The following is a 72089-nucleotide window of genomic DNA, read 5'->3' on the forward strand; positions in this document are numbered from 1 at the left end:
AGTAATAGTATATAACGTTATACGTTATATAGTAATGGTATATAACGTTATACGTTATATAGTAATAGTATATAACGTTATACGTTATATAGTAATGGTATATAACGTTATACGTTATATAGTAATGGTATATAACGTTATACGTTATATAGTAATAGTATATAACGTTATACGTTATATAGTAATAGTATATAACGTTATACGTTATATAGTAATAGTATATAACGTTATACGTTATATAGTAATATTATATAACGTTATACGTGATATGGCAATACTATATAACGTTATACGTTATATAGTAACAGTATAGAACGTTGTACGTTATATAGTAATAGTATATAACGTTACACGTTATAGAGTAATATTATATAACGTTATACGTGATATGGCAATACTATATAACGTTATACGTTATATAGTAACAGTATAGAACGTTGTACGTTATATAGTAATAGTATATAACGTTATACGTTATATAGTAATAGTATATAACGTTATACGTTATATAGTAATAGTATATAACGTTATACGTTATATAGTAATAGTATATAACGTTATACGTTACATAGTAATATTATATAACGTTATACGTGATATGGCAATACTATATAACGTTATACGTTATATAGTAATAGTATATAACATTATACGTTATATAGTAATAGTATATAACGTTATACGTTATATAGTAATAGTATATTACGTTATACGTTATATAGTTATAGTATATAACGTTATACGTTATATAGTAATGGTATATAACGTTATACGTTATATAGTAATAGTATATAACGTTATGCGTTATATAGTAATAGTATATAACGTTATACGTTATATAGTAATAGTATATTACGTTATACGTTATATAGTAATAGTATATAACGTTATACGTTATATAGTAATAGTATATAACGTTATACGTTATATAGTAATAGTATATTACGTTATACGTTATATAGTAATAGTATATAACGTTATACGTTATATAGTAATAGTATATAACGTTATACGTTATATAGTAATAGTATATAACGTTATACGTTATATAGTAATAGTATATAACGTTATACGTTATATAGTAATAGTATATAACGTTATACGTTATATAGTAATAGTATATAACGTTATACGTTATATAGTAATAGTATATAACGTTATACGTTATATAGTAATATTATATAACGTTATACGTGATATGGCAATACTATATAACGTTATACGTTATATAGTAATAGTATATAACGTTATACGTTATATAGTAATATTATATAACGTTATACGTTATATAGTAATAGTATATAACGTTATACGTTGTATAGTAATATTATATAACGTTATACGCTATTACGTAATAGTATATAACGTTATACGTTAATACGTAATAGTATATATCGTTATACGTTATATAGTAATAGTATATAACGTTATACGTTATATAGCAATATTATATAACCTTATGCGTTATATAGTAATAGTATATAACGTTATACGTTATATAGTAATAGTATATAACCTTATACGTTATATAGTAATAGTATAGAACGTTGTACGTTATATAGTAATTGTATATAACGTTATACGTTATATAGTAATATTATATAACGTTATACGTGATATGGCAATACTATATAACGTTATACGTTATATAGTAATACTATATAACGTTATACGTTATATAGTAATAGTATATAACGTTATACGTTATATAGTAATAGTATATAACGTTATACGTTATATAGTAATAGTATATAACGTTATACGTTATATAGTAATAGTATATAACGTTCTACGTTATATAGTAATAGTATATAACGTTGTACGTTACATAGTAATAGTATATAACGTTATACGTTATATAGTAATAGTATATTACGTTATACGTTATATAGTAATAGTATATAACGTTATACGTTATATAGTAATAGTATATAACGTTATACGTTATATAGTAATAGTATATAACGTTATACGTTATATAGTAATAGTATATAACGTTATACGTTATATAGTAATAGTATATAACGTTATACGTTATATAGTAATAGTATATAACGTTATACGTTATATAGTAATAGTATATTACGTTATACGTTATATAGTAATAGTATATAACGTTATACGTTATATAGTAATGGTATATAACGTTATACGTTATATAGTAATAGTATATAACGTTATACGTTATATAGTAATAGTATATAACGTTATACGTTATATAGTAATGGTATATAACGTTATACGTTATATAGTAATAGTATATAACGTTATACGTTATATAGTAATAGTATATAACGTTATACGTTATATAGTAATAGTATATAACGTTATACGTTATATAGTAATAGTATATAACGTTATATGTTATATAGTAATATTATATAACGTTATACGTGATATGGCAATACTATATAACGTTATACGTTATATAGTAACAGTATAGAACGTTGTACGTTATATAGTAATAGTATATAACGTTATACGTTATATAGTAATATTATATAACGTTATACGTGATATGGCAATACTATATAACGTTATACGTTATATAGTAACAGTATAGAACGTTGTACGTTATATAGTAATAGTATATAACGTTATACGTTATATAGTAATAGTATATAACGTTATACGTTATATAGTAATAGTATATAACGTTATACGTTATATAGTAATAGTATATAACGTTATACGTTATATAGTAATATTATATAACGTTATACGTGATATGGCAATACTATATAACGTTATACGTTATATAGTAATAGTATATAACATTATACGTTATATAGTAATAGTATATAACGTTATACGTTATATAGTAATAGTATATTACGTTATACGTTATATAGTTATAGTATATAACGTTATACGTTATATAGTAATGGTATATAACGTTATACGTTATATAGTAATAGTATATAACGTTATGCGTTATATAGAAATAGTATATAACGTTATACGTTATATAGTAATAGTATATAACGTTATACGTTATATAGTAATAGTATATAACGTTATACGTTATATAGTAATAGTATATAACGTTATACGTTATATAGTAATAGTATATAACGTTATACGTTATATAGTAATAGTATATAACGTTATACGTTATATAGTAATAGTATATAACGTTATACGTTATATAGCAATACTATATAACGTTATACGTTATATAGTAATATTATATAACGTTATACGTGATATGGCAATACTATATAACGTTATACGTTATATAGTAATAGTATATAACGTTATACGTTGTATAGTAATATTATATAACGTTATACGTTATATAGTAATATTATATAACGTTATACGTGATATGGCAATACTATATAACGTTATACGTTATATAGTAACAGTATAGAACGTTGTACGTTATATAGTAATAGTATATAACGTTATACGTTATATAGTAATAGTATATAACGTTATACGTTATATAGTAATAGTATATAACGTTATACGTTATATAGTAATAGTATATAACGTTATACGTTATATAGTAATATTATATAACGTTATACGTGATATGGCAATACTATATAACGTTATACGTTATATAGTAATAGTATATAACATTATACGTTATATAGTAATAGTATATAACGTTATACGTTATATAGTAATAGTATATTACGTTATACGTTATATAGTTATAGTATATAACGTTATACGTTATATAGTAATGGTATATAACGTTATACGTTATATAGTAATAGTATATAACGTTATGCGTTATATAGAAATAGTATATAACGTTATACGTTATATAGTAATAGTATATAACGTTATACGTTATATAGTAATAGTATATAACGTTATACGTTATATAGTAATAGTATATAACGTTATACGTTATATAGTAATAGTATATAACGTTATACGTTATATAGTAATAGTATATAACGTTATACGTTATATAGTAATAGTATATAACGTTATACGTTATATAGCAATACTATATAACGTTATACGTTATATAGTAATATTATATAACGTTATACGTGATATGGCAATACTATATAACGTTATACGTTATATAGTAATAGTATATAACGTTATACGTTGTATAGTAATATTATATAACGTTATACGTTATATAGTAATAGTATATAACGTTATACGTTGTATAGTAATAGTATATAACGTTATACGTTATATACTATTACTATATAACGTATAACGTTATATAGTAATAGTATATAACGTTGTACGTTATATAGTAATAGTATATAACGTTATACGTTATATAGTAATAGTATATAACGTTATACGTTATATAGTAATAGTATATAACGTTATACGTTATATAGTAATATTATATAACGTTATACGTGATATGGCAATACTATATAACGTTATACGTTATGTAGTAATAGTATATAACGTTATACGTTATATAGTAATAGTATATAACGTTATACGTTATATAGTAATAGTATATAACGTTATACGTTATATAGTAATAGTATATAACGTTATGCGTTATGTAGTAATAGTATATAACGTTATACGTTATATAGTAATAGTATATAACGTTATACGTTATATAGTAATAGTATATTACGTTATACGTTATATAGTAATAGTATATAACGTTATACGTTATATAGTAATAGTATATAACGTTATACGTTATATAGTAATAGTATATTACGTTATACGTTATATAGTAATAGTATATAACGTTATACGTTATATAGTAATAGTATATAACGTTATACGTTATATAGTAATAGTATATAACGTTATACGTTATATAGTAATACTATATAACGTATAACGTTATATAGTAATAGTATATAACGTTATACGTTATATAGTAATAGTATATTACGTTATACGTTATATAGTAATAGTATATAACGTTATACGTTATATAGTAATAGTATATAACGTTATACGTTATATAGTAATAGTATATTACGTTATACGTTATATAGTAATAGTATATAACGTTATACGTTATATAGTAATAGTATATAACGTTATACGTTATATAGTAATAGTATATAACGTTATACGTTATATAGTAATAGTATATAACGTTATACGTTATATAGTAATAGTATATAACGTTATACGTTATATAGTAATAGTATATAACGTTATACGTTATATAGTAATATTATATAACGTTATACGTGATATGGCAATACTATATAACGTTATACGTTATATAGTAATAGTATATAACGTTATACGTTATATAGTAATATTATATAACGTTATACGTTATATAGTAATAGTATATAACGTTATACGTTGTATAGTAATATTATATAACGTTATACGCTATTACGTAATAGTATATAACGTTATACGTTAATACGTAATAGTATATATCGTTATACGTTATATAGTAATAGTATATAACGTTATACGTTATATAGTAATAGTATATAACGTTATACGTTATATAGTAATAGTATATAACGTTATACGTTATATAGTAATAGTATATTACGTTATACGTTATATAGTAATAGTATATAACGTTATACGTTATATAGTAATAGTATATAACGTTATACGTTATATAGTAATAGTATATAACGTTATACGTTATATAGTAATACTATATAACGTTATACGTTATATAGTAATAGTATATAACGTTATACGTTATATAGTAATAGTATATTACGTTATACGTTATATAGTAATAGTATATAACGTTATACGTTATATAGTAATAGTATATAACGTTATACGTTATATAGTAATAGTATATTACGTTATACGTTATATAGTAATAGTATATAACGTTATACGTTATATAGTAATAGTATATAACGTTATACGTTATATAGTAATATTATATAACGTTATACGTGATATGGCAATACTATATAACGTTATACGTTATATAGTAATAGTATATAACGTTATACGTTATATAGTAATATTATATAACGTTATACGTTATATAGTAATAGTATATAACGTTATACGTTGTATAGTAATATTATATAACGTTATACGCTATTACGTAATAGTATATAACGTTATACGTTAATACGTAATAGTATATATCGTTATACGTTATATAGTAATAGTATATAACGTTATACGTTATATAGTAATAGTATATAACGTTATGCGTTATATAGTAATAGTATATAACGTTATACGTTATATAGTAATAGTATATAACCTTATACGTTATATAGTAATAGTATAGAACGTTGTACGTTATATAGTAATTGTATATAACGTTATACGTTATATAGTAATATTATATAACGTTATACGTGATATGGCAATACTATATAACGTTATACGTTATATAGTAATACTATATAACGTTATACGTTATATAGTAATAGTATATAACGTTATACGTTATATAGTAATAGTATATAACGTTATACGTTATATAGTAATAGTATATAACGTTATACGTTATATAGTAATAGTATATAACGTTCTACGTTATATAGTAATAGTATATAACGTTGTACGTTACATAGTAATAGTATATAACGTTATACGTTATATAGTAATAGTATATTACGTTATACGTTATATAGTAATAGTATATAACGTTATACGTTATATAGTAATAGTATATAACGTTATACGTTATATAGTAATAGTATATAACGTTATGCGTTATATAGTAATAGTATATAACGTTATACGTTATATAGTAATAGTATATTACGTTATACGTTATATAGTAATAGTATATAACGTTGTACGTTATATAGTAATAGTATATAACGTTATACGTTATATAGTAATATTATATAACGTTATACGTGATATGGCAATACTATATAACGTTATACGTTATATAGTAACAGTATAGAACGTTGTACGTTATATAGTAATAGTATATAACGTTATACGTTATATAGTAATAGTATATAACGTTATACGTTATATAGTAATATTATATAACGTTATACGTGATATGGCAATACTATATAACGTTATACGTTATATAGTAATAGTATATAACATTATACGTTATATAGTAATAGTATATAACGTTATACGTTATATAGTAATAGTATATTACGTTATACGTTATATAGTTATAGTATATAACGTTATACGTTATATAGTAATGGTATATAACGTTATACGTTATATAGTAATAGTATATAACGTTATGCGTTATATAGTAATAGTATATAACGTTATACGTTATATAGTAATAGTATATAACGTTATACGTTATATAGTAATAGTATATTACGTTATACGTTATATAGTAATAGTATATAACGTTATACGTTATATAGCAATACTATATAACGTTATACGTTATATAGTAATATTATATAACGTTATACGTGATATGGCAATACTATATAACGTTATACGTTATATAGTAATAGTATATAACGTTATACGTTGTATAGTAATATTATATAACGTTATACGTTATATAGTAATAGTATATAACGTTATACGTTGTATAGTAATAGTATATAACGTTATACGTTATATAGTAATACTATATAACGTTATACGTTATATAGTAATAGTATATAACGTTGTACGTTATATAGTAATAGTATATAACGTTATACGTTATATAGTAATAGTATATTACGTTATACGTTATACAGTAATAGTATATAACGTTATACGTTATATAGTAATATTATATAACGTTATACGTGATATGGCAATACTATATAACGTTATACGTTATGTAGTAATAGTATATAACGTTATACGTTATATAGTAATAGTATATAACGTTATACGTTATATAGTAATAGTATATAACGTTATACGTTATATAGTAATAGTATATAACGTTATGCGTTATGTAGTAATAGTATATAACGTTATACGTTATATAGTAATAGTATATAACGTTATACGTTATATAGTAATAGTATATTACGTTATACGTTATATAGTAATAGTATATAACGTTATACGTTATATAGTAATAGTATATAACGTTATACGTTATATAGTAATAGTATATTACGTTATACGTTATATAGTAATAGTATATAACGTTATACGTTATATAGTAATAGTATATAACGTTATACGTTATATAGTAATAGTATATAACGTTATACGTTATATAGTAATAGTATATAACGTTATACGTTATATAGTAATAGTATATAACGTTATACGTTATATAGTAATAGTATATAACGTTATACGTTATATAGTAATGGTATATAACGTTATACGTGATATGGCAATACTATATAACGTTATACGTTATATAGTAATAGTATATAACGTTATACGTTATATAGTAATATTATATAACGTTATACGTTATATAGTAATAGTATATAACGTTATACGTTGTATAGTAATATTATATAACGTTATACGCTATTACGTAATAGTATATAACGTTATACGTTAATACGTAATAGTATATATCGTTATACGTTATATAGTAATAGTATATAACGTTATACGTTATATAGTAATAGTATATAACGTTATGCGTTATATAGTAATAGTATATAACGTTATACGTTATATAGTAATAGTATATAACCTTATACGTTATATAGTAATAGTATAGAACGTTGTACGTTATATAGTAATTGTATATAACGTTATACGTTATATAGTAATATTATATAACGTTATACGTGCTATGGCAATACTATATAACGTTATACGTTATATAGTAATAGTATATAACGTTATACGTTATATAGTAATATTATATAACGTTGTACGTTACATAGTAATAGTATATAACGTTATACGTTATATAGTAATAGTATATTACGTTATACGTTATATAGTAATAGTATATAACGTTATACGTTATATAGTAATAGTATATAACGTTATACGTTATATAGTAATAGTATATAACGTTATGCGTTATATAGTAATAGTATATAACGTTATACGTTATATAGTAATAGTATATAACGTTATACGTTATATAGTAATAGTATATTACGTTATACGTTATATAGTAATAGTATATAACGTTATACGTTATATAGTAATGGTATATAACGTTATACGTTATATAGTAATAGTATATAACGTTATACGTTATATAGTAATAGTATATAACGTTATACGTTATATAGTAATGGTATATAACGTTATACGTTATATAGTAATAGTATATAACGTTATACGTTATATAGTAATACTATATAACATTATACGTTATATAGTAATAGTATATAACGTTATACGTTATATAGTAATAGTATATTACGTTATACGTTATATAGTAATAGTATATAACGTTATACGTTATATAGTAATAGTATATAACGTTATACGTTATATAGTAATAGTATATTACGTTATACGTTATATAGTAATAGTATATAACGTTATACGTTATATAGTAATAGTATATAACGTTATACGTTATATAGTAATATTATATAACGTTATACGTGATATGGCAATACTATATAACGTTATACGTTATATAGCAATAGTATATAACGTTATACGTTATATAGTAATATTATATAACGTTATACGTTATATAGTAATAGTATATAACGTTATACGTTGTATAGTAATATTATATAACGTTATACGCTATTACGTAATAGTATATAACGTTATACGTTAATACGTAATAGTATATATCGTTATACGTTATATAGTAATAGTATATAACGTTATACGTTATATAGTAATAGTATATAACGTTATGCGTTATATAGTAATAGTATATAACGTTATACGTTATATAGTAATAGTATATAACCTTATACGTTATATAGTAATAGTATAGAACGTTGTACGTTATATAGTAATTGTATATAACGTTATACGTTATATAGTAATATTATATAACGTTATACGTGATATGGCAATACTATATAACGTTATACGTTATATACTATTACTATATAACGTATAACGTTATATAGTAATAGTATATAACGTTATACGTTATATAGTAATAGTATATAACGTTATACGTTATATAGTAATAGTATATAACGTTATACGTTATATAGTAATAGTATATAACGTTCTACGTTATATAGTAATAGTATATAACGTTGTACGTTACATAGTAATAGTATATAACGTTATACGTTATATAGTAATAGTATATTACGTTATACGTTATATAGTAATAGTATATAACGTTATACGTTATATAGTAATAGTATATAACGTTATACGTTATATAGTAATAGTATATAACGTTATGCGTTATATAGTAATAGTATATAACGTTATACGTTATATAGTAATAGTATATAACGTTATACGTTATATAGTAATAGTATATAACGTTATACGTTATATAGTAATAGTATATTACGTTATACGTTATATAGTAATAGTATATAACGTTATACGTTATATAGTAATGGTATATAACGTTATACGTTATATAGTAATAGTATATAACGTTATACGTTATATAGTAATAGTATATAACGTTATACGTTATATAGTAATGGTATATAACGTTATACGTTATATAGTAATAGTATATAACGTTATACGTTATATAGTAATAGTATATAACGTTATACGTTATATAGTAATAGTATATAACGTTATACGTTATATAGTAATAGTATATAACGTTATACGTTATATAGTAATATTATATAACGTTATACGTTATATAGTAATAGTATATTACGTTATACGTTATATAGTAATAGTATATAACGTTGTACGTTATATAGTAATAGTATATAACGTTATACGTTATATAGTAATATTATATAACGTTATACGTGATATGGCAATACTATATAACGTTATACGTTATATAGTAACAGTATAGAACGTTGTACGTTATATAGTAATAGTATATAACGTTATACGTTATATAGTAATAGTATATAACGTTATACGTTATATAGTAATAGTATATAACGTTATACGTTATATAGTAATAGTATATAACGTTATACGTTATATAGTAATATTATATAACGTTATACGTGATATGGCAATACTATATAACGTTATACGTTATATAGTAATAGTATATAACATTATACGTTATATAGTAATAGTATATAACGTTATACGTTATATAGTAATAGTATATTACGTTATACGTTATATAGTTATACTATATAACGTTATACGTTATATAGTAATGGTATATAACGTTATACGTTATATAGTAATAGTATATAACGTTATGCGTTATATAGTAATAGTATATAACGTTATACGTTATATAGTAATAGTATATAACGTTATACGTTATATAGTAATAGTATATAACGTTATACGTTATATAGTAATAGTATATAACGTTATACGTTATATAGTAATAGTATATAACGTTATACGTTATATAGTAATAGTATATAACGTTATACGTTATATAGTAATAGTATATAACGTTATACGTTATATAGCAATACTATATAACGTTATACGTTATATAGTAATATTATATAACGTTATACGTGATATGGCAATACTATATAACGTTATACGTTATATAGTAATAGTATATAACGTTATACGTTGTATAGTAATATTATATAACGTTATACGTTATATAGTAATAGTATATAACGTTATACGTTGTATAGTAATAGTATATAACGTTATACGTTATATAGTAATACTATATAACGTTATACGTTATATAGTAATAGTATATAACGTTGTACGTTATATAGTAATAGTATATAACGTTATACGTTATATAGTAATAGTATATTACGTTATACGTTATATAGTAATAGTATATAACGTTATACGTTATATAGTAATAGTATATAACGTTATACGTTATATAGTAATAGTATATTACGTTATACGTTATATAGTAATAGTATATAACGTTATACGTTATATAGTAATAGTATATAACGTTATACGTTATATAGTAATAGTATATAACGTTATACGTTATATAGTAATAGTATATAACGTTATACGTTATATAGTAATAGTATATAACGTTATACGTTATATAGTAATAGTATATAACGTTATACGTTATATAGTAATATTATATAACGTTATACGTGATATGGCAATACTATATAACGTTATACGTTATATAGTAATAGTATATAACGTTATACGTTATATAGTAATATTATATAACGTTATACGTTATATAGTAATAGTATATAACGTTATACGTTGTATAGTAATATTATATAACGTTATACGCTATTACGTAATAGTATATAACGTTATACGTTAATACGTAATAGTATATATCGTTATACGTTATATAGTAATAGTATATAACGTTATACGTTATATAGTAATAGTATATAACGTTATGCGTTATATAGTAATAGTATATAACGTTATACGTTATATAGTAATAGTATATAACCTTATACGTTATATAGTAATAGTATAGAACGTTGTACGTTATATAGTAATTGTATATAACGTTATACGTTATATAGTAATATTATATAACGTTATACGTGCTATGGCAATACTATATAACGTTATACGTTATATAGTAATAGTATATAACGTTATACGTTATATAGTAATATTATATAACGTTGTACGTTACATAGTAATAGTATATAACGTTATACGTTATATAGTAATAGTATATTACGTTATACGTTATATAGTAATAGTATATAACGTTATACGTTATATAGTAATAGTATATAACGTTATACGTTATATAGTAATAGTATATAACGTTATGCGTTATATAGTAATAGTATATAACGTTATACGTTATATAGTAATAGTATATAACGTTATACGTTATATAGTAATAGTATATTACGTTATACGTTATATAGTAATAGTATTTAACGTTATACGTTATATAGTAATGGTATATAACGTTATACGTTATATAGTAATAGTATATAACGTTATACGTTATATAGTAATAGTATATAACGTTATACGTTATATAGTAATGGTATATAACGTTATACGTTATATAGTAATAGTATATAACGTTATACGTTATATAGTAATAGTATATAACGTTATACGTTATATAGTAATATTATATAACGTTATACGTGATATGGCAATACTATATAACCTTATACGTTATATAGTAATAGTATAGAACGTTGTACGTTATATAGTAATTGTATATAACGTTATACGTTATATAGTAATATTATATAACGTTATACGTTATATAGTAATAGTATATAACGCTATGCGTTATATAGTAATAGTATATAACGTTATACGTTATATAGTAATAGTATATAACCTTATACGTTATATAGTAATAGTATAAAACGTTGTACGTTATATAGTAATTGTATATAACGTTATACGTTATATAGTAATATTATATAACGTTATACGTGATATGGCAATACTATATAAAGCTATACGTTATATACTATTACTATATAACGTATAACGTTATATAGTAATAGTATATAACGTTATACGTTATATAGTAATAGTATATAACATTATACGTTATATAGTAATAGTATATAACGTTATACGTTATATAGTAATAGTATATAACGTTATACGTTATATAGTAATAGTATATAACGTTATACGTTATATAGTAATAGTATATAACGTTATACGTTATATAGTAATAGTATATAACGTTATACGTTATATAGTAATAGTATATAACGTTATACGTTATATAGTAATAGTATATAACGTTATACGTTATATAGCAATACTATATAACGTTATACGTTATATAGTAATATTATATAACGTTATACGTGATATGGCAATACTATATAACGTTATACGTTATATAGTAATAGTATATAACGTTATACGTTGTATAGTAATATTATATAACGTTATACGTTATATAGTAATAGTATATAACGTTATACGTTGTATAGTAATAGTATATAACGTTATACGTTATATAGTAATACTATATAACGTTATACGTTATATAGTAATAGTATATAACGTTGTACGTTATATAGTAATAGTATATAACGTTATACGTTATATAGTAATAGTATATTACGTTATACGTTATATAGTAATAGTATATAACGTTATACGTTATATAGTAATATTATATAACGTTATACGTGATATGGCAATACTATATAACGTTATACGTTATGTAGTAATAGTATATAACGTTATACGTTATATAGTAATAGTATATAACGTTATACGTTATATAGTAATAGTATATAACGTTATACGTTATATAGTAATAGTATATAACGTTATGCGTTATGTAGTAATAGTATATAACGGTATACGTTATATAGTAATAGTATATAACGTTATACGTTATATAGTAATAGTATATTACGTTATACGTTATATAGTAATAGTATATAACGTTATACGTTATATAGTAATAGTATATAACGTTATACGTTATATAGTAATAGTATATTACGTTATACGTTATATAGTAATAGTATATAACGTTATACGTTATATAGTAATAGTATATAACGTTATACGTTATATAGTAATAGTATATAACGTTATACGTTATATAGTAATAGTATATAACGTTATACGTTATATAGTAATAGTATATAACGTTATACGTTATATAGTAATAGTATATAACGTTATACGTTATATAGTAATATTATATAACGTTATACGTGATATGGCAATACTATATAACGTTATACGTTATATAGTAATAGTATATAACGTTATACGTTATATAGTAATATTATATAACGTTATACGTTATATAGTAATAGTATATAACGTTATACGTTGTATAGTAATATTATATAACGTTATACGCTATTACGTAATAGTATATAACGTTATACGTTAATACGTAATAGTATATATCGTTATACGTTATATAGTAATAGTATATAACGTTATACGTTATATAGTAATAGTATATAACGTTATGCGTTATATAGTAATAGTATATAACGTTATACGTTATATAGTAATAGTATATAACCTTATACGTTATATAGTAATAGTATAGAACGTTGTACGTTATATAGTAATTGTATATAACGTTATACGTTATATAGTAATATTATATAACGTTATACGTGCTATGGCAATACTATATAACGTTATACGTTATATAGTAATAGTATATAACGTTATACGTTATATAGTAATATTATATAACGTTATACGTTATATAGTAATAGTATATAACGTTATACGTTATATAGTAATATTATATAACGTTATACGTGATATGGCAATACTATATAACGTATAACGTTATATAGTAATAGTATATAACGTTATACGTTATATAGTAATATTATATAACGTTATACGTTATATAGTAATAGTATATAACGTTATGCGTTATATAGTAATAGTATATAACGTTATACGTTATATAGTAATAGTATATAACCTTATACGTTATATAGTAATAGTATAAAACGTTGTACGTTATATAGTAATTGTATATAACGTTATACGTTATATAGTAATATTATATAACGTTATACGTGATATGGCAATACTATATAAAGCTATACGTTATATACTATTACTATATAACGTATAACGTTATATAGTAATAGTATATAACGTTATACGTTATATAGTAATAGTATATAACGTTATACGTTATATAGTAATAGTATATAACGTTATACGTTATATAGTAATAGTATATAACGTTATACGTTATATAGTAATAGTATATAACGTTATACGTTATATAGTAATAGTATATAACGTTATACGTTATATAGTAATAGTATATAACGTTATACGTTATATAGTAATAGTATATAACGTTATACGTTATATAGTAATATTATATAACGTTATACGTGATATGGCAATACTATATAACGTTATACGTTATATAGTAACAGTATAGAACGTTGTACGTTATATAGTAATAGTATATAACGTTATACGTTATATAGTAATATTATATAACGTTATACGTGATATGGCAACACTATATAACGTTATACGTTATATAGTAACAGTATAGAACGTTGTACGTTATATAGTAATAGTATATAACGTTATACGTTATATAGTAATAGTATATAACGTTATACGTTATATAGTAATAGTATATAACGTTATACGTTATATAGTAATATTATATAACGTTATACGTGATATGGCAATACTATATAACGTTATACGTTATATAGTAACAGTATAGAATGTTGTACGTTATATAGTAATAGTATATAACGTTATACGTTATATAGTAATATTATATAACGTTATACGTGATATGGCAATACTATATAACGTTATACGTTATATAGTAACAGTATAGAACGTTGTACGTTATATAGTAATAGTATATAACGTTATACGTTATATAGTAATAGTATATAACGTTATACGTTATATAGTAATAGTATATAACGTTATACGTTATATAGTAATAGTATATAACGTTATACGTTATATAGTAATAGTATATAACGTTATACGTTATATAGTAATATTATATAACGTTATACGTGATATGGCAATACTATATAACGTTATACGTTATATAGTAATAGTATATAACATTATACGTTATATAGTAATAGTATATAACGTTATACGTTATATAGTAATAGTATATAACGTTATACGTTATATAGTAATAGTATATAACGTTATGCGTTATATAGTAATAGTATATAACGTTATACGTTATATAGTAATAGTATATAACGTTATACGTTATATAGTAATAGTATATAACGTTATACGTTATATAGTAATAGTATATAACGTTATACGTTATATAGTAATAGTATATAACGTTATACGTTATATAGTAATAGTATATAACGTTATACGTTATATAGTAATAGTATATAACGTTATACGTTATATAGTAATAGTATATAACGTTATACGTTATATAGTAGTAGTATATAACGTTATACGTTATATAGTAATAGTATATAACGTTATACGTTATATAGTAGTAGTATATAAGGCTATACGTTATATAGTAATAGTATATAACGTTATGCGTTATATAGTAATAGTATATAACGTTATACGTTATATAGTAATAGTATATAACGTTATACGTTATATAGTAATAGTATATTACGTTATACGTTATATAGTAATAGTATATAACGTTATACGTTATATAGTAATAGTATATAACGTTATACGTTATATAGTAATAGTATATAACGTTATGCGTTATGTAGTAATAGTATATAACGTTATACGTTATATAGTAATAGTATATAACGTTATACGTTATATAGTAATAGTATATTACGTTATACGTTATATAGTAATAGTATATAACGTTATACGTTATATAGTAATAGTATATAACGTTATACGTTATATAGTAATAGTATATTACGTTATACGTTATATAGTAATAGTATATAACGTTATACGTTATATAGTAATAGTATATAACGTTATACGTTATATAGTAATAGTATATAACGTTATACGTTATATAGTAATAGTATATAACGTTATACGTTATATAGTAATAGTATATTACGTTATACGTTATATAGTAATAGTATATAACGTTATACGTTATATAGTAATAGTATATAACGTTATACGTTATATAGTAATAGTATATTACGTTATACGTTATATAGTAATAGTATATAACGTTATACGTTATATAGTAATAGTATATAACGTTATACGTTATATAGTAATAGTATATAACGTTATACGTTATATACTATTACTATATAACGTTATACGTTATATAGTAATAGTATATAACGTTATACGTTATATAGTAATAGTATATTACGTTATACGTTATATAGTAATAGTATATAACGTTATACGTTATATAGTAATAGTATATAACGTTATACGTTATATAGTAATAGTATATTACGTTATACGTTATATAGTAATAGTATATAACGTTATACGTTATATAGTAATAGTATATAACGTTATACGTTATATAGTAATAGTATATAACGTTATACGTTATATAGTAATAGTATATAACGTTATACGTTATATAGTAATAGTATATAACGTTATACGTTATATAGTAATAGTATATAACGTTATACGTTATATAGTAATAGTATATAACGTTATACGTTATATAGTAATACTATATAACGTTATACGTTATATAGTAATAGTATATAACGTTATACGTTATATAGTAATAGTATATTACGTTATACGTTATATAGTAATAGTATATAACGTTATACGTTATATAGTAATAGTATATAACGTTATACGTTATATAGTAATAGTATATTACGTTATACGTTATATAGTAATAGTATATAACGTTATACGTTATATAGTAATAGTATATAACGTTATACGTTATATAGTAATAGTATATAACGTTATACGTTATATAGTAATAGTATATAACGTTATACGTTATATAGTAATAGTATATAACGTTATACGTTATATAGTAATAGTATATAACGTTATACGTTATATAGTAATAGTATATAACGTTATACGTTATATAGTAATATTATATAACGTTATACGTGATATGGCAATACTATATAACGTTATACGTTATATAGTAATAGTATATAACGTTATACGTTATATAGTAATATTATATAACGTTATACGTTATATAGTAATAGTATATAACGTTATACGTTGTATAGTAATATTATATAACGTTATACGCTATTACGTAATAGTATATAACGTTATACGTTAATACGTAATAGTATATATCGTTATACGTTATATAGTAATAGTATATAACGTTATACGTTATATAGTAATAGTATATAACGTTATGCGTTATATAGTAATAGTATATAACGTTATACGTTATATAGTAATAGTATATAACCTTATACGTTATATAGTAATAGTATAGAACGTTGTACGTTATATAGTAATTGTATATAACGTTATACGTTATATAGTAATATTATATAACGTTATACGTGATATGGCAATACTATATAACGTTATACGTTATATAGTAATACTATATAACGTTATACGTTATATAGTAATAGTATATAACGTTATACGTTATATAGTAATAGTATATAACGTTATACGTTATATAGTAATAGTATATAACGTTATACGTTATATAGTAATAGTATATAACGTTCTACGTTATATAGTAATAGTATATAACGTTGTACGTTACATAGTAATAGTATATAACGTTATACGTTATATAGTAATAGTATATTACGTTATACGTTATATAGTAATAGTATATAACGTTATACGTTATATAGTAATAGTATATAACGTTATACGTTATATAGTAATAGTATATAACGTTATGCGTTATATAGTAATAGTATATAACGTTATACGTTATATAGTAATAGTATATAACGTTATACGTTATATAGTAATAGTATATAACGTTATACGTTATATAGTAATAGTATATAACGTTATACGTTATATAGTAATAGTATATAACGTTATACGTTATATAGTAATAGTATATAACGTTATACGTTATATAGTAATAGTATATAACGTTATACGTTATATAGTAATAGTATATTACGTTATACGTTATATAGTAATAGTATATAACGTTATACGTTATATAGTAATAGTATATAACGTTATACGTTATATAGTAATAGTATATAACGTTATACGTTATATAGTAATACTATATAACGTTATACGTTATATAGTAATAGTATATAACGTTATACGTTATATAGTAATAGTATATTACGTTATACGTTATATAGTAATAGTATATAACGTTATACGTTATATAGTAATAGTATATAACGTTATACGTTATATAGTAATAGTATATTACGTTATACGTTATATAGTAATAGTATATAACGTTATACGTTATATAGTAATAGTATATAACGTTATACGTTATATAGTAATAGTATATAACGTTATACGTTATATAGTAATAGTATATAACGTTATACGTTATATAGTAATAGTATATAACGTTATACGTTATATAGTAATAGTATATAACGTTATACGTTATATAGTAATAGTATATAACGTTATACGTTATATAGTAATATTATATAACGTTATACGTGATATGGCAATACTATATAACGTTATACGTTATATAGTAATAGTATATAACGTTATACGTTATATAGTAATATTATATAACGTTATACGTTATATAGTAATAGTATATAACGTTATACGTTGTATAGTAATATTATATAACGTTATACGCTATTACGTAATAGTATATAACGTTATACGTTAATACGTAATAGTATATATCGTTATACGTTATATAGTAATAGTATATAACGTTATACGTTATATAGTAATAGTATATAACGTTATGCGTTATATAGTAATAGTATATAACGTTATACGTTATATAGTAATAGTATATAACCTTATACGTTATATAGTAATAGTATAGAACGTTGTACGTTATATAGTAATTGTATATAACGTTATACGTTATATAGTAATATTATATAACGTTATACGTGATATGGCAATACTATATAACGTTATACGTTATATAGTAATACTATATAACGTTATACGTTATATAGTAATAGTATATAACGTTATACGTTATATAGTAATAGTATATAACGTTATACGTTATATAGTAATAGTATATAACGTTATACGTTATATAGTAATAGTATATAACGTTCTACGTTATATAGTAATAGTATATAACGTTGTACGTTACATAGTAATAGTATATAACGTTATACGTTATATAGTAATAGTATATAACGTTATACGTTATATAGTAATAGTATATAACGTTATACGTTATATAGTAATAGTATATAACGTTATACGTTATATAGTAATAGTATATAACGTTATACGTTATATAGTAATATTATATAACGTTATACGTGATATGGCAATACTATATAACGTTATACGTTATATAGTAATAGTATATAACGTTATACGTTATATAGTAATATTATATAACGTTATACGTTATATAGTAATAGTATATAACGTTATACGTTGTATAGTAATATTATATAACGTTATACGCTATTACGTAATAGTATATAACGTTATACGTTAATACGTAATAGTATATATCGTTATACGTTATATAGTAATAGTATATAACGTTATACGTTATATAGTAATAGTATATAACGTTATACGTTATATAGTAATAGTATATAACGTTATGCGTTATATAGTAATAGTATATAACGTTATACGTTATATAGTAATAGTATATAACGTTATACGTTATATAGTAATAGTATATAACGTTATGCGTTATATAGTAATAGTATATAACGTTATACGTTATATAGTAATAGTATATAACGTTATGCGTTATATAGTAATAGTATATAACGTTATACGTTATATAGTAATAGTATATAACGTTATACGTTATATAGTAATAGTATATAACGTTATACGTTATATAGTAATAGTATATTACGTTATACGTTATATAGTAATAGTATATAACGTTATACGTTATATAGTAATGGTATATAACGTTATACGTTATATAGTAATAGTATATAACGTTATACGTTATATAGTAATGGTATATAACGTTATACGTTATATAGTAATGGTATATAACGTTATACGTTATATAGTAATAGTATATAACGTTATACGTTATATAGTAATGGTATATAACGTTATACGTTATATAGTAATAGTATATAACGTTATACGTTATATAGTAATAGTATATAACGTTATACGTTATATAGTAATAGTATATAACGTTATACGTTATATAGTAATAGTATATAACGTTATACGTTATATAGTAATATTATATAACGTTATACGTTATATAGTAATAGTATATTACGTTATACGTTATATAGTAATAGTATATAACGTTGTACGTTATATAGTAATAGTATATAACGTTATACGTTATATAGTAATATTATATAACGTTATACGTGATATGGCAATACTATATAACGTTATACGTTATATAGTAACAGTATAGAACGTTGTACGTTATATAGTAATAGTATATAACGTTATACGTTATATAGTAATAGTATATAACGTTATACGTTATATAGTAATATTATATAACGTTGTACGTTACATAGTAATAGTATATAACGTTATACGTTATATAGTAATAGTATATAACGTTATACGTTATATAGTAATAGTATATAACGTTATACGTTATATAGTAATAGTATATAACGTTATACGTTGTATAGTAATATTATATAACGTTATACGCTATTACGTAATAGTATATAACGTTATACGTTAATACGTAATAGTATATATCGTTATACGTTATATAGTAATAGTATATAACGTTATACGTTATATAGTAATAGTATATAACGTTATGCGTTATATAGTAATAGTATATAACGTTATACGTTATATAGTAATAGTATATAACCTTATACGCTATATAGTAATAGTATAGAACGTTGTACGTTATATAGTAATTGTATATAACGTTATACGTTATATAGTAATATTATATAACGTTATACGTGCTATGGCAATACTATATAACGTTATACGTTATATAGTAATAGTATATAACGTTATACGTTATATAGTAATATTATATAACGTTGTACGTTACATAGTAATAGTATATAACGTTATACGTTATATAGTAATAGTATATTACGTTATACGTTATATAGTAATAGTATATAACGTTATACGTTATATAGTAATAGTATATAACGTTATACGTTATATAGTAATAGTATATAACGTTATGCGTTATATAGTAATAGTATATAACGTTATACGTTATATAGTAATAGTATATAACGTTATACGTTATATAGTAATAGTATATTACGTTATACGTTATATAGTAATAGTATATAACGTTATACGTTATATAGTAATGGTATATAACGTTATACGTTATATAGTAATAGTATATAACGTTATACGTTATATAGTAATAGTATATAACGTTATACGTTATATAGTAATGGTATATAACGTTATACGTTATATAGTAATAGTATATAACGTTATACGTTATATAGTAATAGTATATAACGTTATACGTTATATAGTAATATTATATAACGTTATACGTGATATGGCAATACTATATAACGTTATACGTTATATAGTAACAGTATAGAACGTTGTACGTTATATAGTAATAGTATATAACGTTATACGTTATATAGTAATATTATATAACGTTATACGTTATATAGTAATAGTATATAACGTTATGCGTTATATAGTAATAGTATATAACGTTATACGTTATATAGTAATAGTATATAACCTTATACGTTATATAGTAATAGTATAAAACGTTGTACGTTATATAGTAATTGTATATAACGTTATACGTTATATAGTAATATTATATAACGTTATACGTGATATGGCAATACTATATAAAGCTATACGTTATATACTATTACTATATAACGTTATACGTTATATAGTAATAGTATATAACGTTATACGTTATATAGTAATAGTATATAACATTATACGTTATATAGTAATAGTATATAACGTTATACGTTATATAGTAATAGTATATAACGTTATACGTTATATAGTAATAGTATATAACGTTATACGTTATATAGTAATAGTATATAACGTTATACGTTATATAGTAATAGTATATAACGTTATACGTTATATAGTAATAGTATATAACGTTATACGTTATATAGTAATAGTATATAACGTTATACGTTATATAGCAATACTATATAACGTTATACGTTATATAGTAATATTATATAACGTTATACGTGATATGGCAATACTATATAACGTTATACGTTATATAGTAATAGTATATAACGTTATACGTTGTATAGTAATATTATATAACGTTATACGTTATATAGTAATAGTATATAACGTTATACGTTGTATAGTAATAGTATATAACGTTATACGTTATATAGTAATACTATATAACGTTATACGTTATATAGTAATAGTATATAACGTTGTACGTTATATAGTAATAGTATATAACGTTATACGTTATATAGTAATAGTATATTACGTTATACGTTATATAGTAATAGTATATAACGTTATACGTTATATAGTAATATTATATAACGTTATACGTGATATGGCAATACTATATAACGTTATACGTTATGTAGTAATAGTATATAACGTTATACGTTATATAGTAATAGTATATAACGTTATACGTTATATAGTAATAGTATATAACGTTATACGTTATATAGTAATAGTATATAACGTTATGCGTTATGTAGTAATAGTATATAACGGTATACGTTATATAGTAATAGTATATAACGTTATACGTTATATAGTAATAGTATATTACGTTATACGTTATATAGTAATAGTATATAACGTTATACGTTATATAGTAATAGTATATAACGTTATACGTTATATAGTAATAGTATATTACGTTATACGTTATATAGTAATAGTATATAACGTTATACGTTATATAGTAATAGTATATAACGTTATACGTTATATAGTAATAGTATATAACGTTATACGTTATATAGTAATAGTATATAACGTTATACGTTATATAGTAATAGTATATAACGTTATACGTTATATAGTAATAGTATATAACGTTATACGTTATATAGTAATATTATATAACGTTATACGTGATATGGCAATACTATATAACGTTATACGTTATATAGTAATAGTATATAACGTTATACGTTATATAGTAATATTATATAACGTTATACGTTATATAGTAATAGTATATAACGTTATACGTTGTATAGTAATATTATATAACGTTATACGCTATTACGTAATAGTATATAACGTTATACGTTAATACGTAATAGTATATATCGTTATACGTTATATAGTAATAGTATATAACGTTATACGTTATATAGTAATAGTATATAACGTTATGCGTTATATAGTAATAGTATATAACGTTATACGTTATATAGTAATAGTATATAACCTTATACGTTATATAGTAATAGTATAGAACGTTGTACGTTATATAGTAATTGTATATAACGTTATACGTTATATAGTAATATTATATAACGTTATACGTGCTATGGCAATACTATATAACGTTATACGTTATATAGTAATAGTATATAACGTTATACGTTATATAGTAATATTATATAACGTTATACGTTATATAGTAATAGTATATAACGTTATACGTTATATAGTAATATTATATAACGTTATACGTGCTATGGCAATACTATATAACGTTATACGTTATATAGTAATAGTATATAACGTTATACGTTATATAGTAATATTATATAACGTTATACGTTATATAGTAATAGTATATAACGTTATGCGTTATATAGTAATAGTATATAACGTTATACGTTATATAGTAATAGTATATAACCTTATACGTTATATAGTAATAGTATAAAACGTTGTACGTTATATAGTAATTGTATATAACGTTATACGTTATATAGTAATATTATATAACGTTATACGTGATATGGCAATACTATATAAAGCTATACGTTATATAGTATTACTATATAACGTATAACGTTATATAGTAATAGTATATAACGTTATACGTTATATAGTAATAGTATATAACGTTATACGTTATATAGTAATAGTATATAACGTTATACGTTATATAGTAATAGTATATAACGTTATACGTTATATAGTAATAGTATATAACGTTATACGTTATATAGTAATAGTATATAACGTTATACGTTATATAGTAATAGTATATAACGTTATACGTTATATAGTAATAGTATATAACGTTATACGTTATATAGTAATATTATATAACGTTATACGTGATATGGCAATACTATATAACGTTATACGTTATATAGTAACAGTATAGAACGTTGTACGTTATATAGTAATAGTATATAACGTTATACGTTATATAGTAATATTATATAACGTTATACGTGATATGGCAACACTATATAACGTTATACGTTATATAGTAACAGTATAGAACGTTGTACGTTATATAGTAATAGTATATAACGTTATACGTTATATAGTAATAGTATATAACGTTATACGTTATATAGGAATAGTATATAACGTTATACGTTATATAGTAATATTATATAACGTTATACGTGATATGGCAATACTATATAACGTTATACGTTATATAGTAACAGTATAGAATGTTGTACGTTATATAGTAATAGTATATAACGTTATACGTTATATAGTAATATTATATAACGTTATACGTGATATGGCAATACTATATAACGTTATACGTGATATGGCAATACTATATAACGTTATACGTTATATAGTAATAGTATATAACGTTATACGTTATATAGTAATAGTATATAACGTTATACGTTATATAGTAATAGTATATAACGTTATACGTTATATAGTAATAGTATATAACGTTATACGTTATATAGTAATATTATATAACGTTATACGTGATATGGCAATACTATATAACGTTATACGTTATATAGTAATAGTATATAACGTTATACGTTATATAGTAATATTATATAACGTTATACGTTATATAGTAATAGTATATAACGTTATACGTTGTATAGTAATATTATATAACGTTATACGCTATTACGTAATAGTATATAACGTTATACGTTAATACGTAATAGTATATATCGTTATACGTTATATAGTAATAGTATATAACGTTATACGTTATATAGTAATAGTATATAACGTTATACGTTATATAGTAATATTATATAACGTTATACGTGATATGGCAACACTATATAACGTTATACGTTATATAGTAACAGTATAGAACGTTGTACGTTATATAGTAATAATATATAACGTTATACGTTATATAGTAATAGTATATAACGTTATACGTTATATAGTAATAGTATATAACGTTATACGTTATATAGTAATAGTATATAACGTTATACGTTATATAGTAATAGTATATAACGTTATACGTTATATAGTAATAGTATATAACGTTATACGTTATATAGTAATAGTATATAACGTTATACGTTATATAGTAATATTATATAACGTTATACGTGATATGGCAATACTATATAACGTTATACGTTATATAGTAATAGTATATAACGTTATACGTTATATAGTAATATTATATAACGTTATACGTTATATAGTAATAGTATATAACGTTATACGTTGTATAGTAATATTATATAACGTTATACGCTATTACGTAATAGTATATAACGTTATACGTTAATACGTAATAGTATATATCGTTATACGTTATATAGTAATAGTATATAACGTTATACGTTATATAGTAATAGTATATAACGTTATACGTTATATAGTAATATTATATAACGTTATACGTGATATGGCAACACTATATAACGTTATACGTTATATAGTAACACTATAGAACGTTGTACGTTATATAGTAATAATATATAACGTTATACGTTATATAGTAATATTATATAACGTTATACGCTATTACGTAATAGTATATAACGTTATACGTTAATACGTAATAGTATATATCGTTATACGTTATATAGTAATAGTATATAACGTTATACGTTATATAGTAATAGTATATAACGTTATGCGTTATATAGTAATAGTATATAACGTTATACGTTATATAGTAATAGTATATAACCTTATACGTTATATAGTAATAGTATAGAACGTTGTACGTTATATAGTAATTGTATATAACGTTATACGTTATATAGTAATATTATATAACGTTATACGTGATATGGCAATACTATATAACGTTATACGTTATATAGTAATACTATATAACGTTATACGTTATATAGTAATAGTATATAACGTTATACGTTATATAGTAATAGTATATAACGTTATACGTTATATAGTAATAGTATATAACGTTATACGTTATATAGTAATCTTATATAACGTTATACGTGATATGGCAATACTATATAACGTTATACGATATGTAGTAATAGTATATAACGTTATACGTTATATAGTAATAGTATATAACGTTATACGTTATATAGTAATAGTATATAACGTTATACGTTATATAGTAATAGTATATAACGTTCTACGTTATATAGTAATAGTATATAACGTTGTACGTTACATAGTAATAGTATATAACGTTGTACGTTACATAGTAATAGTATATAACGTTATACGTTATATAGTAATAGTATATTACGTTATACGTTATATAGTAATAGTATATTACGTTATACGTTATATAGTAATAGTATATAACGTTATACGTTATATAGTAATAGTATATAACGTTATACGTTATATAGTAATAGTATATAACGTTATGCGTTATATAGTAATAGTATATAACGTTATACGTTATATAGTAATAGTATATAACGTTATACGTTATATAGTAATAGTATATAACGTTATACGTTATATAGTAATAGTATATAACGTTCTACGTTATATAGTAATAGTATATAACGTTCTACGTTATATAGTAATAGTATATAACGTTGTACGTTACATAGTAATAGTATATAACGTTATACGTTATATAGTAATAGTATATTACGTTATACGTTATATAGTAATAGTATATAACGTTATACGTTATATAGTAATAGTATATAACGTTATACGTTATATAGTAATAGTATATAACGTTATGCGTTATATAGTAATAGTATATAACGTTATACGTTATATAGTAATGGTATATAACGTTATACGTTATATAGTAATAGTATATAACGTTATACGTTATATAGTAATAGTATATAACGTTATACGTTATATAGTAATGGTATATAACGTTATACGTTATATAGTAATAGTATATAACGTTATACGTTATATAGTAATAGTATATAACGTTATACGTTATATAGTAATAGTATATAACGTTATACGTTATATAGTAATAGTATATAACGTTATACGTTATATAGTAATATTATATAACGTTATACGTGATATGGCAATACTATATAACGTTATACGTTATATAGTAACAGTATAGAACGTTGTACGTTATATAGTAATAGTATATAACGTTATACGTTATATAGTAATATTATATAACGTTATACGTGATATGGCAATACTATATAACGTTATACGTTATATAGTAACAGTATAGAACGTTGTACGTTATATAGTAACAGTATATAACGTTATACGTTATATAGTAATAGTATATAACGTTATACGTTATATAGTAATAGTATATAACGTTATACGTTATATAGTAATAGTATATAACGTTATACGTTATATAGTAATATTATATAACGTTATACGTGATATGGCAATACTATATAACGTTATACGTTATATAGTAATAGTATATTACGTTATACGTTATATAGTTATAGTATATAATGTTATACGTTATATAGTAATAGTATATAACGTTATACGTTATATAGTAATAGTATATAACGTTATGCGTTATATAGTAATAGTATATAACGTTATACGTTATATAGTAATAGTATATAACGTTATACGTTATATAGTAATAGTATATAACGTTATACGTTATATAGCAATACTATATAACGTTATACGTGATATGGCAATACTATATAACGTTATACGTTATATAGTAATAGTATATTACGTTATACGTTATATAGTTATAGTATATAACGTTATACGTTATATAGTAATAGTATATAACGTTATACGTTATATAGTAATAGTATATAACGTTATACGTTATATAGTAATAGTATATAACGTTATACGTTATATAGCAATACTATATAACGTTATACGTTATATAGTAATATTATATAACGTTATACGTGATATGGCAATACTATATAACGTTATACGTTATATAGTAATAGTATATAACGTTATACGTTGTATAGTAATATTATATAACGTTATACGTTATATAGTAATAGTATATAACGTTATACGTTGTATAGTAATAGTATATAACGTTATACGTTATATAGTAATAGTATATAACGTTATACGTTATATAGTAATAGTATATAACGTTGTACGTTATATAGTAATAGTATATAACGTTATACGTTATATAGTAATAGTATATTACGTTATACGTTATATAGTAATAGTATATAACGTTATACGTTATATAGTAATAGTATATAACGTTATGCGTTATATAGTAATAGTATATAACGTTATACGTTATATAGTAATAGTATATAACGTTATGCGTTATATAGTAATAGTATATAACGTTATACGTTATGTAGTAATAGTATATAACGTTATACGTTATATAGTAATAGTATATTACGTTATACGTTATATAGTAATAGTGTATAACGTTATACGTTATATAGTAATAGTATATAACGTTATACGTTATATAGTAATAGTATATAACGTTATACGATATATAGTAATAGTATATAACGTTATACGTTATATAGTAATAGTATATAACGTTATACGTTATATAGTAATAGTATATAACGTTATACGTTATATAGTAATAGTATATAACGTTATACGTTATATAGTAATATTATATAACGTTATACGTGCTATGGCAATACTATATAACGTTATACGTTATATAGTAATAGTATATAACGTTATACGTTATATAGTAATAGTATATAACGTTATACGTTATATAGTAATAGTATATAACGTTATGCGTTATATAGTAATAGTATATAACGTTATACGTTATATAGTAATATTATATAACGTTATACGTGATATGGCAATACTATATAACGTTATACGTTATATAGTAATAGTATATTACGTTATACGTTATATAGTAATAGTATATAACGTTATGCGTTATATAGTAATAGTATATTACGTTATACGTTATATAGTAATAGTATATAACGTTATACGTTATATAGTAATAGTATATAACGTTATACGTTATATAGTAATAGTATATAACGTTATGCGTTATATAGTAATAGTATATAACGTTATACGTTATATAGTAATAGTATATAACGTTATGCGTTATATAGTAATAGTATATAACGTTATACGTTATATAGTAGTAGTATATAACGTTATACGATATATAGTAATAGTATATAACGTTATACGTTATATAGTAATAGTATATAACGTTATACGTTATATAGTAATAGTATATAACGTTATACGTTGTATAGTAATATTATATAACGTTATACGCTATTACGTAATAGTATATAACGTTATACGTTAATACGTAATAGTATATATCGTTATACGTTATATAGTAATAGTATATAACGTTATACGTTATATAGTAATAGTATATAACGTTATACGTTATATAGTAATATTATATAACGTTATACGTGATATGGCAATACTATATAACGTTATACGTTATATAGTAATAGTATATTACGTTATACGTTATATAGTAATAGTATATAACGTTATGCGTTATATAGTAATATTATATAACGTTATACGTGATATGGCAATACTATATAACGTTATACGTTATATAGTAATAGTATATTACGTTATACGTTATATAGTAATAGTATATAACGTTATACGTTATATAGTAATAGTATATAACGTTATGCGTTATATAGTAATAGTATATAACGTTATACGTTATATAGTAATATTATATAACGTTATACGTGATATGGCAATACTATATAACGTTATACGTTATATAGTAATAGTATATTACGTTATACGTTATATAGTAATAGTATATAACGTTATGCGTTATATAGTAATATTATATAACGTTATACGTGATATGGCAATACTATATAACGTTATACGTTATATAGTAATAGTATATTACGTTATACGTTATATAGTAATAGTATATAACGTTATGCGTTATATAGTAATAGTATATAACGTTATACGTTATATAGTAATAGTATATAACGTTATACGTTATATAGTAGTAGTATATAACGTTATGCGTTATATAGTAATAGTATATAACGTTATACGTTATATAGTAATAGTATATAACGTTATACGTTATATAGTAATAGTATATAACGTTATACGTTATATAGTAATAGTATATAACGTTATGCGTTATATAGTAATAGTATATAACGTTATACGTTATATAGTAATAGTATATAACGTTATACGTTATATAGTAATAGTATATAACGTTATACGTTATATAGTAATAGTATATAACGTTATACGTTATATAGTAGTAGTATATAAGGCTATACGTTATATAGTAATAGTATATAACGTTATGCGTTATATAGTAATAGTATATAACGTTATACGTTATATAGTAATAGTATATAACGTTATGCGTTATATAGTAATAGTATATTACGTTATACGTTATATAGTAATAGTATATAACGTTATACGTTATATAGTAATAGTATATAACGTTATACGTTATATAGTAATAGTATATAACGTTATGCGTTATATAGTAATAGTATATAACGTTATACGTTATATAGTAATAGTATATAACGTTATGCGTTATATAGTAATAGTATATAACGTTATACGTTATATAGTAGTAGTATATAAGGCTATACGTTATATAGTAATAGTATATAACGTTATGCGTTATATAGTAATAGTATATAACGTTATACGTTATATAGTAATAGTATATAACGTTATACGTTGTATAGTAATATTATATAACGTTATACGCTATTACGTAATAGTATATAACGTTATACGTTAATACGTAATAGTATATATCGTTATACGTTATATAGTAATAGTATATAACGTTATACGTTATATAGTAATAGTATATAACGTTATGCGTTATATAGTAATAGTATATAACGTTATACGTTATATAGTAATAGTATATAACCTTATACGTTATATAGTAATAGTATAGAACGTTGTACGTTATATAGTAATTGTATATAACGTTATACGTTATATAGTAATATTATATAACGTTATACGTGATATGGCAATACTATATAACGTATAACGTTATATACTATTACTATATAACGTTATACGTTATATAGTAATAGTATATAACGTTATACGTTATATAGTAATAGTATATAACGTTATGCGTTATGTAGTAATAGTATATAACGTTATACGTTATATAGTAATAGTATATAACGTTATACGTTATATAGTAATAGTATATTACGTTATACGTTATATAGTAATAGTATATAACGTTATACGTTATATAGTAATAGTATATAACGTTATACGTTATATAGTAATAGTATATAACGTTATACGTTATATAGTAATAGTATATAACGTTATACGTTATATAGTAATAGTATATAACGTTATACGTTATATAGTAATATTATATAACGTTATACGTTATATAGTAATAGTATATAACGTTATACGTTGTATAGTAGTATTATATAACGTTATACGCTATTGCGTAATAGTATATAACGTTATACGTTAATACGTAATAGTATATATCGTTATACGTTATATAGTAATAGTATATAACGTTATACGTTATATAGTAATAGTATATAACGTTATACGTTATATAGTAATATTATATAACGTTATACGTTATATAGTAATAGTATATAACGTTATACGTTGTATAGTAATATTATATAACGTTATACGCTATTGCGTAATAGTATATAACGTTATACGTTAATACGTAATAGTATATATCGTTATACGTTATATAGTAATAGTATATAACGTTATACGTTATATAGTAATAGTATATAACGTTATACGTTATATAGTAATAGTATATAACGTTATACGTTATATAGTAATATTATATAACGTTATACGTTATATAGTAATAGTATATAACGTTATACGTTGTATAGTAGTATTATATAACGTTATACGCTATTGCGTAATAGTATATAACGTTATACGTTAATACGTAATAGTATATATCGTTATACGTTATATAGTAATAGTATATAACGTTATACGTTATATAGTAATAGTATATAACGTTATACGTTATATAGTAATAGTATATAACGTTATACGTTATATAGTAATAGTATATAACGTTATACGTTATATAGTAATAGTATATAACGTTATACGTTATATAGTAATAGTATATAACGTTATACGTTATATAGTAATAGTATATAACGTTATACGTTATATAGTAATATTATATAACGTTATACGTGATATGGCAATACTATATAACGTTATACGTTATATAGTAACAGTATAGAACGTTGTACGTTATATAGTAATAGTATATAACGTTATACGTTATATAGTAATATTATATAACGTTATACGTGATATGGCAACACTATATAACGTTATACGTTATATAGTAACAGTATAGAACGTTGTACGTTATATAGTAATAGTATATAACGTTATACGTTATATAGTAATAGTATATAACGTTATACGTTATATAGTAATAGTATATAACGTTATACGTTATATAGTAATATTATATAACGTTATACGTGATATGGCAATACTATATAACGTTATACGTTATATAGTAACAGTATAGAACGTTGTACGTTATATAGTAATAGTATATAACGTTATACGTTATATAGTAATATTATATAACGTTATACGTGATGTGGCAATACTATATAACGTTATACGTTATATAGTAACAGTATAGAACGTTGTACGTTATATAGTAATAGTATATAACGTTATACGTTATATAGTAATAGTATATAACGTTATACGTTATATAGTAATAGTATATAACGTTATGCGTTATATAGTAATAGTATATAACGTTATACGTTATATAGTAATATTATATAACGTTATACGTGATATGGCAATACTATATAACGTTATACGTTATATAGTAATAGTATATTACGTTATACGTTATATAGTAATAGTATATAACGTTATGCGTTATATAGTAATAGTATATTACGTTATACGTTATATAGTAATAGTATATAACGTTATACGTTATATAGTAATAGTATATAACGTTATACGTTATATAGTAATAGTATATAACGTTATGCGTTATATAGTAATAGTATATAACGTTATACGTTATATAGTAATAGTATATAACGTTATGCGTTATATAGTAATAGTATATAACGTTATACGTTATATAGTAATAGTATATAACGTTATACGTTATATAGTAATAGTATATAACGTTATACGTTATATAGTAATAGTATATAACGTTATACGTTATATAGTAATAGTATATAACGTTATACGTTATATAGTAATAGTATATAACGTTATACGTTATATAGTAATAGTATATAACGTTATACGTTATATAGTAATAGTATATAACGTTATACGTTATATAGTAATAGTATATAACGTTATACGTTATATAGTAATAGTATATAACGTTATACGTTATATAGTAGTAGTATATAAGGCTATACGTTATATAGTAATAGTATATAACGTTATGCGTTATATAGTAATAGTATATAACGTTATACGTTATATAGTAATAGTATATAACGTTATACGTTGTATGGTAATATTATATAACGTTATACGCTATTACGTAATAGTATATAACGTTATACGTTAATACGTAATAGTATATATCGTTATACGTTATATAGTAATAGTATATAACGTTATACGTTATATAGTAATAGTATATAACGTTATACGTTATATAGTAATATTATATAACGTTATACGTGATATGGCAATACTATATAACGTTATACGTTATATAGTAATAGTATATTACGTTATACGTTATATAGTAATAGTATATAACGTTATGCGTTATATAGTAATATTATATAACGTTATACGTGATATGGCAATACTATATAACGTTATACGTTATATAGTAATAGTATATTACGTTATACGTTATATAGTAATAGTATATAACGTTATACGTTATATAGTAATAGTATATAACGTTATGCGTTATATAGTAATAGTATATAACGTTATACGTTATATAGTAATATTATATAACGTTATACGTGATATGGCAATACTATATAACGTTATACGTTATATAGTAATAGTATATTACGTTATACGTTATATAGTAATAGTATATAACGTTATGCGTTATATAGTAATATTATATAACGTTATACGTGATATGGCAATACTATATAACGTTATACGTTATATAGTAATAGTATATTACGTTATACGTTATATAGTAATAGTATATAACGTTATGCGTTATATAGTAATAGTATATAACGTTATACGTTATATAGTAATAGTATATAACGTTATACGTTATATAGTAGTAGTATATAACGTTATGCGTTATATAGTAATAGTATATAACGTTATACGTTATATAGTAATAGTATATAACGTTATACGTTATATAGTAATAGTATATAACGTTATACGTTATATAGTAATAGTATATAACGTTATGCGTTATATAGTAATAGTATATAACGTTATACGTTATATAGTAATAGTATATAACGTTATACGTTATATAGTAATAGTATATAACGTTATACGTTATATAGTAATAGTATATAACGTTATACGTTATATAGTAGTAGTATATAAGGCTATACGTTATATAGTAATAGTATATAACGTTATGCGTTATATAGTAATAGTATATAACGTTATACGTTATATAGTAATAGTATATAACGTTATGCGTTATATAGTAATAGTATATTACGTTATACGTTATATAGTAATAGTATATAACGTTATACGTTATATAGTAATAGTATATAACGTTATACGTTATATAGTAATAGTATATAACGTTATGCGTTATATAGTAATAGTATATAACGTTATACGTTATATAGTAATAGTATATAACGTTATGCGTTATATAGTAATAGTATATAACGTTATACGTTATATAGTAGTAGTATATAAGGCTATACGTTATATAGTAATAGTATATAACGTTATGCGTTATATAGTAATAGTATATAACGTTATACGTTATATAGTAATAGTATATAACGTTATACGTTGTATAGTAATATTATATAACGTTATACGCTATTACGTAATAGTATATAACGTTATACGTTAATACGTAATAGTATATATCGTTATACGTTATATAGTAATAGTATATAACGTTATACGTTATATAGTAATAGTATATAACGTTATGCGTTATATAGTAATAGTATATAACGTTATACGTTATATAGTAATAGTATATAACCTTATACGTTATATAGTAATAGTATAGAACGTTGTACGTTATATAGTAATTGTATATAACGTTATACGTTATATAGTAATATTATATAACGTTATACGTGATATGGCAATACTATATAACGTTATACGTTATATACTATTACTATATAACGTTATACGTTATATAGTAATAGTATATAACGTTATACGTTATATAGTAATAGTATATAACGTTATGCGTTATGTAGTAATAGTATATAACGTTATACGTTATATAGTAATAGTATATAACGTTATACGTTATATAGTAATAGTATATTACGTTATACGTTATATAGTAATAGTATATAACGTTATACGTTATATAGTAATAGTATATAACGTTATACGTTATATAGTAATAGTATATAACGTTATACGTTATATAGTAATAGTATATAACGTTATACGTTATATAGTAATAGTATATAACGTTATACGTTATATAGTAATATTATATAACGTTATACGTTATATAGTAATAGTATATAACGTTATACGTTGTATAGTAGTATTATATAACGTTATACGCTATTGCGTAATAGTATATAACGTTATACGTTAATACGTAATAGTATATATCGTTATACGTTATATAGTAATAGTATATAACGTTATACGTTATATAGTAATAGTATATAACGTTATACGTTATATAGTAATATTATATAACGTTATACGTTATATAGTAATAGTATATAACGTTATACGTTGTATAGTAATATTATATAACGTTATACGCTATTGCGTAATAGTATATAACGTTATACGTTAATACGTAATAGTATATATCGTTATACGTTATATAGTAATAGTATATAACGTTATACGTTATATAGTAATAGTATATAACGTTATACGTTATATAGTAATATTATATAACGTTATACGTGATATGGCAACACTATATAACGTTATACGTTATATAGTAACAGTATAGAACGTTGTACGTTATATAGTAATAATATATAACGTTATACGTTATATAGTAATAGTATATAACGTTATACGTTATATAGTAATAGTATATAACGTTATACGTTATATAGTAATAGTATATAACGTTATACGTTATATAGTAATAGTATATAACGTTATACGTTATATAGTAATATTATATAACGTTATACGTGATATGGCAATACTATATAACGTTATACGTTATATAGTAATACTATATAACGTTATACGTTATATAGTAATAGTATATAACGTTATACGTTATATAGTAATAGTATATAACGTTATACGTTATATAGTAATAGTATATAACGTTATACGTTATATAGTAATAGTATATAACGTTATGCGTTATATAGTAATAGTATATAACGTTATGCGTTATATAGTAATAGTATATAACGTTATACGTTATATAGTAATAGTATATAACGTTATACGTTATATAGTAATATTATATAACGTTATACGTGATATGGCAATACTATATAACGCTATACGTTATATAGTAATATTATATAACGTTATACGTTATATAGTAATAGTATATAACATTATACGTTATATAGTAATAGTATATAACGTTATATGTTATATAGTAATAGTATATAACGTTATACGTTATATAGTAATATTATATAACGTTATACGTGATATGGCAACACTATATAACGTTATACGTTATATAGTAACAGTATAGAACGTTGTACGTTATATAGTAATAGTATATAACGTTATACGTTATATAGTAATAGTATATAACGTTATACGTTATATAGTAATAGTATATAACGTTGTACGTTATATAGTAATTGTATATAACGTTATACGTTATATAGTAATATTATATAACGTTATACGTGATATGGCAATACTATATAACGTTATACGTTATATAGTAATACTATATAACGTTATACGTTATATAGTAATAGTATATAACGTTATACGTTATATAGTAATAGTATATTACGTTATACGTTATATAGTAATAGTATATAACGTTATACGTTATATAGTAATAGTATATAACGTTATACGTTATATAGTAATAGTATATTACGTTGTACGTTATATAGTAATAGTATATAACGTTATACGTTATATAGTAATAGTATATAACGTTATACGTTATATAGTAATAGTATATAACGTTGTACGTTATATAGTAATTGTATATAACGTTATACGTTATATAGTAATATTATATAACGTTATACGTGATATGGCAATACTATATAACGTTATACGTTATATAGTAATACTATATAACGTTATACGTTATATAGTAATAGTATATAACGTTATACGTTATATAGTAATAGTATATTACGTTATACGTTATATAGTAATAGTATATAACGTTATACGTTATATAGTAATAGTATATAACGTTATACGTTATATAGTAATAGTATATTACGTTATACGTTATATAGTAATAGTATATAACGTTATACGTTATATAGTAATAGTATATAACGTTATACGTTATATAGTAATAGTATATAACGTTATACGTTATATAGTAATAGTATATAACGTTATACGTTATATAGTAATAGTATATAACGTTATACGTTATATAGTAATAGTATATAACGTTATACGTTATATAGTAATAGTATATAACGTTATACGTTATATAGTAATATTATATAACGTTATACGTGATATGGCAATACTATATAACGTTATACGTTATATAGTAATAGTATATAACGTTATACGTTATATAGTAATATTATATAACGTTATACGTTATATAGTAATAGTATATAACGTTATACGTTGTATAGTAATATTATATAACGTTATACGCTATTACGTAATAGTATATAACGTTATACGTTAATACGTAATAGTATATATCGTTATACGTTATATAGTAATAGTATATAACGTTATACGTTATATAGTAATAGTATATAACGTTATGCGTTATATAGTAATAGTATATAACGTTATACGTTATATAGTAATAGTATATAACCTTATACGTTATATAGTAATAGTATAGAACGTTGTACGTTATATAGTAATTGTATATAACGTTATACGTTATATAGTAATATTATATAACGTTATACGTGATATGGCAATACTATATAACGTTATACGTTATATACTATTACTATATAACGTATAACGTTATATAGTAATACTATATAACGTTATACGTTATATAGTAATAGTATATAACGTTATACGTTATATAGTAATAGTATATAACGTTATACGTTATATAGTAATAGTATATAACGTTATACGTTATATAGTAATATTATATAACGTTATACGTGATATGGCAATACTATATAACGTTATACGATATGTAGTAATAGTATATAACGTTATACGTTATATAGTAATAGTATATAACGTTATACGTTATATAGTAATAGTATATAACGTTATACGTTATATAGTAATAGTATATAACGTTCTACGTTATATAGTAATAGTATATAACGTTGTACGTTACATAGTAATAGTATATAACGTTATACGTTATATAGTAATAGTATATTACGTTATACGTTATATAGTAATAGTATATAACGTTATACGTTATATAGTAATAGTATATAACGTTATACGTTATATAGTAATAGTATATAACGTTATGCGTTATATAGTAATAGTATATAACGTTATACGTTATATAGTAATAGTATATAACGTTATACGTTATATAGTAATAGTATATTACGTTATACGTTATATAGTAATAGTATATAACGTTATACGTTATATAGTAATGGTATATAACCTTATACGTTATATAGTAATAGTATAGAACGTTGTACGTTATATAGTAATAGTATATAACGTTATACGTTATATAGTAATAGTATATAACGTTATACGTTATATAGTAATATTATATAACGTTATACGTGATATGGCAATACTATATAACGTTATACGATATGTAGTAATAGTATATAACGTTATACGTTATATAGTAATAGTATATAACGTTATACGTTATATAGTAATAGTATATAACGTTATACGTTATATAGTAATAGTATATAACGTTCTACGTTATATAGTAATAGTATATAACGTTGTACGTTACATAGTAATAGTATATAACGTTATACGTTATATAGTAATAGTATATTACGTTATACGTTATATAGTAATAGTATATAACGTTATACGTTATATAGTAATAGTATATAACGTTATACGTTATATAGTAATAGTATATAACGTTATGCGTTATATAGTAATAGTATATAACGTTATACGTTATATAGTAATAGTATATAACGTTATACGTTATATAGTAATAGTATATAACGTTATACGTTATATAGTAATAGTATATAACGTTATACGTTATATAGTAATAGTATATAACGTTATACGTTATATAGTAATAGTATATAACGTTATGCGTTATATAGTAATAGTATATAACGTTATACGTTATATAGTAATAGTATATAACGTTATACGTTATATAGTAATAGTATATAACGTTATACGTTATATAGTAATAGTATATAACGTTATGCGTTATATAGTAATAGTATATAACGTTATACGTTATATAGTAATAGTATATAACGTTATACGTTATATAGTAACAGTATAGAACGTTGTACGTTATATAGTAATAGTATATAACGTTATACGTTATATAGTAATAGTATATAACGTTATACGTTATATAGTAATAGTATATAACGTTGTACGTTATATAGTAATTGTATATAACGTTATACGTTATATAGTAATATTATATAACGTTATACGTGATATGGCAATACTATATAACGTTATACGTTATATAGTAATACTATATAACGTTATACGTTATATAGTAATAGTATATAACGTTATACGTTATATAGTAATAGTATATTACGTTATACGTTATATAGTAATAGTATATGACGTTATACGTTATATAGTAATAGTATATAACGTTATACGTTATATAGTAATAGTATATTACGTTATACGTTATATAGTAATAGTATATAACGTTATACGTTATATAGTAATAGTATATAACGTTATACGTTATATAGTAATAGTATATAACGTTATACGTTATATAGTAATAGTATATAACGTTATACGTTATATAGTAATAGTATATAACGTTATACGTTATATAGTAATAGTATATAACGTTATACGTTATATAGTAATAGTATATAACGTTATACGTTATATAGTAATATTATATAACGTTATACGTGATATGGCAATACTATATAACGTTATACGTTATATAGTAATAGTATATAACGTTATACGTTATATAGTAATATTATATAACGTTATACGTTATATAGTAATAGTATATAACGTTATACGTTGTATAGTAATATTATATAACGTTATACGCTATTACGTAATAGTATATAACGTTATACGTTAATACGTAATAGTATATATCGTTATACGTTATATAGTAATAGTATATAACGTTATACGTTATATAGTAATAGTATATAACGTTATGCGTTATATAGTAATAGTATATAACGTTATACGTTATATAGTAATAGTATATAACCTTATACGTTATATAGTAATAGTATAGAACGTTGTACGTTATATAGTAATTGTATATAACGTTATACGTTATATAGTAATATTATATAACGTTATACGTGATATGGCAATACTATATAACGTATAACGTTATATAGTAATACTATATAACGTTATACGTTATATAGTAATACTATATAACGTTATACGTTATATAGTAATAGTATATAACGTTATACGTTATATAGTAATAGTATATAACGTTATACGTTATATAGTAATAGTATATAACGTTATGCGTTATATAGTAATATTATATAACGTTATACGTGATATGGCAATACTATATAACGTTATACGATATGTAGTAATAGTATATAACGTTATACGTTATATAGTAATAGTATATAACGTTATACGTTATATAGTAATAGTATATAACGTTATACGTTATATAGTAATAGTATATAACGTTCTACGTTATATAGTAATAGTATATAACGTTGTACGTTACATAGTAATAGTATATAACGTTATACGTTATATAGTAATAGTATATTACGTTATACGTTATATAGTAATAGTATATAACGTTATACGTTATATAGTAATAGTATATAACGTTATACGTTATATAGTAATAGTATATAACGTTATGCGTTATATAGTAATAGTATATAACGTTATACGTTATATAGTAATAGTATATAACGTTATACGTTATATAGTAATATTATATAACGTTATACGTGATATGGCAATACTATATAACGTTATACGATATGTAGTAATAGTATATAACGTTATACGTTATATAGTAATAGTATATAACGTTATACGTTATATAGTAATAGTATATAACGTTATACGTTATATAGTAATAGTATATAACGTTCTACGTTATATAGTAATAGTATATAACGTTGTACGTTACATAGTAATAGTATATAACGTTATACGTTATATAGTAATAGTATATTACGTTATACGTTATATAGTAATAGTATATAACGTTATACGTTATATAGTAATAGTATATAACGTTATACGTTATATAGTAATAGTATATAACGTTATGCGTTATATAGTAATAGTATATAACGTTATACGTTATATAGTAATAGTATATAACGTTATACGTTATATAGTAATAGTATATTACGTTATACGTTATATAGTAATAGTATATAACGTTATACGTTATATAGTAATGGTATATAACGTTATACGTTATATAGTAATAGTATATAACGTTATACGTTATATAGTAATGGTATATAACGTTATACGTTATATAGTAATGGTATATAACGTTATACGTTATATAGTAATAGTATATAACGTTATACGTTATATAGTAATAGTATATAACGTTATACGTTATATAGTAATAGTATATAACGTTATACGTTATATAGTAATAGTATATAACGTTATACGTTATATAGTAATATTATATAACGTTATACGTGATATGGCAATACTATATAACGTTATACGTTATATAGTAACAGTATAGAACGTTGTACGTTATATAGTAATAGTATATAACGTTATACGTTATATAGTAATAGTATATAACGTTATGCGTTATATAGTAATAGTATATAACGTTATACGTTATATAGTAATAGTATATAACGTTATACGTTATATAGTAATAGTATATTACGTTATACGTTATATAGTAATAGTATATAACGTTATACGTTATATAGTAATAGTATATAACGTTATACGTTATATAGTAATAGTATATAACGTTATACGATATATAGTAATAGTATATAACGTTATACGTTATATAGTAGTAGTATATAAGGCTATACGTTATATAGTAATAGTATATAACGTTATGCGTTATATAGTAATAGTATATAACGTTATACGTTATATAGTAATAGTATATAACGTTATACGTTATATAGTAATAGTATATTACGTTATACGTTATATAGTAATAGTATATAACGTTATACGTTATATAGTAATAGTATATAACGTTATACGTTATATAGTAATAGTATATAACGTTATACGATATATAGTAATAGTATATAACGTTATACGTTATATAGTAATAGTATATAACGTTATACGTTATATAGTAATAGTATATAACGTTATACGTTATATAGTAATAGTATATAACGTTATACGTTATATAGTAATAGTATATAACGTTATACGTTATATAGTAATAGTATATAACGTTATACGTTATATAGTAATAGTATATAACGTTATACGTTGAATAGTAATATTATATAACGTTATACGCTATTACGTAATAGTATATAACGTTATACGTTAATACGTAATAGTATATATCGTTATACGTTATATAGTAATAGTATATAACGTTATACGTTATATAGTAATAGTATATAACGTTATGCGTTATATAGTAATAGTATATAACGTTATACGTTATATAGTAATAGTATATAACCTTATACGTTATATAGTAATAGTATAGAACGTTGTACGTTATATAGTAATTGTATATAACGTTATACGTTATATAGTAATATTATATAACGTTATACGTGATATGGCAATACTATATAACGTTATACGTTATATAGTAATACTATATAACGTTATACGTTATATAGTAATAGTATATAACGTTATACGTTAATACGTAATAGTATATATCGTTATACGTTATATAGTAATAGTATATAACGTTATACGTTATATAGTAATAGTATATAACGTTATGCGTTATATAGTAATAGTATATAACGTTATACGTTATATAGTAATAGTATATAACCTTATACGTTATATAGTAATAGTATAGAACGTTGTACGTTATATAGTAATTGTATATAACGTTATACGTTATATAGTAATATTATATAACGTTATACGTGATATGGCAATACTATATAACGTTATACGTTATATAGTAATACTATATAACGTTATACGTTATATAGTAATAGTATATAACGTTATACGTTATATAGTAATAGTATATAACGTTATACGTTATATAGTAATAGTATATAACGTTATACGTTATATAGTAATAGTATATAACGTTCTACGTTATATAGTAATAGTATATAACGTTGTACGTTACATAGTAATAGTATATAACGTTATACGTTATATAGTAATAGTATATTACGTTATACGTTATATAGTAATAGTATATAACGTTATACGTTATATAGTAATAGTATATAACGTTATACGTTATATAGTAATAGTATATAACGTTATACGTTATATAGTAATAGTATATAACGTTATACGTTATATAGTAATAGTATATAACGTTATGCGTTATATAGTAATAGTATATAACGTTATACGTTATATAGTAATAGTATATAACGTTATACGTTATATAGTAATAGTATATAACGTTATACGTTATATAGTAATAGTATATAACGTTATACGTTATATAGTAATAGTATATAACGTTATACGTTATATAGTAATAGTATATAACGTTATACGTTATATAGTAATAGTATATAACGTTATACGTTATATAGTAATAGTATATAACGTTATACGTTATATAGTAGTAGTATATAAGGCTATACGTTATATAGTAATAGTATATAACGTTATACGTTATATAGTAATAGTATATAACGTTATACGTTATATAGTAATAGTATATAACGTTATGCGTTATATAGTAATAGTATATAACGTTATACGTTATATAGTAATAGTATATAACGTTATACGTTATATAGTAATAGTATATAACGTTATACGTTATATAGTAATAGTATATAACGTTATGCGTTATATAGTAATAGTATATAACGTTATACGTTATATAGTAATAGTATATAACGTTATACGTTATATAGTAATAGTATATTACGTTATACGTTATATAGTAATAGTATATAACGTTATACGTTATATAGTAATGGTATATAACGTTATACGTTATATAGTAATAGTATATAACGTTATACGTTATATAGTAATAGTATATAACGTTATACGTTATATAGTAATGGTATATAACGTTATACGTTATATAGTAATAGTATATAACGTTATACGTTATATAGTAATAGTATATAACGTTATACGTTATATAGTAATAGTATATAACGTTATACGTTATATAGTAATAGTATATAACGTTATACGTTATATAGTAATATTATATAACGTTATACGTGATATGGCAATACTATATAACGTTATACGTTATATAGTAACAGTATAGAACGTTGTACGTTATATAGTAATAGTATATAACGTTATACGTTATATAGTAATATTATATAACGTTATACGTGATATGGCAATACTATATAACGTTATACGTTATATAGTAACAGTATAGAACGTTGTACGTTATATAGTAATAGTATATAACGTTATACGTTATATAGTAATAGTATATAACGTTATACGTTATATAGTAATAGTATATAACGTTATACGTTATATAGTAATAGTATATAACGTTATACGTTATATAGTAATATTATATAACGTTATACGTGATATGGCAATACTATATAACGTTATACGTTATATAGTAATAGTATATAACATTATACGTTATATAGTAATAGTATATAACGTTATACGTTATATAGTAATAGTATATTACGTTATACGTTATATAGTTATAGTATATAACGTTATACGTTATATAGTAATGGTATATAACGTTATACGTTATATAGTAATAGTATATAACGTTATGCGTTATATAGTAATAGTATATAACGTTATACGTTATATAGTAATAGTATATAACGTTATACGTTATATAGTAATAGTATATAACGTTATACGTTATATAGTAATAGTATATAACGTTATACGTTATATAGTAATAGTATATAACGTTATACGTTATATAGTAATAGTATATAACGTTATACGTTATATAGCAATACTATATAACGTTATACGTTATATAGTAATATTATATAACGTTATACGTGATATGGCAATACTATATAACGTTATACGTTATATAGTAATAGTATATAACGTTATACGTTGTATAGTAATATTATATAACGTTATACGTTATATAGTAATAGTATATAACGTTATACGTTGTATAGTAATAGTATATAACGTTATACGTTATATAGTAATACTATATAACGTTATACGTTATATAGTAATAGTATATAACGTTGTACGTTATATAGTAATAGTATATAACGTATAACGTTATATAGTAATAGTATATTACGTTATACGTTATATAGTAATAGTATATAACGTTATACGTTATATAGTAATATTATATAACGTTATACGTGATATGGCAATACTATATAACGTTATACGTTATGTAGTAATAGTATATAACGTTATACGTTATATAGTAATAGTATATAACGTTATACGTTATATAGTAATAGTATATAACGTTATACGTTATATAGTAATAGTATATAACGTTATGCGTTATGTAGTAATAGTATATAACGGTATACGTTATATAGTAATAGTATATAACGTTATACGTTATATAGTAATAGTATATTACGTTATACGTTATATAGTAATAGTATATAACGTTATACGTTATATAGTAATAGTATATAACGTTATACGTTATATAGTAATAGTATATTACGTTATACGTTATATAGTAATAGTATATAACGTTATACGTTATATAGTAATAGTATATAACGTTATACGTTATATAGTAATAGTATATAACGTTATACGTTATATAGTAATAGTATATAACGTTATACGTTATATAGTAATAGTATATAACGTTATACGTTATATAGTAATAGTATATAACGTTATACGTTATATAGTAATATTATATAACGTTATACGTGATATGGCAATACTATATAACGTTATACGTTATATAGTAATAGTATATAACGTTATACGTTATATAGTAATATTATATAACGTTATACGTTATATAGTAATAGTATATAACGTTATACGTTGTATAGTAATATTATATAACGTTATACGCTATTACGTAATAGTATATAACGTTATACGTTAATACGTAATAGTATATATCGTTATACGTTATATAGTAATAGTATATAACGTTATACGTTATATAGTAATAGTATATAACGTTATACGTTATATAGTATTACTATATAACGTATAACGTTATATACGTGATATGGCAATACTATATAACGTTATACGTTATATAGTAACAGTATAGAACGTTGTACGTTATATAGTAATAGTATATAACGTTATACGTTATATAGTAATATTATATAACGTTATACGTGATATGGCAACACTATATAACGTTATACGTTATATAGTAACAGTATAGAACGTTGTACGTTATATAGTAATAGTATATAACGTTATACGTTATATAGTAATAGTATATAACGTTATACGTTATATAGTAATAGTATATAACGTTATACGTTATATAGTAATATTATATAACGTTATACGTGATATGGCAATACTATATAACGTTATACGTTATATAGTAACAGTATAGAATGTTGTACGTTATATAGTAATAGTATATAACGTTATACGTTATATAGTAATATTATATAACGTTATACGTGATATGGCAATACTATATAACGTTATACGTTATATAGTAACAGTATAGAACGTTGTACGTTATATAGTAATAGTATATAACGTTATACGTTATATAGTAATAGTATATAACGTTATACGTTATATAGTAATAGTATATAACGTTATACGTTATATAGTAATAGTATATAACGTTATACGTTATATAGTAATATTATATAACGTTATACGTGATATGGCAATACTATATAACGTTATACGTTATATAGTAATATTATATAACGTTATACGTGATATGGCAATACTATATAACGTTATACGTTATATAGTAATAGTATATAACGTTATACGTTGTATAGTAATATTATATAACGTTATACGTTATATAGTAATAGTATATAACGTTATACGTTGTATAGTAATAGTATATAACGTTATACGTTATATAGTAATACTATATAACGTTATACGTTATATAGTAATAGTATATAACGTTGTACGTTATATAGTAATAGTATATAACGTATAACGTTATATAGTAATAGTATATTACGTTATACGTTATATAGTAATAGTATATAACGTTATACGTTATATAGTAATATTATATAACGTTATACGTGATATGGCAATACTATATAACGTTATACGTTATGTAGTAATAGTATATAACGTTATACGTTATATAGTAATAGTATATAACGTTATACGTTATATAGTAATAGTATATAACGTTATACGTTATATAGTAATAGTATATAACGTTATGCGTTATGTAGTAATAGTATATAACGGTATACGTTATATAGTAATAGTATATAACGTTATACGTTATATAGTAATAGTATATTACGTTATACGTTATATAGTAATAGTATATAACGTTATACGTTATATAGTAATAGTATATAACGTTATACGTTATATAGTAATAGTATATTACGTTATACGTTATATAGTAATAGTATATAACGTTATACGTTATATAGTAATAGTATATAACGTTATACGTTATATAGTAATAGTATATAACGTTATACGTTATATAGTAATAGTATATAACGTTATACGTTATATAGTAATAGTATATAACGTTATACGTTATATAGTAATAGTATATAACGTTATACGTTATATAGTAATATTATATAACGTTATACGTGATATGGCAATACTATATAACGTTATACGTTATATAGTAATAGTATATAACGTTATACGTTATATAGTAATATTATATAACGTTATACGTTATATAGTAATAGTATATAACGTTATACGTTGTATAGTAATATTATATAACGTTATACGCTATTACGTAATAGTATATAACGTTATACGTTAATACGTAATAGTATATATCGTTATACGTTATATAGTAATAGTATATAACGTTATACGTTATATAGTAATAGTATATAACGTTATACGTTATATAGTAATATTATATAACGTTATACGTGATATGGCAATACTATATAACGTTATACGTTATATAGTAACAGTATAGAACGTTGTACGTTATATAGTAATAGTATATAACGTTATACGTTATATAGTAATATTATATAACGTTATACGTGATATGGCAACACTATATAACGTTATACGTTATATAGTAACAGTATAGAACGTTGTACGTTATATAGTAATAGTATATAACGTTATACGTTATATAGTAATGGTATATAACGTTATACGTTATATAGTAATAGTATATAACGTTATACGTTATATAGTAATAGTATATAACGTTATACGTTATATAGTAATAGTATATAACGTTATACGTTATATAGTAATAGTATATAACGTTATACGTTATATAGTAATCTTATATAACGTTATACGTGATATGGCAATACTATATAACGTTATACGATATGTAGTAATAGTATATAACGTTATACGTTATATAGTAATAGTATATAACGTTATACGTTATATAGTAATAGTATATAACGTTATACGTTATATAGTAATAGTATATAACGTTCTACGTTATATAGTAATAGTATATAACGTTGTACGTTACATAGTAATAGTATATAACGTTGTACGTTACATAGTAATAGTATATAACGTTATACGTTATATAGTAATAGTATATTACGTTATACGTTATATAGTAATAGTATATTACGTTATACGTTATATAGTAATAGTATATAACGTTATACGTTATATAGTAATAGTATATAACGTTATACGTTATATAGTAATAGTATATAACGTTATGCGTTATATAGTAATAGTATATAACGTTATACGTTATATAGTAATAGTATATAACGTTATACGTTATATAGTAATAGTATATAACGTTATACGTTATATAGTAATAGTATATAACGTTCTACGTTATATAGTAATAGTATATAACGTTCTACGTTATATAGTAATAGTATATAACGTTGTACGTTACATAGTAATAGTATATAACGTTATACGTTATATAGTAATAGTATATTACGTTATACGTTATATAGTAATAGTATATAACGTTATACGTTATATACTATTACTATATAACGTATAACGATATATAGTAATAGTATATAACGTTATGCGTTATATAGTAATAGTATATAACGTTATACGTTATATAGTAATGGTATATAACGTTATACGTTATATAGTAATAGTATATAACGTTATACGTTATATAGTAATAGTATATAACGTTATACGTTATATAGTAATGGTATATAACGTTATACGTTATATAGTAATAGTATATAACGTTATACGTTATATAGTAATAGTATATAACGTTATACGTTATATAGTAATAGTATATAACGTTATACGTTATATAGTAATAGTATATAACGTTATACGTTATATAGTAATATTATATAACGTTATACGTGATATGGCAATACTATATAACGTTATACGTTATATAGTAACAGTATAGAACGTTGTACGTTATATAGTAATAGTATATAACGTTATACGTTATATAGTAATATTATATAACGTTATACGTGATATGGCAATACTATATAACGTTATACGTTATATAGTAACAGTATAGAACGTTGTACGTTATATAGTAACAGTATATAACGTTATACGTTATATAGTAATAGTATATAACGTTATACGTTATATAGTAATAGTATATAACGTTATACGTTATATAGTAATAGTATATAACGTTATACGTTATATAGTAATATTATATAACGTTATACGTGATATGGCAATACTATATAACGTTATACGTTATATAGTAATAGTATATTACGTTATACGTTATATAGTTATAGTATATAATGTTATACGTTATATAGTAATAGTATATAACGTTATACGTTATATAGTAATAGTATATAACGTTATGCGTTATATAGTAATAGTATATAACGTTATACGTTATATAGTAATAGTATATAACGTTATACGTTATATAGTAATAGTATATAACGTTATACGTTATATAGCAATACTATATAACGTTATACGTGATATGGCAATACTATATAACGTTATACGTTATATAGTAATAGTATATTACGTTATACGTTATATAGTTATAGTATATAACGTTATACGTTATATAGTAATAGTATATAACGTTATACGTTATATAGTAATAGTATATAACGTTATACGTTATATAGTAATAGTATATAACGTTATACGTTATATAGTAATAGTATATAACGTTATACGTTATATAGTAATATTATATAACGTTATACGTGATATGGCAATACTATATAACGTTATACGTTATATAGTAACAGTATAGAATGTTGTACGTTATATAGTAATAGTATATAACGTTATACGTTATATAGTAATATTATATAACGTTATACGTGATATGGCAATACTATATAACGTTATACGTTATATAGTAACAGTATAGAACGTTGTACGTTATATAGTAATAGTATATAACGTTATACGTTATATAGTAATAGTATATAACGTTATACGTTATATAGTAATAGTATATAACGTTATACGTTATATAGTAATAGTATATAACGTTATACGTTATATAGTAATATTATATAACGTTATACGTGATATGGCAATACTATATAACGTTATACGTTATATAGTAATAGTATATAACATTATACGTTATATAGTAATAGTATATAACGTTATACGTTATATAGTAATAGTATATTACGTTATACGTTATATAGTAATAGTATATAACGTTATACGTTATATAGTAATAGTATATAACGTTATACGTTATATAGTAATAGTATATAACGTTATACGTTATATAGCAATACTATATAACGTTATACGTTATATAGTAATATTATATAACGTTATACGTGATATGGCAATACTATATAACGTTATACGTTATATAGTAATAGTATATAACGTTATACGTTGTATAGTAATATTATATAACGTTATACGTTATATAGTAATAGTATATAACGTTATACGTTGTATAGTAATAGTATATAACGTTATACGTTATATAGTAATAGTATATAACGTTATACGTTATATAGTAATAGTATATAACGTTGTACCTTATATAGTAATAGTATATAACGTTATACGTTATATAGTAATAGTATATTACGTTATACGTTATATAGTAATAGTATATAACGTTATACGTTATATAGTAATAGTATATAACGTTATGCGTTATATAGTAATAGTATATAACGTTATACGTTATATAGTAATAGTATATAACGTTATGCGTTATATAGTAATAGTATATAACGTTATACGTTATGTAGTAATAGTATATAACGTTATACGTTATATAGTAATAGTATATTACGTTATACGTTATATAGTAATAGTGTATAACGTTATACGTTATATAGTAATAGTATATAACGTTATACGTTATATAGTAATAGTATATAACGTTATACGATATATAGTAATAGTATATAACGTTATACGTTATATAGTAATAGTATATAACGTTATACGTTATATAGTAATAGTATATAACGTTATACGTTATATAGTAATAGTATATAACGTTATACGTTATATAGTAATATTATATAACGTTATACGTGCTATGGCAATACTATATAACGTTATACGTTATATAGTAATAGTATATAACGTTATACGTTATATAGTAATATTATATAACGTTATACGTTATATAGTAATAGTATATAACGTTATACGTTGTATAGTAATATTATATAACGTTATACGCTATTACGTAATAGTATATAACGTTATACGTTAATACGTAATAGTATATATCGTTATACGTTATATAGTAATAGTATATAACGTTATACGTTATATAGTAATAGTATATAACGTTATGCGTTATATAGTAATAGTATATAACGTTATACGTTATATAGTAATAGTATATAACCTTATACGTTATATAGTAATAGTATAGAACGTTGTACGTTATATAGTAATTGTATATAACGTTATACGTTATATAGTAATATTATATAACGTTATACGTGATATGGCAATACTATATAAAGTTATACGTTATATAGTAATACTATATAACGTATAACGTTATATAGTAATAGTATATAACGTTATACGTTATATAGTAATAGTATATAACGTTATACGTTATATAGTAATAGTATATAACGTTATACGTTATATAGTAATAGTATATAACGTTATACGTTATATAGTAATAGTATATAACGTTATACGTTATATAGTAATAGTATATAACGTTATACGTTATATAGTAATAGTATATAACGTTATACGTTATATAGTAATAGTATATAACGTTATACGTTATATAGTAATATTATATAACGTTATACGTGATATGGCAATACTATATAACGTTATACGTTATATAGTAACAGTATAGAACGTTGTACGTTATATAGTAATAGTATATAACGTTATACGTTATATAGTAATATTATATAACGTTATACGTGATATGGCAACACTATATAACGTTATACGTTATATAGTAACAGTATAGAACGTTGTACGTTATATAGTAATAGTATATAACGTTATACGTTATATAGTAATAGTATATAACGTTATACGTTATATAGTAATATTATATAACGTTATACGTGATATGGCAATACTATATAACGTTATACGTTATATAGTAACAGTATAGAACGTTGTACGTTATATAGTAATAGTATATAACGTTATACGTTATATAGTAATATTATATAACGTTATACGTGATATGGCAACACTATATAACGTTATACGTTATATAGTAACAGTATAGAACGTTGTACGTTATATAGTAATAGTATATAACGTTATACGTTATATAGTAATAGTATATAACGTTATACGTTATATAGTAATAGTATATAACGTTATGCGTTATATAGTAATAGTATATAACGTTATACGTTATATAGTAATATTATATAACGTTATACGTGATATGGCAATACTATATAACGTTATACGTTATATAGTAATAGTATATAACATTATACGTTATATAGTAATAGTATATAACGTTATACGTTATATAGTAATAGTATATAACATTATACGTTATATAGTAATAGTATATAACGTTATACGTTATATAGTAATAGTATATAACGTTATGCGTTATATAGTAATAGTATATAACGTTATACGTTATATAGTAATAGTATATAACGTTATACGTTATATAGTAATATTATATAACGTTATACGTGATATGGCAATACTATATAACGTTATACGTTATATAGTAATAGTATATAACATTATACGTTATATAGTAATAGTATATAACGTTATACGTTATATAGTAATAGTATATTACGTTATACGTTATATAGTTATAGTATATAACGTTATACGTTGTATAGTAATAGTATATAACGTTATACGTTATATAGTAATACTATATAACGTTATACGTTATATAGTAATAGTATATAACGTTGTACGTTATATAGTAATAGTATATAACGTAATACGTTATATAGTAATAGTATATTACGTTATACGTTATATAGTAATAGTATATAACGTTATACGTTATATAGTAATATTATATAACGTTATACGTGATATGGCAATACTATATAACGTTATACGTTATGTAGTAATAGTATATAACGTTATACGTTATATAGTAATAGTATATAACGTTATACGTTATATAGTAATAGTATATAACGTTATACGTTATATAGTAATAGTATATAACGTTATGCGTTATGTAGTAATAGTATATAACGGTATACGTTATATAGTAATAGTATATAACGTTATACGTTATATAGTAATAGTATATTACGTTATACGTTATATAGTAATAGTATATAACGTTATACGTTATATAGTAATAGTATATAACGTTATACGTTATATAGTAATAGTATATTACGTTATACGTTATATAGTAATAGTATATAACGTTATACGTTATATAGTAATAGTATATAACGTTATACGTTATATAGTAATAGTATATAACGTTATACGTTATATAGTAATAGTATATAACGTTATACGTTATATAGTAATAGTATATAACGTTATACGTTATATAGTAATAGTATATAACGTTATACGTTATATAGTAATATTATATAACGTTATACGTGATATGGCAATACTATATAACGTTATACGTTATATAGTAATAGTATATAACGTTATACGTTATATAGTAATATTATATAACGTTATACGTTATATAGTAATAGTATATAACGTTATACGTTGTATAGTAATATTATATAACGTTATACGCTATTACGTAATAGTATATAACGTTATACGTTAATACGTAATAGTATATATCGTTATACGTTATATAGTAATAGTATATAACGTTATACGTTATATAGTAATAGTATATAACGTTATACGTTATATAGTAATATTATATAACGTTATACGTGATATGGCAATACTATATAACGTTATACGTTATATAGTAACAGTATAGAACGTTGTACGTTATATAGTAATAGTATATAACGTTATACGTTATATAGTAATATTATATAACGTTATACGTGATATGGCAACACTATATAACGTTATACGTTATATAGTAACAGTATAGAACGTTGTACGTTATATAGTAATAGTATATAACGTTATACGTTATATAGTAATAGTATATAACGTTATACGTTATATAGTAATAGTATATAACGTTATACGTTATATAGTAATATTATATAACGTTATACGTGATATGGCAATACTATATAACGTTATACGTTATATAGTAACAGTATAGAATGTTGTACGTTATATAGTAATAGTATATAACGTTATACGTTATATAGTAATATTATATAACGTTATACGTGATATGGCAATACTATATAACGTTATACGTTATATAGTAACAGTATAGAACGTTGTACGTTATATAGTAATAGTATATAACGTTATACGTTATATAGTAATAGTATATAACGTTATACGTTATATAGTAATAGTATATAACGTTATACGTTATATAGTAATAGTATATAACGTTATACGTTATATAGTAATAGTATATAACGTTATACGTTATATAGTAATAGTATATAACGTTATACGTTATATAGTAATAGTATATAACGTTATACGTTATATAGTAATATTATATAACGTTATACGTGATATGGCAATACTATATAACGTTATACGTTATATAGTAACAGTATAGAACGTTGTACGTTATATAGTAATAGTATATAACGTTATACGTTATATAGTAATATTATATAACGTTATACGTGATATGGCAACACTATATAACGTTATACGTTATATAGTAACAGTATAGAACGTTGTACGTTATATAGTAATAGTATATAACGTTATACGTTATATAGTAATAGTATATAACGTTATACGTTATATAGTAATATTATATAACGTTATACGTGATATGGCAATACTATATAACGTTATACGTTATATAGTAACAGTATAGAACGTTGTACGTTATATAGTAATAGTATATAACGTTATACGTTATATAGTAATATTATATAACGTTATACGTGATATGGCAATACTATATAACGTTATACGTTATATAGTAACAGTATATAACGTTGTACGTTATATAGTAATAGTATATAACGTTATACGTTATATAGTAATAGTATATAACGTTATACGTTATATAGTAATAGTATATAACGTTATGCGTTATATAGTAATAGTATATAACGTTATACGTTATATAGTAATATTATATAACGTTATACGTGATATGGCAATACTATATAACGTTATACGTTATATAGTAATAGTATATAACATTATACGTTATATAGTAATAGTATATAACGTTATACGTTATATAGTAATAGTATATAACATTATACGTTATATAGTAATAGTATATAACGTTATACGTTATATAGTAATAGTATATAACGTTATGCGTTATATAGTAATAGTATATAACGTTATACGTTATATAGTAATAGTATATAACGTTATACGTTATATAGTAATATTATATAACGTTATACGTGATATGGCAATACTATATAACGTTATACGTTATATAGTAATAGTATATAACATTATACGTTATATAGTAATAGTATATAACGTTATACGTTATATAGTAATAGTATATTACGTTATACGTTATATAGTTATAGTATATAACGTTATACGTTGTATAGTAATAGTATATAACGTTATACGTTATATAGTAATACTATATAACGTTATACGTTATATAGTAATAGTATATAACGTTGTACGTTATATAGTAATAGTATATAACGTATAACGTTATATAGTAATAGTATATAACGTTATACGTTATATAGTAATAGTATATAACGTTATACGTTATATAGTAATATTATATAACGTTATACGTGATATGGCAATACTATATAACGTTATACGTTATGTAGTAATAGTATATAACGTTATACGTTATATAGTAATAGTATATAACGTTATACGTTATATAGTAATAGTATATAACGTTATACGTTATATAGTAATAGTATATAACGTTATGCGTTATGTAGTAATAGTATATAACGGTATACGTTATATAGTAATAGTATATAACGTTATACGTTATATAGTAATAGTATATTACGTTATACGTTATATAGTAATAGTATATAACGTTATACGTTATATAGTAATAGTATATAACGTTATACGTTATATAGTAATAGTATATTACGTTATACGTTATATAGTAATAGTATATAACGTTATACGTTATATAGTAATAGTATATAACGTTATACGTTATATAGTAATAGTATATAACGTTATACGTTATATAGTAATAGTATATAACGTTATACGTTATATAGTAATAGTATATAACGTTATACGTTATATAGTAATAGTATATAACGTTATACGTTATATAGTAATATTATATAACGTTATACGTGATATGGCAATACTATATAACGTTATACGTTATATAGTAATAGTATATAACGTTATACGTTATATAGTAATATTATATAACGTTATACGTTATATAGTAATAGTATATAACGTTATACGTTGTATAGTAATATTATATAACGTTATACGCTATTACGTAATAGTATATAACGTTATACGTTAATACGTAATAGTATATATCGTTATACGTTATATAGTAATAGTATATAACGTTATACGTTATATAGTAATAGTATATAACGTTATACGTTATATAGTAATATTATATAACGTTATACGTGATATGGCAATACTATATAACGTTATACGTTATATAGTAACAGTATAGAACGTTGTACGTTATATAGTAATAGTATATAACGTTATACGTTATATAGTAATATTATATAACGTTATACGTGATATGGCAACACTATATAACGTTATACGTTATATAGTAACAGTATAGAACGTTGTACGTTATATAGTAATAGTATATAACGTTATACGTTATATAGTAATAGTATATAACGTTATACGTTATATAGTAATAGTATATAACGTTATACGTTATATAGTAATATTATATAACGTTATACGTGATATGGCAATACTATATAACGTTATACGTTATATAGTAACAGTATAGAATGTTGTACGTTATATAGTAATAGTATATAACGTTATACGTTATATAGTAATATTATATAACGTTATACGTGATATGGCAATACTATATAACGTTATACGTTATATAGTAACAGTATAGAACGTTGTACGTTATATAGTAATAGTATATAACGTTATACGTTATATAGTAATAGTATATAACGTTATACGTTATATAGTAATAGTATATAACGTTATACGTTATATAGTAATAGTATATAACGTTATACGTTATATAGTAATATTATATAACGTTATACGTGATATGGCAATACTATATAACGTTATACGTTATATAGTAATATTATATAACGTTATACGTGATATGGCAATACTATATAACGTTATACGTTATATAGTAATAGTATATAACGTTATACGTTGTATAGTAATATTATATAACGTTATACGTTATATAGTAATAGTATATAACGTTATACGTTGTATAGTAATAGTATATAACGTTATACGTTATATAGTAATACTATATAACGTTATACGTTATATAGTAATAGTATATAACGTTGTACGTTATATACTATTACTATATAACGTATAACGTTATATAGTAATAGTATATTACGTTATACGTTATATAGTAATAGTATATAACGTTATACGTTATATAGTAATATTATATAACGTTATACGTGATATGGCAATACTATATAACGTTATACGTTATGTAGTAATAGTATATAACGTTATACGTTATATAGTAATAGTATATAACGTTATACGTTATATAGTAATAGTATATAACGTTATACGTTATATAGTAATAGTATATAACGTTATGCGTTATGTAGTAATAGTATATAACGGTATACGTTATATAGTAATAGTATATAACGTTATACGTTATATAGTAATAGTATATTACGTTATACGTTATATAGTAATAGTATATAACGTTATACGTTATATAGTAATAGTATATAACGTTATACGTTATATAGTAATAGTATATTACGTTATACGTTATATAGTAATAGTATATAACGTTATACGTTATATAGTAATAGTATATAACGTTATACGTTATATAGTAATAGTATATAACGTTATACGTTATATAGTAATAGTATATAACGTTATACGTTATATAGTAATAGTATATAACGTTATACGTTATATAGTAATAGTATATAACGTTATACGTTATATAGTAATATTATATAACGTTATACGTGATATGGCAATACTATATAACGTTATACGTTATATAGTAATAGTATATAACGTTATACGTTATATAGTAATATTATATAACGTTATACGTTATATAGTAATAGTATATAACGTTATACGTTGTATAGTAATATTATATAACGTTATACGCTATTACGTAATAGTATATAACGTTATACGTTAATACGTAATAGTATATATCGTTATACGTTATATAGTAATAGTATATAACGTTATACGTTATATAGTAATAGTATATAACGTTATACGTTATATAGTAATATTATATAACGTTATACGTGATATGGCAATACTATATAACGTTATACGTTATATAGTAACAGTATAGAACGTTGTACGTTATATAGTAATAGTATATAACGTTATACGTTATATAGTAATATTATATAACGTTATACGTGATATGGCAACACTATATAACGTTATACGTTATATAGTAACAGTATAGAACGTTGTACGTTATATAGTAATAGTATATAACGTTATACGTTATATAGTAATAGTATATAACGTTATACGTTATATAGTAATAGTATATAACGTTATACGTTATATAGTAATATTATATAACGTTATACGTGATATGGCAATACTATATAACGTTATACGTTATATAGTAACAGTATAGAATGTTGTACGTTATATAGTAATAGTATATAACGTTATACGTTATATAGTAATATTATATAACGTTATACGTGATATGGCAATACTATATAACGTTATACGTTATATAGTAACAGTATAGAACGTTGTACGTTATATAGTAATAGTATATAACGTTATACGTTATATAGTAATAGTATATAACGTTATACGTTATATAGTAATAGTATATAACGTTATACGTTATATAGTAATAGTATATAACGTTATACGTTATATAGTAATATTATATAACGTTATACGTGATATGGCAATACTATATAACGTTATACGTTATATAGTAATAGTATATAACATTATACGTTATATAGTAATAGTATATAACGTTATACGTTATATAGTAATAGTATATTACGTTATACGTTATATAGTAATAGTATATAACGTTATACGTTATATAGTAATAGTATATAACGTTATACGTTATATAGTAATAGTATATAACGTTATACGTTATATAGCAATACTATATAACGTTATACGTTATATAGTAATATTATATAACGTTATACGTGATATGGCAATACTATATAACGTTATACGTTATATAGTAATAGTATATAACGTTATACGTTATATAGTAATATTATATAACGTTATACGTGCTATGGCAATACTATATAACGTTATACGTTATATAGTAATAGTATATAACGTTATACGTTATATAGTAATATTATATAACGTTATACGTTATATAGTAATAGTATATAACGTTATACGTTGTATAGTAATATTATATAACGTTATACGCTATTACGTAATAGTATATAACGTTATACGTTAATACGTAATAGTATATATCGTTATACGTTATATAGTAATAGTATATAACGTTATACGTTATATAGTAATAGTATATAACGTTATGCGTTATATAGTAATAGTATATAACGTTATACGTTATATAGTAATAGTATATAACCTTATACGTTATATAGTAATAGTATAGAACGTTGTACGTTATATAGTAATTGTATATAACGTTATACGTTATATAGTAATATTATATAACGTTATACGTGATATGGCAATACTATATAAAGTTATACGTTATATAGTAATACTATATAACGTTATACGTTATATAGTAATAGTATATAACGTTATACGTTATATAGTAATAGTATATAACGTTATACGTTATATAGTAATAGTATATAACGTTATACGTTATATAGTAATAGTATATAACGTTATACGTTATATAGTAATAGTATATAACGTTATACGTTATATAGTAATAGTATATAACGTTATACGTTATATAGTAATAGTATATAACGTTATACGTTATATAGTAATAGTATATAACGTTATACGTTATATAGTAATATTATATAACGTTATACGTGATATGGCAATACTATATAACGTTATACGTTATATAGTAACAGTATAGAACGTTGTACGTTATATAGTAATAGTATATAACGTTATACGTTATATAGTAATATTATATAACGTTATACGTGATATGGCAACACTATATAACGTTATACGTTATATAGTAACAGTATAGAACGTTGTACGTTATATAGTAATAGTATATAACGTTATACGTTATATAGTAATAGTATATAACGTTATACGTTATATAGTAATATTATATAACGTTATACGTGATATGGCAATACTATATAACGTTATACGTTATATAGTAACAGTATAGAACGTTGTACGTTATATAGTAATAGTATATAACGTTATACGTTATATAGTAATATTATATAACGTTATACGTGATATGGCAATACTATATAACGTTATACGTTATATAGTAACAGTATAGAACGTTGTACGTTATATAGTAATAGTATATAACGTTATACGTTATATAGTAATAGTATATAACGTTATACGTTATATAGTAATAGTATATAACGTTATGCGTTATATAGTAATAGTATATAACGTTATACGTTATATAGTAATATTATATAACGTTATACGTGATATGGCAATACTATATAACGTTATACGTTATATAGTAATAGTATATAACATTATACGTTATATAGTAATAGTATATAACGTTATACGTTATATAGTAATAGTATATAACATTATACGTTATATAGTAATAGTATATAACGTTATACGTTATATAGTAATAGTATATAACGTTATGCGTTATATAGTAATAGTATATAACGTTATACGTTATATAGTAATAGTATATAACGTTATACGTTATATAGTAATATTATATAACGTTATACGTGATATGGCAATACTATATAACGTTATACGTTATATAGTAATAGTATATAACATTATACGTTATATAGTAATAGTATATAACGTTATACGTTATATAGTAATAGTATATTACGTTATACGTTATATAGTTATAGTATATAACGTTATACGTTATATAGTAATAGTATATAACGTTATACGTTATATAGTAATAGTATATAACGTTATGCGTTATATAGTAATAGTATATAACGTTATACGTTATATAGTAATAGTATATAACGTTATACGTTATATAGTAATAGTATATAACGTTATACGTTATATAGTAATAGTATATAACGTTATACGTTATATAGTAATAGTATATAACGTTATACGTTATATAGTAATAGTATATAACGTTATACGTTATATAGTAATAGTATATAACGTTATACGTTATATAGTAATAGTATATAACGTTATACGTTATATAGTAGTAGTATATAAGGCTATACGTTATATAGTAATAGTATATAACGTTATGCGTTATATAGTAATAGTATATAACGTTATACGTTATATAGTAATAGTATATAACGTTATACGTTATATAGTAATAGTATATTACGTTATACGTTATATAGTAATAGTATATAACGTTATACGTTATATAGTAATAGTATATAACGTTATACGTTATATAGTAATAGTATATAACGTTATACGATATATAGTAATAGTATATAACGTTATACGTTATATAGTAATAGTATATAACGTTATACGTTATATAGTAATAGTATATAACGTTATACGTTATATAGTAATAGTATATAACGTTATACGTTATATAGTAATAGTATATAACGTTATACGTTATATAGTAATATTATATAACGTTATACGTTATATAGTAATAGTATATAACGTTATACGTTGTATAGTAATATTATATAACGTTATACGCTATTACGTAATAGTATATAACGTTATACGTTAATACGTAATAGTATATATCGTTATACGTTATATAGTAATAGTATATAACGTTATACGTTATATAGTAATAGTATATAACGTTATGCGTTATATAGTAATAGTATATAACGTTATACGTTATATAGTAATAGTATATAACCTTATACGTTATATAGTAATAGTATAGAACGTTGTACGTTATATAGTAATTGTATATAACGTTATACGTTATATAGTAATATTATATAACGTTATACGTGATATGGCAATACTATATAACGTTATACGTTATATACTATTACTATATAACGTATAACGTTATATAGTAATAGTATATAACGTTATACGTTATATAGTAATAGTATATAACGTTATACGTTATATAGTAATAGTATATAACGTTATACGTTATATAGTAATATTATATAACGTTATACGTGATATGGCAATACTATATAACGTTATACGATATGTAGTAATAGTATATAACGTTATACGTTATATAGTAATAGTATATAACGTTATACGTTATATAGTAATAGTATATAACGTTATACATTATATAGTAATAGTATATAACGTTCTACGTTATATAGTAATAGTATATAACGTTGTACGTTACATAGTAATAGTATATAACGTTATACGTTATATAGTAATAGTATATTACGTTATACGTTATATAGTAATAGTATATAACGTTATACGTTATATAGTAATAGTATATAACGTTATACGTTATATAGTAATAGTATATAACGTTATGCGTTATATAGTAATAGTATATAACGTTATACGTTATATAGTAATAGTATATAACGTTATACGTTATATAGTAATAGTATATAACGTTATACGTTATATAGTAATAGTATATAACGTTATACGTTATATAGTAATAGTATATAACGTTCTACGTTATATAGTAATAGTATATAACGTTGTACGTTACATAGTAATAGTATATAACGTTATACGTTATATAGTAATAGTATATTACGTTATACGTTATATAGTAATAGTATATAACGTTATACGTTATATAGTAATAGTATATAACGTTATACGTTATATAGTAATAGTATATAACGTTATGCGTTATATAGTAATAGTATATAACGTTATACGTTATATAGTAATAGTATATAACGTTATACGTTATATAGTAATAGTATATAACGTTATACGTTATATAGTAATAGTATATAACGTTATACGTTATATAGTAATAGTATATAACGTTATGCGTTATATAGTAATAGTATATAACGTTATACGTTATATAGTAATAGTATATAACGTTATACGTTATATAGTAATAGTATATAACGTTATACGTTATATAGTAATAGTATATTACGTTATACGTTATATAGTAATAGTATATAACGTTATACGTTATATAGTAATGGTATATAACGTTATACGTTATATAGTAATAGTATATAACGTTATACGTTATATAGTAATAGTATATAACATTATACGTTATATAGTAATAGTATATAACGTTATACGTTATATAGTAATAGTATATAACGTTATGCGTTATATAGTAATAGTATATAACGTTATACGTTATATAGTAATAGTATATAACGTTATACGTTATATAGTAATATTATATAACGTTATACGTGATATGGCAATACTATATAACGTTATACGTTATATAGTAATAGTATATAACATTATACGTTATATAGTAATAGTATATAACGTTATACGTTATATAGTAATAGTATATTACGTTATACGTTATATAGTTATAGTATATAACGTTATACGTTATATAGTAATAGTATATAACGTTATACGTTATATAGTAATAGTATATAACGTTATGCGTTATATAGTAATAGTATATAACGTTATACGTTATATAGTAATAGTATATAACGTTATACGTTATATAGTAATAGTATATAACGTTATACGTTATATAGTAATAGTATATAACGTTATACGTTATATAGTAATAGTATATAACGTTATACGTTATATAGTAATAGTATATAACGTTATACGTTATATAGTAATAGTATATAACGTTATACGTTATATAGTAATAGTATATAACGTTATACGTTATATAGTAGTAGTATATAAGGCTATACGTTATATAGTAATAGTATATAACGTTATGCGTTATATAGTAATAGTATATAACGTTATACGTTATATAGTAATAGTATATAACGTTATACGTTATATAGTAATAGTATATTACGTTATACGTTATATAGTAATAGTATATAACGTTATACGTTATATAGTAATAGTATATAACGTTATACGTTATATAGTAATAGTATATAACGTTATACGATATATAGTAATAGTATATAACGTTATACGTTATATAGTAATAGTATATAACGTTATACGTTATATAGTAATAGTATATAACGTTATACGTTATATAGTAATAGTATATAACGTTATACGTTATATAGTAATAGTATATAACGTTATACGTTATATAGTAATATTATATAACGTTATACGTTATATAGTAATAGTATATAACGTTATACGTTGTATAGTAATATTATATAACGTTATACGCTATTACGTAATAGTATATAACGTTATACGTTAATACGTAATAGTATATATCGTTATACGTTATATAGTAATAGTATATAACGTTATACGTTATATAGTAATAGTATATAACGTTATGCGTTATATAGTAATAGTATATAACGTTATACGTTATATAGTAATAGTATATAACCTTATACGTTATATAGTAATAGTATAGAACGTTGTACGTTATATAGTAATTGTATATAACGTTATACGTTATATAGTAATATTATATAACGTTATACGTGATATGGCAATACTATATAACGTTATACGTTATATACTATTACTATATAACGTTATACGTTATATAGTAATAGTATATAACGTTATACGTTATATAGTAATAGTATATAACGTTATACGTTATATAGTAATAGTATATAACGTTATACGTTATATAGTAATATTATATAACGTTATACGTGATATGGCAATACTATATAACGTTATACGATATGTAGTAATAGTATATAACGTTATACGTTATATAGTAATAGTATATAACGTTATACGTTATATAGTAATAGTATATAACGTTATACATTATATAGTAATAGTATATAACGTTCTACGTTATATAGTAATAGTATATAACGTTGTACGTTACATAGTAATAGTATATAACGTTATACGTTATATAGTAATAGTATATTACGTTATACGTTATATAGTAATAGTATATAACGTTATACGTTATATAGTAATAGTATATAACGTTATACGTTATATAGTAATAGTATATAACGTTATGCGTTATATAGTAATAGTATATAACGTTATACGTTATATAGTAATAGTATATAACGTTATACGTTATATAGTAATAGTATATAACGTTATACGTTATATAGTAATAGTATATAACGTTATACGTTATATAGTAATAGTATATAACGTTCTACGTTATATAGTAATAGTATATAACGTTGTACGTTACATAGTAATAGTATATAACGTTATACGTTATATAGTAATAGTATATTACGTTATACGTTATATACTATTACTATATAACGTTATACGTTATATAGTAATAGTATATAACGTTATACGTTATATAGTAATAGTATATAACGTTATGCGTTATATAGTAATAGTATATAACGTTATACGTTATATAGTAATAGTATATAACGTTATACGTTATATAGTAATAGTATATAACGTTATACGTTATATAGTAATAGTATATTACGTTATACGTTATATAGTAATAGTATATAACGTTATACGTTATATAGTAATGGTATATAACGTTATACGTTATATAGTAATAGTATATAACGTTATACGTTATATAGTAATAGTATATAACGTTATACGTTATATAGTAATGGTATATAACGTTATACGTTATATAGTAATAGTATATAACGTTATACGTTATATAGTAATAGTATATAACGTTATACGTTATATAGTAATAGTATATAACGTTATACGTTATATAGTAATATTATATAACGTTATACGTGATATGGCAATACTATATAACGTTATACGTTATATAGTAACAGTATAGAACGTTGTACGTTATATAGTAATAGTATATAACGTTATACGTTATATAGTAATATTATATAACGTTATACGTGATATGGCAATACTATATAACGTTATACGTTATATAGTAACAGTATAGAACGTTGTACGTTATATAGTAATAGTATATAACGTTATACGTTATATAGTAATAGTATATAACGTTATACGTTATATAGTAATAGTATATAACGTTATACGTTATATAGTAATAGTATATAACGTTATACGTTATATAGTAATATTATATAACGTTATACGTGATATGGCAATACTATATAACGTTATACGTTATATAGTAATAGTATATAACATTATACGTTATATAGTAATAGTATATAACGTTATACGTTATATAGTAATAGTATATTACGTTATACGTTATATAGTTATAGTATATAACGTTATACGTTATATAGTAATAGTATATAACGTTATACGTTATATAGTAATAGTATATAACGTTATACGTTATATAGTAATAGTATATAACGTTATACGTTATATAGTAATAGTATATAACGTTATACGTTATATAGTAATAGTATATAACGTTATACGTTATATAGTAATAGTATATAACGTTATACGTTATATAGTAATAGTATATAACGTTATACGTTATATAGCAATACTATATAACGTTATACGTTATATAGTAATATTATATAACGTTATACGTGATATGGCAATACTATATAACGTTATACGTTATATAGTAATAGTATATAACGTTATACGTTGTATAGTAATATTATATAACGTTATACGTTATATAGTAATAGTATATAACGTTATACGTTGTATAGTAATAGTATATAACGTTATACGTTATATAGTAATAGTATATAACGTTATACGTTATATAGTAATAGTATATAACGTTGTACGTTATATAGTAATAGTATATAACGTTATACGTTATATAGTAATAGTATATTACGTTATACGTTATATAGTAATAGTATATAACGTTATACGTTATATAGTAATAGTATATAACGTTATGCGTTATATAGTAATAGTATATAACGTTATGCGTTATATAGTAATAGTATATAACGTTATGCGTTATATAGTAATAGTATATAACGTTATACGTTATGTAGTAATAGTATATAACGTTATACGTTATATAGTAATAGTATATTACGTTATACGTTATATAGTAATAGTGTATAACGTTATACGTTATATAGTAATAGTATATAACGTTATACGTTATATAGTAATAGTATATAACGTTATACGATATATAGTAATAGTATATAACGTTATACGTTATATAGTAATAGTATATAACGTTATACGTTATATAGTAATAGTATATAACGTTATACGTTATATAGTAATAGTATATAACGTTATACGTTATATAGTAATATTATATAACGTTATACGTGCTATGGCAATACTATATAACGTTATACGTTATATAGTAATAGTATATAACGTTATACGTTATATAGTAATATTATATAACGTTATACGTTATATAGTAATAGTATATAACGTTATACGTTGTATAGTAATATTATATAACGTTATACGCTATTACGTAATAGTATATAACGTTATACGTTAATACGTAATAGTATATATCGTTATACGTTATATAGTAATAGTATATAACGTTATACGTTATATAGTAATAGTATATAACGTTATGCGTTATATAGTAATAGTATATAACGTTATACGTTATATAGTAATAGTATATAACCTTATACGTTATATAGTAATAGTATAGAACGTTGTACGTTATATAGTAATTGTATATAACGTTATACGTTATATAGTAATATTATATAACGTTATACGTGATATGGCAATACTATATAAAGTTATACGTTATATAGTAATACTATATAACGTTATACGTTATATAGTAATAGTATATAACGTTATACGTTATATAGTAATAGTATATAACGTTATACGTTATATAGTAATAGTATATAACGTTATACGTTATATAGTAATAGTATATAACGTTATACGTTATATAGTAATAGTATATAACGTTATACGTTATATAGTAATAGTATATAACGTTATACGTTATATAGTAATAGTATATAACGTTATACGTTATATAGTAATAGTATATAACGTTATACGTTATATAGTAATATTATATAACGTTATACGTGATATGGCAATACTATATAACGTTATACGTTATATAGTAACAGTATAGAACGTTGTACGTTATATAGTAATAGTATATAACGTTATACGTTATATAGTAATATTATATAACGTTATACGTGATATGGCAACACTATATAACGTTATACGTTATATAGTAACAGTATAGAACGTTGTACGTTATATAGTAATAGTATATAACGTTATACGTTATATAGTAATAGTATATAACGTTATACGTTATATAGTAATAGTATATAACGTTATACGTTATATAGTAATATTATATAACGTTATACGTGATATGGCAATACTATATAACGTTATACGTTATATAGTAACAGTATAGAACGTTGTACGTTATATAGTAATAGTATATAACGTTATACGTTATATAGTAATATTATATAACGTTATACGTGATATGGCAATACTATATAACGTTATACGTTATATAGTAACAGTATAGAACGTTGTACGTTATATAGTAATAGTATATAACGTTATACGTTATATAGTAATAGTATATAACGTTATACGTTATATAGTAATAGTATATAACGTTATGCGTTATATAGTAATAGTATATAACGTTATACGTTATATAGTAATATTATATAACGTTATACGTGATATGGCAATACTATATAACGTTATACGTTATATAGTAATAGTATATAACATTATACGTTATATAGTAATAGTATATAACGTTATACGTTATATAGTAATAGTATATTACGTTATACGTTATATAGTTATAGTATATAACGTTATACGTTATATAGTAATAGTATATAACGTTATACGTTATATAGTAGTAGTATATAACGTTATGCGTTATATAGTAATAGTATATAACGTTA

The sequence above is a fragment of the Bombus terrestris genome, chromosome 18 (assembly GCF_910591885.1).
Source record: "Bombus terrestris chromosome 18, iyBomTerr1.2, whole genome shotgun sequence".
NCBI classification, from domain to species: Eukaryota; Metazoa; Arthropoda; class Insecta; order Hymenoptera; family Apidae; genus Bombus; species Bombus terrestris.